General features: G+C 42.6%; 2 protein-coding genes across 2 annotated transcripts; one reads left to right on the forward strand and one right to left on the reverse strand.

Annotated features, from left to right (window-relative positions):
- The first annotated feature begins 347 nt into the window (after positions 1-347).
- atrx (ATRX chromatin remodeler) lies at positions 348-32,439 on the forward strand. Its single transcript, XM_083891826.1, has 34 exons — positions 348-473; positions 1,917-1,978; positions 2,096-2,145; positions 2,229-2,341; positions 2,442-2,522; positions 2,660-2,769; positions 2,888-2,955; positions 3,286-5,495; positions 6,388-6,457; positions 6,997-7,169; positions 7,263-7,427; positions 7,539-7,653; positions 7,754-7,850; positions 8,135-8,308; positions 9,337-9,478; positions 9,776-9,885; positions 10,427-10,573; positions 10,700-10,877; positions 11,789-11,926; positions 12,038-12,213; positions 12,313-12,430; positions 13,613-13,743; positions 13,988-14,082; positions 14,211-14,350; positions 14,843-14,996; positions 15,127-15,227; positions 16,295-16,403; positions 16,502-16,679; positions 18,352-18,543; positions 25,285-25,434; positions 27,467-27,580; positions 28,513-28,608; positions 29,016-29,144; positions 30,866-32,439. Exons 2-34 carry the CDS (start codon positions 1,922-1,924, stop codon positions 31,088-31,090), a joined length of 6,306 nt encoding a protein of 2,101 aa, XP_083747952.1. The 5' UTR covers positions 348-473; positions 1,917-1,921; the 3' UTR covers positions 31,091-32,439.
- Positions 32,440-36,002: 3,563 nt separating this feature from the next.
- fgf16 (fibroblast growth factor 16) lies at positions 36,003-41,422 on the reverse strand. The gene is made up of 3 exons (XM_083890701.1): positions 41,008-41,422; positions 38,735-38,838; positions 36,003-36,486 (listed from the first exon to the last, which is right to left on the reverse strand). The coding sequence occupies exons 1-3, from the start codon at positions 41,309-41,311 to the stop codon at positions 36,241-36,243; spliced, it is 654 nt and encodes a 217-aa protein (XP_083746827.1). The 5' UTR covers positions 41,312-41,422; the 3' UTR covers positions 36,003-36,240.
- Positions 41,423-72,089: the final 30,667 nt, after the last annotated feature.

Consider the following 72,089-nt stretch of genomic DNA (forward strand, 5'->3'; position numbering starts at 1 on the left):
CATGGCAAATTCCTTATATTTGACACACACATATATATATATATATATATACATACACACCCAACAAGTATGTATGAATGTATGTACGTATATATATATATATTTTATATATATATATATATATGTATGTATATATATATATATGAACTGATATATAAAAAAATGATATAAAACTGACGTAAAGAGACGTCGGCGGTCTCCGGTGAACCCGAACCACTCCGATTATGAGACCGTCTGCAGCGCTCAGCCAATAGGAAATCACACAGGATTTAGGATAGATGCGCCATTTTACTGCGTCCACAGCCATCCGGCAAGATGGTCACCTGGCTTTGTCTGCCCTGACCGGAGTTGTTTCGGTATTCACGGGCTTTTCTCGCCATCGTATCGCAAATTCGACCGAACTATTTCCTTTACAAAACAACAAAGATCAAACGCGCTTCGGGCCCTCGAGAAATGACGGCGGCGATCGGCAGGTAGGAGCGCAGTTTCATGTGTTTGTTTGCACAAGTCATTTCACGTTGATTACTGTGCCGCTTCCACTGTAGGCGAACCGGGCCAATTTAGCAACCTATGCTAGCCGAGTTGTAGCTAGCGACTAGCTGCGCAACCGGCAACATACAAGTTCGTACACACACAAATGTAGCGGCACATATGCGCATTCGAGGGTGTTGTCAGTGCGGTTGTGTTTATAAAAAATGTGATTTTTGTGCCTATATAATGCGTTGTTTTTTTGCTGTATGCAAATGTTGGATTGCTACTTCGGATGCAGCTAGGAAGTGACAGGCTGCGATAACTGCGCTGTTAGGTTCGCGCCATGGTATCGTCGCAGGCACGGAAGGCCTGTGGATGCATTTTTCGGTGCATCTCATGTACTAAATCATGCATACATTAGTCATGTTGCAGGAATGTCTGAGTAGTGAGAACGACTACTCTGGGTAAGCGACAACGGCTAAACCCGCTAATGTTAGCAGCGTCAACTTGTGTTTAGCATCCCCGAGTTCCTGTGTTGTCTAAACAGTGGAAGACGAACGTCCGAGCCGCAAATGCACGAGTGGGAGTTGTTAGTTGGTGCTCTGTTTTTAAGGAATGACACTAGGTTTTGGACACATTTTAGGCCTGGCTACTGCGAGAAGGACTGAATGAAAGCGGAACACATCTTTCGGCGATCTAATCATCACATTACGATGACGCTGAACGGCCGTTAAACTGGGTTACCTCTGTCAGTGTAATGTGCTGCAAATAAATGCACGTGTTTTACGCAGGTAGCGCACCGCTAGGCTCCATTACGGTATTACAATATTTTATCAGCGTATTTTTTCCATTGTTGTTTTCTCTCTGAATCGGGTTATGCTCGTGTCTTTCTCGGAGACCATAAACTCGGCCGCTGTCAACCGCCTCCACCCCGTTTTTTTAATAGACATAATAAATAATGAGCAGTTTGAGTAACTGATGAAAACAATATCGTAGAGCGTTACTTTAGAATATCTTGGATATGTATTACAGATTTAGCGGCAACTAACGGTTATTTTCATAATCAATTAATCTGTCGGTTCAGTTTTTGTGATTTATTTATTATATGGAGCAATGAAACTGGACAAGAAGCTGATTTAAAAACACTGGAAATTAAACACAGACTGACAAAGACAACAACTTTTGTAGTTTAACATTCTTTCATGTTAAAGGAAAACAAACGAGCTTTAGCACTTATCACTATTTAAATAAAGAAATGCTCAACATGTAGTGTGAAGTGCTGATCAGCACCTGGACAGTAAACAAAACATATTGGTAGTATTGTTGTTTTGCATGTTAACAGTAAATGCACAATATTGTTTTATATATTTAATCTAATCTCTAATTGTGGTACAATGAGTATTGATATGTCATTAACGGAAACAAACCTTGAAATGTCTCTCCAGGTAATATGAGTCTGGCATCTTCTGATTCAAACCTTAATCAAATGGCAGAAAAAGCAGAGGAGGTGAGTATGCAGCTACTTCGCTGTCAAATAATGCACTTACAGCTGTGTGTTGACAATATATATTGTTTATAATTGCCATTGTAGTAGTAGTAACATTATTTTTTAAATCCCTGTCAGCCTGGTAGCTCAACAGAAAACATGAAGCCCTCCTCTTCTCGCAGCAGGAGGTGAGTGCCAGCCTTCTTAAATGTTTTTTTTTTTAGTTTGTTCCAAAGTATATCTCACAGACATTGTTTAAAATTTGTTTTAGGAAGCCAACTACTGTAGCTAAGCACACTGGACCTAATGACTCCGACACCTCAGCTGGAAGTGAAAATGAAGGTGCAAGCTCTGACAATCCTTCAGACAATAACACATCTAAAGGTATGACCCATTGAGTCACTGAATTTACCATAGAAATCCATTCTGGCTGTGGCTGCATTGTTCATGCTTAATCGGACGCTGATACGCTTTCTTTCTTTAGGCACTTTAGTGATGAGGCCAGCTGGCAATGACAATAAAGGTGCCATGAAACTCAGAGTGGATTTTAAACCTAAAAATACTGGTAGGTTTATTACATTATTTAGAAAACATTGTGCTTTTGTTGCATGGATCTTCATGAATGAGTAATAAATGATGTAGGTAGTGAGGAAAAAGTGGAAGAGAAGATCAGCTGATTTTATATTTTTGTTCTTATAACAGATGATGCCCTGCAGAAGAAGGTTAACTGTACTGCGTGTGGAAAACAAGTAAACCAGTTCCAGCGGAACTCTGTGTATGAACATCCTGCACTCAAAGTCCTTATTTGCAAGGTAGGGACACCCCCAAACGCATATATGTAATTATTTTACATTAATGACATTTCTTTGAACCTTCCTCCTGACCTTTCTGACAATTTATCAGTGATCATATCCATTGCTTTTCCTATAGTCATGCTACAAGTATTACACAAGTGATGACATCAGCAGAGACTCTGATGGGATGGATGAACAGTGCAGGTATACAACAAACACCCCAACAAAAAAAGTACAATGATGTATTTGCCAAATATACAATAAATATGTTGCATACATGTCACAAAACAGAACAGATGACACGTACTGTATATAAAAAACACAACTTGCATACATAATATATATTGATGTGTGAATGACCCTTTTAAAAGTGTCATTCAATGAAATGTTTACATGTTTTCATTACGGTTTGTATTTTGACATCTGCTTGTTTCAGTCATACATTTTTCCTTGGTCTTTGCTGATAATTTTGGAAAAGTTAATGTTCAAATTCTTTATTTGCTTTATGGACTAAAATACATTTCTCCCTTGCAGGTGGTGTGCTGAAGGAGGAAAACTCATCTGCTGTGATTACTGCAACAATGCTTTTTGCAAGAAGTGCATTTTGCGCAACCTGGGCAGGAAGGAGCTGTCAGTCATTACTGATGAGAACTCAAAATGGCACTGCTATGTCTGTAGGTCTGAGCCCCTTCAGGATCTGGCCTCTAAATGCCATCTTATTATGGAAGAACAGAAAGTTGTGCAAAATAAGCAACGGAAATCAGATAAAACAGAGGAACGTGAACCCAAGAGACACAAGAATAAATCAGGTAATGAGCACAAAGTGGTTGTCAATGGAAAAGAACACATAGAACCCACAGGGACTATGTCGTTTACCTACAAAAAACTGCAGGTACCCAAAGAACTCATAAAGAAAACAAAAAAACTTGTTGAAACTACAACTGGTCTCAACAATACATTCATCCAGTTCATTCAGCAGTCAGCTGAGGATCAGGGAGATAAATCTATCAGGTTTCGGCATTTGAGAGCATTCCAGGCCGTACTTACTGATTTGAAGAAGGCCCACAGTGCTTTGGAGGAGGCTTTGGAGCCCGAGTTTAGAAGCATGGAGTTGCAGAATGGGAATGAAGGGCAACGCATTGTGAAAAAGACTACTAGTCCCATGGCTGTTGTAAAAAATGCTGCTGTTGATGCTGACGCACCTGAGGAACTAGACCAGAACATGGATGAGGATCCAGACCAAAATGTGGCTGAAGATCAAGATCAGGAGATGGCTGAGGATCTGGATCAGGAAGTGGCTGAGGATCTGGATCAGGAGGTGGCTGATGATTTGGATCAGGAGGTGGCTGAGGATTTGGATCAGGAGGTGGCTGAGGATTTGGATCAGGAATTGGCTGAGGATCCGGATCAGGAGGTGGCTGAGGATCCGGATGAGGAGGTGGATGAGGATTCGGACCAGAAGCTGGATCAAGGGCCAGAACGGGTTCTGGACCAGGAGCCAGACGAGGAGGAGCATGATGAGAGTGTGGTGGACAAGGATCAAGTTTCAAGTCCGTCTGAAATGAAAGACAGCCAAACAGAAATTGATGAAACCAAAAAGACGATAAAAACTGAGGCCTGCGACGATGGACTCGTGTCAGGTGGGGAAATTTCCTTGGATCACGACATCATGTCTGTGCCCCCCTCTGTTCCTGAAGAACTTTTTCAGATGGTGGAGAGTCTTGCAGATTCCACCATGCTCTCACAGAGTGACACAGATCCAAACACAGACACTGATGCAAGATCAAATAGAAACTCAGACTCTAAAAACCCGCAGCCTAAGGTAAAGAACCTTATAGTCAAACTGACTCCCGTACCAGTCGTGACAACCCGAAGTCCAAGGTCCTCCAGGTCCTTAAGCAGAGAAAAGGGTGAAGTGCAGAAAAAGTGTAAAGAAGAAAGAGAGAAGAAGGAGAAGTCTGCTGATACAGTAGACAGGGCTGAAAGCCCACCTGCTAGCCGTCGCGCTAGCAGAGTAAAGACCACCCCCTTGAGGAAGCAGGCTGAGAACAATTGCAAGGAAGAGTCCTCTGATTCAGAATCTGAGGAAGATGGTAAAGAAAAGGCCAAACCATCCACAAAATCCAGTAACTCAAAAAAAGAGGATAAAAAGCAGACCAAGGCTTCAGTAGAAACGACTGTGGACTCTGACTCGGATGAAGTTCCTCACATATTGCTAGAAAAAGCTGCAGAAGGCCACAGTTCAGAGGAGGAACAGGGAGGCACGAGTGCTAAAAAGCGTTTATTTAAGCAAAACAACACGGTCTCAGAGAGTGCAGACAAAGCATCCAAACGAAAAAGGAAGTCTGATAGCTCAGATTCGGGTGAGGAGAAGAAGAGTAAGAAGACTTCCAAGAAGAAGAAACAAAACTCCAACTCCTCCAACTCTGACTCAGAGACGAAAGGTAAAGTAAGCACAGCAAAGAGAAGATCAAGCCGTGTTAAGAAACAAGATGAAGCAAAGGAGGAAGATAAAAACTCACCTGAGGGGAAGGCAGCGGACCGGAAAAGGTCTTATGAGAAAAAGTGTAAGAGAAGGAGCTCCAGATCATCAACCCTCAAGCTGAAGTCATCATCCAGTGATGATGATGATGAGGAACAGCAGGATGAAGGTGGCTCTGGAGAGGACAGCGACGAGCAAAAGATCAAGCCAATCGTGGAGGAAAATGTGCTGGGAGGCAACGGACCCTTCCATCAGTCCTCAGGTGAGTTAATGTGACAGGGCCAAGTGTAATGTGGCATCTGGATAATTAACACACTTTGGTCAACTTGAAAGAAAATAAAGTTCGTAGAGCAAAAGGTTAATTTGTGATTAGACTTGCATGCTAAGATAAGAAGATTGATCTACCTGTCATTTCTGTGCTGAAAGTAAAATCTCTAAAATCTTAAAATCTAATAAATGTAAAATGTTGCTGGTTTTTTTTAGGAACACGAGACGGCAAATGTTAAAAAATGTTGATCACTGTTTCCCAGACCTCAAAATGATTTCAAATGTCATCTCCGCAAACCAAAATTATTAAACTTTAATGATTTGTTGAAGAAAAAAAACCCAGAAAATATATAAAAAAAATCAGAGTGCTTATAATATTACAAAAACGCCACTCATTTTGAGTGTCAAAATTGGTAGTTGAAATATGATTGCAGCCGTATAGGCAAGCATGGAAAGGTTCATTATCTGTACACGGGTGCACAGCTTTAAATCACACCTGACATACACCTGTGTCACCAGTGACCATTTGTAGTCAATTCTCCAGATGCAAATGTCATTTCTGTTTGTAAAGAAGTTTTTACCTTGTCTGACTATACAGAGTGGCCTGATTTTTGTTGGTCGGTGTGTATTGGCATGCAAGTGAAAGAGAATCAATGCAATCGAAGAAAAAAAGAACAGAATAAGATACTGTTAATGTTAATGCTGTGGCAGTGGCCACAAATCATTCAGTGTATTGAAAGGCTATGTCAAGTGTAAAAAATACAGTTGTTTTTTATGAAATTCCAGTGCATTGATGTGGCCATGATGATTAACACCTTGTCTGAACAGAATCAAACTGTTATTGTTAAGTTCTTATAGTAATGTATGCATATATTTCTGATGTGTAGGCGACGAAGTCGAAGGTAAAGAAGACTCTCAGGTTGGTGAAGAGGATTACGATGACGATCCTGAAAACAGGTACATGCTTAAAACTGTTGTGCGTAACTTTTAAATATATGGAAATTTCACATGTTGCATTTAAACCATTGCCACATGAGTTGACACAATGCTGTTTAAGCGTACCAGCTCCATGTGACTCTCACTATGCTTCTGCACAGTTTCACAGTGTTTAGATGTTGTCGTCCAGTGATTGCACTGCACAAAGGGAACAATTCTTTTTATGTCATGACAGTTGCAGTCAGCACCAACGTTGTTCTAGATAAATGAGATGGCAGCAAACCGGAGCATGACTGAAGACAAAGAAGAGCACACAACAATTTGCAGTAGTTGAAGAATATTATTTAAAAAAACACTGTCGCTGGTGTATATACACACATGCTCCCTCACTCAGGCCTGATATTATTGGTATAGGTATTATTACATAATTAAATATTGCATTTTAAGCCTTGGTTATGTAAAACAAACCACACGGTTTTTATGTTGTTCTTTTTGAGGCTGCAGTGGTTTGTTTTATTTCCATTGTTAATCTTGTGATTTTCTTTATTTTCTCTTTAAAGGATTGCAAAGAAAATGCTTCTAGCCCAAATAAAATCCAACTATTCTTCGGGAGCAGAGAGTTCTTCTGATAATGAAGGAGCAGATAAGGATGAAAAGTCCTCCAAAAAAGCAAAACAAGAGGCTGATGATGATGACGATGATGAAGATGACGACCAAGAAGAAGAGCAGCAAGGTACCGTGCATTTGCTGATACTGGCTTTTTTCCCCCCCAAATAAGCCTTTTCTTGTGTTTTTGTAATTTATTGGTTTTTCCTCCTCTTTTTAGATGATGACAATTCAGGTGATTCAAGTTCAGACATCGAAGTGAAGAAACAAGGCCGCCGCCATAAACTGCTTCGTCATAAACTCTCACTGAGTGAAGGTGAATCAGGAGAGGATAAAGCTTCTAAAAAAGAGAAGGGCAAAGGTGGCAAGAAGTCGAAGCAAAAAGGTTCATATTCAACTTTATTTCATGTGCTCTGTATGTTATATTAAAAATGTACACGCTTATGTGAAATTTGAACCTGGCAAACAACCTGTTATTTGGTCTTTTGACTCTCAGCGGACAGCGACGACTCTGCGGACTCGGACTTTGAGAATTCAGAGTCCAGTGAAGAGTCGGCAGTAAGCGAGGAGGTCAGTGAATCGGAGAATGACGGGAAGCGTCGAAAGACGAGGTAAGAAAACGGAGCGTCCAACCAAATGTGGCAAATTATTTCCCTGCCACTCAATCTAGAGTAATCTCATGTTCTTATTCGTGTTCTGCTTTATTTGTAGAGCCGCGAAGAAGAAGGACGACGAGAAGCGGAGTTACAAGCAGAAGAAGAAGCGGCGTAGAATCAAAGTTCAGGATTCCTCCTCCAGCAATGAGAAGGTGTTTAAAATGTCATGATTGATAAAGATATACCTGAACTGTTTGAACTTGTTTTTCCCTACATGCCAGGTGCAGGAGAAGGACCAAAATAACATTTACTAGTCAAGTCAAACATGACACACAAAATGTTATTTGAACTCACCCCTGAGGCTGTTTTGTGGGGATTATAATGATACCATGAAGGAATCATGGGGTTGCTTGGCTGTTGAGCATAGGACGTGTTGTGTTTTTTTTTTCATGTGGGCTGAAGATCTAAAGGCTGAACTTCATGTTCATTTTCACAGAGTGGGGAAGAAGGTGATGACGACGATAAAGACGGACACAAAGGACGCAAAAAGCTTCGCAAAATCTTGAAGGATGACAAGCTGCGGACAGAGACGAGAGATGCTTTGAAAGAGGAGGAGGATAGACGGAAACGCATATCCGAGAGGGAGGCACTCAGGGATAAACTTCGAGAGGTAAAGTACCAATGTTAACGCGAAACACAGGTTGTATCTTACTGATACGTCGTATATATAAAAAAAAACATTTTAAACTTAACTTTTTGAACTTAAGTTAATCTTCTCTAAACCTTTGAATGCATATGTCCAGATTTTCAATGTTTCAGTACTTATTGAATAACATGATGTTCTCTAACAAGGTGATTAACCGCAAAAATCACAACAACTGACTGGAGTAGTGGTTAAATTCTCATTGAAGATTTGAAAGTTCTGGATCAATGACCATTTTTATTCAAACAGTCCTCTTCACCATGTTGTTCAAATGTTGACATCATGAGACCAAGACAACACTTTAAAATTTATCAAGTTATTGAGACATTGACATTTTTTGTTGGTATTGCCACCACTGTTGTTAGCTCTTGTTTGAGATAAAGAAATTACCATTTCATCCTTCTACAATGCCTTGCTTTCATATGTACAGTATATTACAGTATTGTGTTTCGAGTGAGAACAGTACATTTACTTGGTGGTTCGGCCGTGCGCTGTGCTCCGTGGCCCCGTCAGCGAGATACGTAGTGTGACGTACCAGTGTGCGAACAACCACATCGTGCAGCTGTTTTTTTTTCTTTGGCTCAGTTTGTGGCCGTTTGCCTCAACAGTACATCAAGCTTTGTATGAGAATAGAGTGCGGTGTTGAAGAAACACCGGTCATGCTTTTCTGTTGCCCAATTGGCAGATTATTGCGGGTCTAGCTTCATCTGTACCATACTCTGGTAAAACGAAACGCGCCAAAATGTGTGCGTCTTACTCTGTAATCTCACATATTGGCATTATGCTCTGGCATGTGTGGTCCTTAATTTAAATTTAGTCAACCTTGAAACCATTGTTCATAAGAAGTTAGTGAATCATATAATCGAATGGTACACTCGTGTACCATTTGTCTGTGTGTGTATATAGAGGTAGTAAACTTGAAAAAGCTCGACTTTGAGTATTAGGATACAAGAAAAGTTGTCAAATCAAAATCCTTGACTCTGATCTTTCTTCAGGTGATTGTGGTGAAGGAGACTTCCGAGATGACATGTCCCATCACCACCAAACTGGTTCTGGATGAGGATGAAGAAACCAAGGAGCCCATGGTGCAGGTGCACAGGAACCTTGTCACGAAGCTGAAACCTCACCAGGTTGATGGTAAGTACAGGACTGGAAACACTATGCATTTCATGTGTTCAGATGCATGTCTATGCATGACCAAATGTGCATACAGTGTATGGCCATGGTTCTATTCATACTAAATTAAGGGTCTGTGTTAGAGAAGCATTCTGGGCTTGCATACTCAAACTTACATTCCATTTTAGAAGGGGTGGACTCTTGCCAGGACTTTGTTCCTGTTTATTGTCCTTTGTACGTTTGAGGGAAAGGGTTGTACCTATGTGGGTAATGCAAAATGCAATTTCACTAATCCGGCTTCTTTGTGTTTTGTTCCAGGGGTGCAGTTCATGTGGGACTGCTGCTGTGAATCTATGAAGAAGATTGAAAAGTCTGCTGGCTCTGGCTGTATTCTTGCTCACTGTATGGGCCTGGGAAAAACTCTGCAGGTAAAGAGGAGAGAGAGCAAGCAGATTTTAAACTAAAACTGCACAAATTTAAATGACAAAGAAAGGTAGAGAAAAAAAACTATCACTGTAATGCTCACCTCTATGTACAGGGCTTGAGAAATTTATTGGACCACCACCCAAAGCCATAGCTGCCCTAAATTAACAGCATTGGTAGTATTTAGAAGCCATTTAGCCCAAATGATATTTTTAATGCTAAATTATAAATATTTGAATGTTCAAATGTACTGTTTTACAAAAAAACACAAGAAAATAGTTATTTCACGATCAAGATGTCAAAAATTGTTATGCTTAATTTATGACTTCTCCGAGAAGCCCAGTGAGCTGACTCAAATGTGGGTATAAAATGGTGAATTAAGTTCATTTGGATCTTTAGTTTTTTTAAAGATGTCTAAAATTGTTATTTTCTAATTTTTGTATGGTTTCTATTTTGTCTGTAAGGACTGGTACAGTTCGAAAAAAAGAGTGGAGCCTGACTTGGTTGTCATTCTGGTTAACTGTAAGCTTCTTTTTTGCCCTGTAGGTGGTGACATTCCTTCACACTTTGCTCCTTTGTGAGAAGCTTGAGTTCACCACAGCTCTGGTGGTTTGTCCCCTGAACACTGTCCTGAATTGGCTCAATGAGTTTGAGAAGTGGCAAGAAGGAATGAAAGACGAGGAGAGTTTAGAGGTGATGTATTATTTTATCTGTGACTTGAGTACAGTATATGTTTTTTTGTGTGTTTATTTGAACATTTGTTCTTCCATTACATCTTAAATCCATGCACACCTTAATGATCCTTTCTGTGTTTAACAGGTGACTGAGTTGGCCACAGTAAAGAGGCCACAGGAGCGTTCTTATGCTCTCCAGCAATGGCAAGAATCTGGTGGCATTATGATCATGGGCTACGAGATGTACCGAAACCTGACACAGGGCAGGAACATCAAGAGCAAAAAGCTCAAAGAGATCTTTCAGAAGACACTGGTAGATCCAGGTATTGTGCTGTGTTTGAACTGCTTGATAAAAGAGATTTAAAATTTTTCTCCTGCATTTCAGTTATGTATAGAGTTAAAAATATGATTTGGTATTTTACAACCTTGTATAAAAATCAGAAACACTAGGTGGTTTCTACTTATTTGTGTGGCACTTAATTCTTGTCACTCACCTTTTTCCTATGTCATGCAAACGGTCATACCTTATCACACTATGTGTTTAGTAGTCACCAATTCCATGTCGATGTTTCATCTTCAACACATTCTATCTTTGCACTCTTAGTTGTTTCAAATGATGCACTGACCACTTAATTACTTGCACTCCTGTTGTCTTATCAGTAGAAGTCAATTCTAAATCTTTCTCCTCAATTCTGTCAACTTCGTCAAATCCATTCTTATGCAAAACAAAGGAAAAATTGCGCAGATATAGATAATAATAATAATAAACATATTGGCAGTATATGTTGCATGCTGGAGGGTAGTTTCTGGTTGCCACAAAATTGAAAAAACTTCAGCTGGGACATAAATTAAAAATGTTGTGCAACTCTTGGTATAGTTTTACCAGGCTTTAGCTTGCTTTCTAGTAAACTTTATTTTCTTCACATTTCTATAATTCCATAATGTACATCACAATATAAATCACATACATTTTTATATTAAGCTTCAAGTTATTGAAATGTAAAGATGGGAAAGGGTCATTTTGGTTTAAATATAGTTTCTTTTTGTAAGTTGAACATGACAACTGAAGTATTATTCTGTAATGGTGTGAAAAAAACCCCTCAAAAAAACAACTACTGTTGTGACTATATTAACTAGCCTAATCACTGTCTCATAACCAATCTCTTTTCACACATATTTTCACCCATTGCTTCTCAAAAAAAAAGTTAATTATATTTTTTCTCACCTTCACTAGGTCCAGACTTGGTCATTTGTGATGAAGGTCATATCCTGAAGAACGAGGCGTCTGCAGTGTCCAAAGCAATGAACTCTATCAGGACGAGGAGGAGGGTTATTCTGACCGGAACCCCTCTGCAAAACAACCTTATTGAATGTGAGAATCCCTGCCTGTAAAAACATAGTTGTTGTCAGTCAAACAGTGAGATTCTATGTAGAAAATCCTTGTGGGGATGTATCTAAACACTCGTCTTTGTCTCCTTACCAGACCATTGCATGGTCAACTTCATCAAGGAAAACTTGCTGGGGTCAGTTAAAGAGTTCAGGAATCGCTTCATTAATCCCATCCAGAATGGTCAGTGCGCCGACTCCACATTCCAAGATGTTCGGATCATGAAGAAGAGGGCTCACATCCTCTATGAGATGCTGGCTGGCTGTGTCCAGGTAAAAAAAACAACCACAAAACCACCTGCTACAGTTGACACAGATTCTCTTTGACCACATCTGTCATCTTAAGTGTTAATTTAATGTTGCCCCCCACAGAGGAAGGACTACACTGCACTCACCAAGTTCCTGCCTCCAAAACATGAATATGTGCTGTCGATAAGAATGACACCAATCCAGTGTAAACTCTACAGGTACTACGTGGAGCACTTCACAGGTGAGGACAATGCTCTCATTGTGGTTTCACATGCAGTTTGTTTGTTTTGCTTATAAGCAAGTGATATTTAGAATGGCAGTCCCGCTTGGTCCCAACTATCCAGATTTTTTGGTGTTATGAGCAGCAAAGCCACTAGGGGCTGCTAGTGGGGCTTTAAAAGAATCAAGTCTGATTGCTTAGACACAGACTTAGCTTAGTCTTGGACTAAAACTAAATTCCATTGAAATTCCACTGGAAAACATGCATGGTCTAGGATGAGGCTAAATCTTACTGCAGGAGTGGCGTTTTGGCTGGGTGTAATTTGTCCAGACAAGGTTTTTGGATAAATGGAAGGCCTCTGGTCTCACGTATTCATGCCGTATTGTTAAGTCGTTTGGTAGACTTTGCTCTCTGAATGTGGCCCACAGTGTGTGTGTGTGTGTCTAAGAGTGGCAGCTGGCAGAGTGCCGCAGGCAGGGTTTAAGCCTAGTTTCCCACGTCTCCCTAATGAAGAGCTCTGGGAGAGAGGGAACAGAGGGTGGAGGGTGGGTGTGGGGGCATAAAGGAAGGGGAAAGACATTGCGAAGCAGAAGGGGCCAGAGGTTTTACACCAAAAGCGAAAACAAAGAACAGGAAAGCCGGTATGTAAGAAGAGGAGGAGTGATGGGGGTTGGTGGTATGTGCTGTGGCTCATTAGGCTGGGTTGTCCACGGGGCACAGTGCTGATGTTGTGTCTGAGGCTCTGGACCTCCACCACTATGTCTTTGGACCCAAGACAACCAGTCACTCTGCAGGGTGGGAATCCCCACACAAGCTCCCCACCCCTCTCCTCTGCTTCTGTTAAACCCACCATAACTATTGGCCTCCATTGAGTGCAGCACAGGTAAAATATCAGCATTTCAGCAGCCGTCACTGTAAGCCATGATCTGATTGACCTCATCACAGGACATACATTCTTAGCTTGGTGTTTCTGTCGATCAAAAGGATGACACTTGTTGCTTGGTTTGATTTGGCTTGTCTTTAGAACAACTTTACTGCAATTTGTCTATATTTAGGCAGATCGAGGTAGCGATCAAGGTTTGATTCGTGTACTGCGATTTCCACACTCGTCAGCATGCATAACGAGATTTTAGGGCATACTTTCAAGTACATAAATCAAACACGCATCCATCTTCCTCCTCAAACTCTTTCCCTTGTGTGCAGGTGTGGGGAATGCTGTGGAGGGAGGCCGGGGCCGTGCAGGGACCAAGCTCTTCCAGGATTTCCAGATGCTCAGCAGAATCTGGACCCATCCCTGGTGCCTTCAGCTGGACTACATCAGTAAAGAAAACAGGGTAAGGCCACGTAAGACGAGACTAAACCACACTAAACACTAACTCGAATACAGGGAATACAAACAAATAACACACACTGTGGGGAAGCAATAGAAAGGTAGTGCTGACAGGCCATGCACCAGGGGAGAGCAACACACATTGTTTCTGCTGCAGAGCTTTGTTTTTTCTTGTTGTGCACAATTTCTGCAGTTTGCTTGACCTGTATCGCTGCACATTTGAGCTTCACACACATGCTCTCTCGCAGGGATTCTTTGACGAGGACAGCATGGATGAGTTCATCGCCTCAGAAACGGAAGAGTCCTCTATGAGCATGACCTCTGAGGACGAGAAGTCTAAAAGGTAAAAGCAGACTCACCTCCTTCTTTTTGTGCTTTATAAGTAGAGATGACCTCATTTAGTTGCCCTTCTCTATTGCATCTGTTACTCTTGATGACCCTGGCTCTTCCACTGTTCCTCCACCCTATTAGGAAAAAGAAGGGAAAGAAGGGAAAAAAGAAGGGATCTGATGACTCTGACAGCGATGAGGTGGAGGTCATCAAGGAGTGGAACACCAGCTCTCGGGGCAAAAACGGAGAGAGCAGGTCCAGACCAGAGCCGGTCGAAGAACGTAAGTCTCGTCTAATGACCACATTGAACCGGGGTTTTATGTCTGGGACATTCCCTTAAAAATAAGTGATGCCACTCACCATTTATTTCCACACATTCAGTAAAGTAGCTTTGCAGAAGCCAGAACCTCAACTTTTGTCTGTGGATTTCCTGAAAATTTCCACTTAGAAGATTTAGAACATGAAAGCCTCTATCTTGGCACTCATGGGACTTGTATGTCAATAATGACAATAAACATAGCAAAATTTAAATCTTTTTTATATCAAAGTATTGTACTGTGGTTTTCTCTGACCCCAGTAGTCATACATGCTGATGTGTCCCTGGGCAAGAGATCTGACCCCAAGTTACTCTGACATCTCTATGTCTCTGTGGATAGAGATGTGTTTGCAGGGTAGTACTGAAATGTGCTCTTTGTTAGATTTTGTTGTTGATTTGTTGAGATTTCACTCTCATGCCATGAAGATAAATCTGTAACCTTGCACATCACAAACAGCTCGGACCACTAGCTCGACACCAGGGAGCCCCTGTGCTGCCGACTGGCACAGAGATTTTGTCACAGACGCCGACGCTGAGATTCTGGCGCACTCTGGAAAGATATCACTCCTCTTTGAGATCATGCGGATGGCAGAGGAGGTGGAGGAGAAAGTGTAAGTGTCTATATTTTCGAATGTTGTGCATTTGATCCTCAGTGTGACTAGAAGGTGCTGGGGTAGATCAAACACACATGTAGCTGTAGTGAAGGGACACTGGTCTTAACATCTGTCCTTGTCTTCTCAGGTTGGTGTTCAGTCAATCTCTAATCTCTCTGGACCTAATCGAGGATTTCCTTGAATTGGCATGCAGAGCGAAAGATGAGGAAAAAATATCACCATACAAAGGTATGTTTACGCCACTCTCATGGTGAAGGAACTGGAATTATGCTCATTCACTTTGGATGGGAGGGAGGAGGGCATTGCGTGTTGCTGAACAGCTTTATGGATTCATTGCTTTGCTTTTCTTGCATCGAATGTGACAGAAGATTAGAAATGTTGAACTTTCCAATCCGAGCATGAGTGTCGGCCGATCAGATCATGTTATCCAAATATTTTAGCAGAAGTGGTATCCAGTGAAACGCAAACGCAGCTCCTCCTTGCTGGTGTTTTTGTCAGAGTTCATCCAGCAAAGGTGGACATGGTGGACTTCATGTCATCATCACTTTAGCAACAATAGCAGCTTACGATTTCAGTTAGTGCAGCTGATGTCTTCCACTGAATCGTCTTATATTTGCCTACGCATATTTGTATTTGTAAGCTGCTCTTGATTTCATGATGTGCAGCTTTCACACACCAGTGTTTGCATAACCTGGGTTCTTATAGACTACTATGAACCCAGTGTTAATTTTTCTGGTTTAACTTTATTCAGAAACATTAACATTGCTTTGGAAAAGGTTGAAGTGTTCTCGCATGGAAATGCATGTTTTTACGCCCATAAGACTGCCCACATACAACATGCATCCTTGTAATCGTTGCTTTGCTTATTACCACTGAACACACATAGACGCACGCATACACACTGCCGCTGGTGTCAGGTCATGTTCCTAGTTAAACTTCAGCAGCTGTTTTTACTTTCATTTTGAAAATGATTAGACCTTGACTTTTTATTCTACAAAAAAATGTTTGCTCAAGGGTTTGTAATTTGTAATGAAAAGATCACAGTGCCGTAATTGGAAACATACCGAAATGTTTGTTATGAAGGCTGGTGGGGGGGCAGCCATTTTGAAGGCTAAACACGGCTGGCCTCTAACCAACACAGTCATCTATCTGATGTCTGTTAAAACCCAAACTAAGTCTTTTTGACAAGGGAAAGGCCTTGTTGATGGTGACATGTGTTGTTTTGAAGGTTTGTGGTGCAGAAATGGAGGTGGATAAGTCGTCAACACTTGTGTAACTGTAGCATATCTCTTAAGGTGAAGGCAAGTGGTACAGGAACATCGACTACTATCGTCTGGATGGATCCACTAACGCCCTTACCAGAAAAAAGTGGGCTGAAGAGTTTAATGACACCAGTAACGTAAGGTAAAAATGCCCTATTATAGTTAACAGCACAACAAAAATCATCGACTGATGGAAACAATGCAGTCCTTAATAACTTTCCCACTTGTCTTCTTCGTCAGAGGTCGTTTGTTCCTCATCTCAACACGAGCTGGCTCACTTGGCATCAACCTTGTGGCAGCCAACAGGGTCATCATCTTTGATGCGTCCTGGAACCCTTCTTACGACATCCAGAGCATCTTCAGAGTCTACCGCTTTGGCCAGATTAGGCCAGTGTTTGTCTATAGGTTCCTTGCCCAGGTGAGTTTCACAAGTTGTTTTATTCATGGATATGTTTATTGATAGGCCACTTATTGCTTGCAGAAACACGTTTAAAAAAAAAAATAAAATATTTGTTAAAATCATCTCCATGGCCCTCATTTATCAAACTTGCTTAGAAACTAATGCAGATTCAGGTACAAAAATCACTATACGTCAAGTCTAAGGTGTAATTTGTATCAATAAATGTGGTGGGTGAAAACGATTGTAGTTTTCAATGCCACTCCCGATATATTCATTGTTTCAAGACCTCGCCTCTTTGAATTAACGACACTGAGAAACTGAATCAAGTCTTACAGATAGCTATGACCTGGGTGACTGAGAAGACAGACATTACGTGAAAATAAGCATTATAACATCAGAATGTCAAAATAACAAGGTTATTATTGCACAAGTCATTATATATTATATATGTCAAGCTTATCACTCATTATATATCAAGTTATCTCTTGATCTGACCTCAGAATCACCAGTGCTTCAGCCAGACCCCTGTCTGCCACTGATCCACAATAAGGTGGTGCTGAGTAGAGTCTCCTTCAGTGTCACACGGCAGACTGTCTGAGCCAGATATTAGTGAATATTTAAACATGCCGCATTCAAAACAAATGCACATTTGCACAGTTAATATTTTGAATTATTAAATATTAACGCAGGTCCTTAAAGTGTACATATTGCATCAGATACATTTCTTCCTTTTTAATTAAATCAGATGTTGTCACTCAGAAACCAGCCTAGAGCTGCACAGTCAGACAAGCGTCAGAAAGTTTTTTGGTTTCTTTTTTTTTACCTCCACATCCAATACCCTGGATTCTCACTGCAGAAGTCCTGGAAAAACAGATCTAATGCGAGCTAGCGTGAGATTAAATCGCATGTCTTTCCAAGAAAATGAGCGTGCATCCACATTTTTGTGTATGCACGTTTGCTAAATGAGGGCCCATGTCTACATAGTTGTCAAAAAATAATAAATGTCAGGGAAAACAAAAAATAATCTGGTGTAATAGGAAAGGGTTATTATAGCAGGCTCCACTGCAAATGGTTGGGGTGGTGTCATGATTTTTAAAATCCTTGACTTGACTAGATTTTGTTTTCTAGACTTGTTTCATTTTCTTTTTTTTAAGCACATAAATCTACAGAGACTAGTCTTGGATTTAGTATCTGCCATGAAGACTCATTTAATTTTCTTGTTTCTGAAAATGAGCTACATGGTGTCATTAGTGACATAATCTCAGTTTATCAGTTTTTACACACTAGGGTGCCTTATATATGCATTATATTCACTAGTCATTTGAGGACAAACTGTAAACATTGAGGGATCACAATATTTGATGGAAAACTCTCAATCCAAACAATAACCAACCAAGTCTCGTTATCTCCTTCATTTCCTCTGTGCGTTCGTGTTCTGTGGGGAGAGTTTTGTCATCAGAACACACAGCAGTGAGTAGTTGCGATCGATTAGTTAAAAAAATACTTAATACTTAAACCTCTGGCTAACAGATGACCAAATAATTCCTTCTTCAATTCCGTAGGGGATTTGCTCTGGAAGCTACAACAGATCATTCACAGGAATGATATGTCGATGACATACTGACTGTTTCTTGTGCTTTTTGGGGAGATATTGTTTGACATTCATGCCCATTGCCTTCTCTTCTTTCAGGGTACAATGGAGGAGAAGATTTATGAGCGACAGGTTACCAAGCAGTCTCTATCATTCCGCGTGGTGGACCAGCAGCAGATCGAGAGGCACTTTACCATGAACGAGCTGACCGAGCTCTACAACTTTGAACCAGACATGCTCGATGATCCCTCAGACAAGAAGAGCAAAAAAGCCACGCCCGTGCTCCCTAAGGTAAACATGCGCAGGTTTATTCATTTTTTTTGTTTTTATTCACACTGAAAAAAAAAAATGTGTTTTCATGCTTGACAATATGTTTAGCACAAATCAGATGTGTAATTGGTCTTTGACCAACAACTACCTCAGATTTCATAGTTTTTATTTTTTTTTAGACTGATCCCCAAAGGAAATGCAGAAAAGCAAGCTGTAACCTATTAACAGTAGTAAAATACTCTTTTAGCCTTCAACAAAAACGGCACAGAATGTCTTTTTAAATGCCAAGCTTGTTTTTCCAAGCTTGCACCAAGTAGTATGTTCTTTCTTTTGAAGTTTAGCACTTGAGTGATAAACTGTTATTTAGACACGGTGCCAGCTTGTGTCCTGCTTGGCCTTTTTGGGATCTTTCTGTTTTTTTCCATAGTCCTTTGCTTGCCTCGTCTCTCCAGTGTGCAGGTGCAGTGTCACTATTTTGGCCCCCTGGGGTTTAATAAGAACACACATCCCTTACATGGCCCATCCAACCCCGCACAGCTGCACTGATGAATCTGTTTACTGCTATTTACTAAATAGTCTTCTTATTGCAACATTGCTGCACTCTCTTTTGGGGTTTTATTAATTCCTTGCTATCTTCTACTTTTTTGCTGATCTTTGAATAACTTCCATCCTTTCCTCCTCCTTCACTTTTTGCAGCTTTGAGGTTTATACAGATCAGCTTAAGTGGTTTTACCTCGTTGTTTTGGTCTGACCTGGGTTACTCTGCAGAAATCTGTAAACAGAATGGATAAATGAAACACTGTATATCCAACACGGTTGCTCTTCCACTGGACATTCAAAAGGTTGTTGAGTGCACGTTAATGGAGAAATCTGTTATTCATTAACGATGTCATAAGATCTTTATTGTTATTCCCTTTATGAGCGTTAACAGGTAGGAGCACTTTGCGAAACCACTCAGCGATCAGCTGATATCATTGCTCTCACCTTCCATATTCCTCTAAAGCAGGAGTCGCCCTCTTAGAGTGTACCAGAGCACTGTTGGAGATTTGGAGAGGAAAGATGTGTTCATTAAGCCATGGCCTGTTAGATGTGTATGATCTTTAATGAGCCCAGTGACATTTATGTGACACGGTATTAAAGATGGAGAGACTGACAAGCTCTTTAACAAGCCAACCTGTTTTGGCCGGGGGGTTTACTATGATGTGGCAGCAGGGCTGCAGTGTTACGGAAGGAATTTGCTGTCTGGAATGATGTGAAGATGAGTCAGACACCCTCCATCACTTGGAGCCAACAGTGCTCTGCTGCACAGAAGGAGAGACTGATCTGGGTTTTGCACTGGGAAGTGTTTTTTTTCTCAGCAGGCGAGGGTACATTGCTGTGAAATTGTCACAAGGGACACGGAGGCAGTGGTTGAAGTTAGGAAGCACAATCCTTCTGGTCATGTAGATTAGAGTGAAACGCTGTTTTCTTGCCACCTCCCTCCTCCCGTGTTAAGCCTCTCTTGATGTCCTGTACCTGCTTATATCCTACCACAGTCATGACTGCACCTTACTCACCTTGTAGCTCACCTTTGTGTCTACTCCCCGTCCAACTTGTCCCTCTGATGTCCCCCACTCACTTCCTCTTTTCCCCCAGCTTTTCTCAGCCATCTTCACAACCATCTGTTGCCTGGACTCGACACACTGACTCTTAATGTTCAAAGCGAGCTCAGTAAAGATGTTTTTCTTTTTCTCCCTCTGGCCTCCCAGTGCGTGATGAAGGGTCATTATTTAAACCCCCCTATTTTTAAAGATGTCTCCGTGCTTTTCAGAGAAACTAATTGGAGACAAAAGAAGCGGGCGTACTTCCCCCTAATGACAAAGAACGTCCACGTCCCAGACATGAGATTTCGTCTTCTCACCCACTTTTAAATATATTCTGTTCATCACATGCATATCTTCCAGTTCCAGTTTTTGTCTGTGGCCATTTGCACGAAAGAAAAAAAAAATGCTTCGTTTGTGACAATTTTTATACAACTCTGCAGGATACACTGTCAGTCATACTGGTGGACTATGGGCGTACCTCACTGTATGTGCTCTCAGCAGGTGACAGCTTCAGTGTTCATTAGGCTCCGTCAGGTAAACTGAAAGGTAGTGCACTCAAACCTCTGTATAGACACGAGCAGACCAGACGCCATCTTTGCCTCATTAGGGTTAGGAAGTGTCTTTGACCTTAAAGGAAAATGCCCTCTTGAACAGTGTATACCAGTTAGTAGAGTACACAAGTCAGGGATGATCAGCGGATTCCATGACTTATTTTGTGACACATGTTATTGTGGTGTACCCACTCTCTGCCTACCCCAGATAGTAAGTAAGTGGTTTCTTACACTTCCCAGAATGCCTTTTTGCCAGCTTTCAGAAACCTGCCTGAGCTTGTTAAGTTACAGGTGGAGAGAGGAGCGTTAATGACTGAACAGCAAGACTTTGTGAGCCCTGGGCCTCATTTGCAGTTTTCAGTCTGTTGGGATTACTGACTCTGTCTCTGAATACGACTCATCTCTGTATAATGAAGTTGCTTAATATCAACATGGAATAAGATAATCATTTATTTGTTTATTTATTCATTAATTATATTTTGTCGCTGTACAGATGAGCGTTGAAATATATCACCAGATAATGGAATGGGCTTCGGGTGTTGCATTATTATACAAATCCAGTGAAAAGCCTCAGACTTTGTCAGAAAATATTAAGGCAGTACACTATGTATAGGACATATTCCACACCTTTTTTTGGAAGATCGAGTTGGCAAACAAAAGAAAAAAAAAAGTGGTCTCGTAATAAATTGTATTTCCTCTGATGCTGTTTGCTCGCCTAATGCTAAATCTGCTACCTCTGAGTCTACACTAAGATTTATTACCTGTGATAATTATTGTAGCCTACTCATCATTGTGAATTATAAGGCAATTGATGGCCCACTTTTATTGTGAAGTATCATAAACACCTTATTTATAAGGTCATTCATGGTTTTCTATCCCTTATTACCCAGATTTTACCCACTTTAAATATGGCACTTGCCAAACATGATAAAATGTATATTTTGTTGGAAGTACTGTCTGTTTTCACTGAACGTCAGTGCAATCCATTTTTTTTTGCATTGCATACTTGCAATAAGATACAAAAACAACTTAAAGCCTGCTTCTTTTCTCCCAGCATATTCTTAATTGCTTATTTAATTATTTATTGATGAATTGTCTTTTCACATTTCTTAGAATATTGTCTTTATCTTTTGACATGTGCAAATTAAGTCTCCTTGCTATAAATTAAGTCTCCTTACTATACCCCATACTACCTCAGTGATGGCAGGGTCACTGCCCCTTGGAGAATGTCTGATTTTCTTCTTTAAATTAATTCAGAAATCAGTCCCATTTTTGACTTTTTACCTCCCAGTGGTGTTACACCATCATACTCCATTGACTGCTTCTGAATTCTTCCTGACCTGTCTGTCCACTTCCAAACAAAGTCTCAGTTAAGCCATTTGTGATATGTTCAATTGTGTCTGTAACTGGCTGGCATCTGGATAAAACCTCTGACTTGTGCAAAGGTCCTGAAGTGTATAAAAACAGTGTAGTCCTGAGGGCAAGAGAAGCTTACTGATGTCCAGCTACTAAACCCATATTTCCTGCAGGGAACTGTTTAGAGTGGGCCAGTAGGGTTTTGTGTATCACTTGTCTGCAGCTGGGGGAGAGGGAGTTTTGTCATGCTATGTTTAGATATTACAAATATGTCAACCACTCTCATTTCTCCTGTTTTGGCCCCTCTGTTACTGTGGTTAATGTACCTGTGTATTAAAGCAGTTTCAAAAAGGCACGGCAACCTTTTAATACTGTGAGAATTTCTGGACAGCTTGTTTTCTACCCATGTCCCTCTGTACCACAGACACAATCGAGGGTCTATTTTCCCACAGTATTTTTCCGAACCTTGCAGCCTCTCATCTCCTCTCTTGCACGTTTTATGCCTCCTGTGTGGTTTATACTTTTGAGGGTTTATTGTTGTGGCAATGGCAGAAATAATATTAAACAGTCACTGTAGAGGCTCGGTTAAAGCATTCTTAACACAGTAAGTGGCCAGTTAGGTGCAGGAAATTGAGTTAACGTGGTTGCATGGTGTGCTCGAGAAAGTATACGAGAAGTAGGCCAAAAATCTTGCCTTCATGTAACGTGCAGCTATTAATGCAGGTGGGCGTTTAATTGCATCAGACCCTTTACAGTTCAGCGTCACTTAAACTCTACTGGTAAAGTACATGTGGGTGCCTTTGCCAAGTTGTAAAGTCTATATGAGGTCTGCTTATGTAGGCTCCCAAGTTTTCATCTCTGTGATGTAAGATGCCTAGTTTTAAAAGTGCTTTACATCTTTTATGGACTTGTGGCGGTTTAGCCATTTTCATAATTCATGCATTATATGTACAGGAATTGAGCCTCAGAAGAGCCTAAGAAAAAAAGATGAAAAAAAAGGAAAGGACTTAATAGTCATACAAGTCATTCATGTTTAATGCCTTGTTTGCTTATATTATATAATAAAATATTTTTATGTTCTCCTTACCCCTTTTCTTGTCTTGTTCTGCAGTACATACTGTGTAGCAAAATGCAAGAATCATTTTCTAAATTTCACACTTTCATGAATACACACCCTTGTTTACATACTCCTTCTCAGGGGGATACAAATTGAGTTGAGTGGGATAATTTACCTCTATCTAGGCACATATGCCCACCCAGCATTACTTGCTTCCCTTTCCCCCCCCCTGCACTTAAGTGATGGGGTTTACCATGCAACTCCATAACAATGACAATAGGCCAGGTCAAGTTACCTTCCATCATTAGTGCTGGCTCGACACACACATACACACTGAGCGCAGCAGGATTGGAGATGGACCGGACCACCCCTGCACCATTGCTGTGGGAACATATTTAAACGTCATTCACTCTTGGGTCAAATGACTGTAATGCACACAGGTTTTTATCGGGTCTAATCTGATCAGCATTCGTGAGAATGAAAGACCTCGCTGAATACCTTGCCTGCTTTATGTTTGGCAGCAATGCACGTCCATCTTCTGCCTGTTAGCGTAGCTGACTTAGGTAGCAGCCCTGATCCACACTGTAGAGAGAATAAAGGGAGCAAACTTGCTGTCCCCTTTTCAAACAGCAGAAATTCCTGTTTCCACAATGCAAAAAAAAACAAAACACTATTTGTTTTTGCACCATAGTTAGAAGTAGCTGCCATAATTCTCCTTTGTCAGACAAGATGCCAGAGCGGTCACTTAGTAGAGTGATGGAAATTTGTAGGTTGTCATGAAAGATCAACTTGCCCAGATGAATGTAATTGGCCACTGGATAATCCTTACTGTCACCACGGAGTCTGATTCGAGCTTTGTCATCCCGTGCTTGTTGTGTCTATACCAGTTGCCTGAATAACATAACTGCCTGTGCTGGCATCTACCGTGGACTTTCTTTGACCTTGGGCTCACCTACTTTGGCAGAACAAACCATGATGGATGCCTTTTATCCGAGTAAGGCCAACAGGCTCTCTCATGCTTTTATGTCCTAATTAGAGAGCAAAGGAGCAGCTGAATCGCTGGCTGTGCCTCTGCTCTGAAATGTCTGGTGGTAAGGGGTGGCCTGGTTTTGTCCTGATTGAGTGTGATGGCTGAGAAACATAAACATGTGTCAATGAGGAGCAAATCAGATCCAGGTCCCAAGTTTGTGAAGTTTGATGAGTATGTGTGCGAGAGGCTCTTGGGCACGTACCTGTCTCGGCTACCTTTAGTTGTCACTCTACGGAGTGCGGAGAGCCTAAAAATAGGTACTTGTGTAGTTTTGTTGCTGCTCACTTCTCCCCCCCCCCCCCCCCCCCCAAGGATCTAGTTTCACTCCGTCTGGCCTGGTGTTTATTTTCAGTTTATTCAATGCAGGTTTGCAATCACTGCCTAATTTCATTGTGTGTTGTTTCTGTTTTGTGTTTTTTCCTCTCTAATACCAATGACATCTATGATAAATTTTGTTTACAACTTAACACTCATTGTCGCCATTTAGAACGACGAAGCCCGCCCTCTTTGAAGAGGTCCGTGTGCATGTTGGTGATGCAACTTCTGTATGACGTTTCTTTTCCAGAATGCGAAGTTCCAATTTAATGTAAAGCTAAGTTTAAGACAAAGAAAAGCAAACATGCCGCACAGAGTAATTCAAACCATGTTTGTGTGAGTGGAGCCTGGCCCAGCAATCTTAATTTTACTCAGGTATTGTTTTCAATAACATTGTAGTCATGGAAACCAGACCCCCCAAAATCCTTTATTTATTTCTTTGCGTTACATTTCCTTTTAATCCTTGTACAGTCCAATCCAAGTTAGGTACACAACTAGAATTTTTTAAAATTTAAGCTGAATACAAAGAAATGGTTTCTAAAATATTTTTGTGAATGTTTGAAAGATCTAGGGGAATAGGAAAAAGACACAAAAGGGACACAATGTTTTAATTCAAAGTAGATCTACCTCTGTGTGTGAGTGTGTTTAGTTTTTTCTTAATTAATGGCAGTTGATAAAAGCAATCTGATTCCTATCTTTATATGCCAGAATCAGGACTTGTGCTAAAAGTCTGAAACCTTTTCTTTTTTAAACTCAGGAGGCCGTGTGGCCTTCATCAGCTCTCCCAGATCCAACTCTCCCTCCCCTTCAGTGATGAATTTAAACCCACCATGACCCTTTTCATCTTTTTTGACATCTTCCTTGATGTAGGATCTCTTCCTGGCTGAAATGCTGAAGAACAATAAGGACCAGATTGTGTGTTACCATGAACACGACTCCCTGCTGGACCACAAAGAGGAGGAAGCCCTGAGCGAGGAGGACCGTAAGGCTGCCTGGGCCGAGTATGAAGCCGAGAAAAAGGTAAGAAGGGATACAAGTGCACAGGCGACGATGTGCTTGTTGCACGCTGACATATCCACCACTTCAAAAAACTCAAAGGCCACATATAGCATTTATCCCCTCCGTCCATCATTCTCCTGCTCATTCACATCAAAGGTGTGCTTAGCAAGGCCCCACATTTGTTTGTCAGGATGTGTGAGTTAGTGTTAGTGTATCTGGATAATCCTTTCATCACTCGGAGTAAGCAGATGACAGATCTCCCTCTACTCTGGTGATTGCCATTTTGGCCCACCATCAGGTTGGCGATCTGCTGTACAAATACATGAGGTTGTCCAAACTAACTGTAAGCACATAGACAGGAGTTTCTAAATCTTCACTGACCTGTTGGTGTAAAACTTGTGCATCCCTCACCCTCCCTTCCCTTTCTTGTGGAACAAAGCAATGGACAATAAGTGGAGTTTATTTGGAGAAGTGTGCAGGGGTGCTTGAGGTTGTAAAGTAGCAGGAGCAGGTCTCCATGCACCCCCTTGTGTAATCCTAGATTCTAATTCACTCTAATGATTATTTTTCCAACACACACTCTCTTCTCTGCCCTTTGTGTGCCTTAAGCGGCTTTTCCCTCCAAGCTCCTCTGCATCTAAAGAGAACAGTGGGTTCCCGTGGAAGATGGGGTTGAATGTGAGAATTTCAGTTTCGTTCACATTGCTGCTGTCTGTCATATACCAAAGTAGTCAATTTTATCCATGAGGCGGTGGTGGTAGGTTTAGGCACTTATTTTTTACGGTTAATCAATTAGTGCCACATTTGAGTTCCCAAAGGTGCGTCGAAGAGAAGAGAGTATGTGAACTCCCCCCACAGAGAGTCATGAACTGCTCCACCTCTAAACTCAACTGTGAGCTACAGCCCAGCTTGATCTGAGATGGAACAACCAAGCCCTTGGCAGGGTGTCTATTTCTGGATTTGACCCGAACATGAGGCCGATGCAGTTTTAATATACACTGCAGTGAGTTTCTGTGATGGTCGCTGCTGGGTTTTCCCGATCGTAGGCATGTGTGGTGTGACTTACTGTTAATACACACATACATATATATATATAAAAAAAAGCCAGTCAACATGACAGAACACAACTCAAAACTGTTTTTAATTCGATTGTGAGCAGTACCCAGCCATTGCTGTTCGACACCATGCATCACGCTTCTCTGAGCTGTGTTTGAAAAAAAAAAAAAACTGGAACAAAATCTGGTCTCTGCTAATGTCTTCACAACCCATAAACCCTCGTAAATGTTGCACTGTACCTTAAAGAGTCGGCTAATGGTAGCCAGGAAAAGCTGTGTGTTAAAATGTCATGTTTGTAACTCAGAATAAAAAGAAGAATAACAAAGAGCCCTCTACTCTTAACAAGGCTTATTTCCAACAAAAAAAGGAAGAAAAAAGTAAAATCATGTCATATCTGATCGTCTGTCTGCAGATTATCTGAAGATGCAGCTGAAGTTTAAGAGTTGTTGCTCACCCAAAAGTGAAATGTGTGTTTTGGCGGTGGATTTATGTGTGCTGTGGTGTTGTGCTTGTTTTGAGGTTTTGGCCTGTTTAGGCCTGAACACCTGCCTCTGACCAGGTCCAAAGGCCTAAAGTGGCCCACAACACACACAAACATGCGCACCTCTACATACCGGATGGCAAGATTACAAGGCACGGGGAAACCATCTGCAGCAGAGGCTCAATTACACACAAACACTGGCATCCTGCTGTCCTTTACTGAGACAGGACTATTTACATCACGTCACTCTGCATCTCTCACTCACTCTCTTACTTAAACACACATACACACTTTACTACAAGAGAAGCTGGCTGTTATCAAACGACGTGCTGCTCTTCAGTGGAACAAGTTGAGAGCTTTTTTATTCGACTGAACATGAAGTGAGGAGCAGGATTAGTCACTGTGTGGATGAGTTTGTCTTTATTTCACACTGATACAGTCTCTCCCATGATCACATCATGCCATGAGTAGCTTTAAATACCTGCTTTAAATACCTTTCTCTCTCTTATCTGTCAGGGTCTTTCCATGAGGACCAACTACCAGACATACGGCAACATGGACATGGGCACCTCCGGCTACTTCAACTACAACGTGGCGGCTTTGGCCTCGCTGACCAACCAGCAGCTGGAGGTATGTAATGAGCTCCACATGCCCCTCTCCTGCCTCACACTCCTCCCTCTCCTTCCCTCACGGCATGGCGCCCCACATTCCTCAGACCCCACTGCTAATTGTGACAACGGTCTACTAGCCAACAAGTCCAGTCTGCCACACTCCTCTACCCAACAGTTTGTTATCCTGCATGTCTGGTGCGGCGGCTATTTATACGTTGCGGCACATCTGACTGTGAGAGACACAAAGTCCAAGAGGAGATTTGTGTTTTGTTTTGTTTTGTTTTATCACAACATAGTGAGCATAACACTACTGTGTGTTGGCGTCTGTTCTTGTAATTGTGGCATATACAAACAACAGTTTTTGAAGCTTGTAGTCAAACATAATGATAGAGTTTAAGTGGACACGATATTGAATGATAGAGCAATAGAAAGTGGTTTTTTTGAGTGCTTTCACACTGGCATTGTTCCTGTGTAGGCTTCAGAGCCTTGGTGTTCCAGCACACTTTCACGCCAGTAAAGAGAACTGAAGTTCCTCTGGCCTATATCGTCAACAGCAGCTGTAACTCAATACACAACATGAGCAGAAGTAAACATGACAGTGGTGACACCGTCTGTGAGCTTTCCTTCTCTTTATTCAAAATGTATCCAGAGATCACTGAATATGCACTTTTGTCTTCCTTTGGTCTACATTGACCACTGATGACATAAAGGTTGGCAACTTTTTAGGTTCAGAAGCAATTTTAATTTCGGTTTGCGAAACAAGAGCTGTGCCTGCGTGAAAGTGAAAGTTATTTGGTGTAGAGTGAGTTAGTCAGTAAAAACAAACTAATTGAAAGTCTTGTGTACTGACTAGCTACAACATTAAAACTGTTTTTTTATGGTACAAAAACACTCATCTGCTCCTTTTTTAAAAAAAAATGTTTTCCATCCCTTTAATTACTTTGTCTTCAGGAGCTCATAAACCAGGGACGACAGAAAGTAATTGAAGCAACAAACGCATTAAAGATGTTACCACGGGAGTCGGTGGAGGACACCATCGCTAGACTGGTGAGTATAAATACAAGTGCAACATCGCTCACCAATCGTCAGTTAATGGAGGCTTGATGATCATTCTTATGTTGCATTCACGATGAATGCGAGGCAAGTTTTTCTTGTGATGAGAAGTGACCAAGGAAGGTGGATCTCCTGGTAACTAACTGTAAATATGTGTCGCTTGATTCAAACATTAGTTGCACTTAACAGTGAACGTAGTTAGCTTAGCAATTGCCCCAAAAGAAAAGTCTCCAGTTATGTTTATGCTACAACTGCAAGTGATCCAGCTGTTGGTAACAGCTAAAAAAAAAACAAAAAAAAAAACAATTGAGTAATCTCTGTCACTCATGTACTGTATGATTTTAACTGTGTGTGTTGGCAATTGATGTTAACCAGTGTGACCTGTTGTCTGTCCCCCACAGTGGAAGGAGAACCCGTCACTCACTGAGAGTCAGGTCAAATCAATGGCTCTGGCACGACAGGCCACCGTGGAGCTGGAGATCAAGCGCAGGGAAGCGGTCTACAGAGAAGTTCTCTCCAGTCAGCAGACGGTAGGACCTTTTTCTGAGCCACAGTGGTTGATAACTAGAAGACAACTTTAGACTGTCACCATTTTACTACCAAACTCGTAGTGGTGCCTGAAGCCTTGTTTCCACCAAGCGGTACAAGTGTAGTTTGTAACGATACACCTTGTTCTGGCTTGCATTTCCTATGTGGGGTGTGTGGGCTGGATGGTGATGGCTGCTTCAGCTACATAAATAGCGTGATGTCTCACTGACACGACACAATGTAGCCCACCAATAGATTCCATGAAGAAATAGAAAGCAACGCAGTAAACAAAGTGTAATAATGGTGGCTGTTTACTGCAGGAATAAGACCAGGTTAGAGAGAAATGTGTAGCTTTTATTATTTATTGTGTGGGTGTGTTTTTATCATTTGTTCCCCAATATAAGGGTGCCAAAAGCTGGAATGACTCTGATCTTATATGATCCACCCATAAGTCTATTCTTTAAGAAAAAACTATCATGGTTAAAACAGTGTTCTATACAATTTTAAGTTTTCTTTGTCAAATTGCTGAAAACCTGCTGCAGTTGGACACTTGAACACAGCATTGGCATATTGTCCGTATTGCCATAATATACAATTGTCAATGATTCAGTATAGTGACTTGCCATGAAATAACACAATATTTTAGCCCATCACTATCAATATTTTGTCTTTATAGCTGTATATTGTTCATATACTAATTTCTAATAATTAATTGTACTTTGACAATCCATATATGTATATATTTAACCCTCTTATGACCATCATGATGATCAGACCACCTGGATTTATTTTAATTTTATGGCTGTAGAAATGTTCAGTGAGTGATACAGATTTTCAATATCTGGCAGCTATTTAACTGTTTAGGAATTACGGTATCTTTGTCTGTGATTGAACGGTTGTTTCGTGGAAGTATATGGGCGCAAAGCTCTATTTCTCCTCTTTCACGTATCCATCCATCTGTCTTCTACCACTTTATCCTGTGCCAATATGACATAGGGTGAAAGGCGGGCTTTACCCTGGACTAGGGTTGGGTACCTTTCATAATTGAACCGATTCGGTATCTGAATTTCGGTACCGGTACCTTTCAGTATTTTTTGTCTACTTTTCTCAGTTTCAGTTTTTTATTAAGAGGATTTAAGAACAAAAATTAATGTACATAAATGTTAGTTAGATATAAATATAGAACATTTGGGGCCATGTCATCAACAACAACAACAACATTTCTCTCTTCCACAACCTATGCATCTTCTTTTTTTGTCTGCCCCTTTGTCTCTTGTCACAAGCAAGTAACACAATCAGCTGTGGACTGTGAGCTAACTGGCCGAGTGGCTAACGTTAGCCACAGGCGGCAGGCTAACGACAAGCAAACACTTTTTGAGGAGTAGCAAGTCAGAGGCTGACCCTGTTCGACTAGAACGTGAACAGGGTCATCATGTCACAGCTCTCTCCGTGTCTTTGCGGAGCAACAAAAAAAGGACACACATGTTGGTAGCTAATGCCACGCAAATCGGTACCAAGTACGAAAAGTACCTGCTACCGGTACCCAACCGTACCCTAGGTCATCAGTCCATAGTTTTTTAATTTTCTAGATATCCCAAACAGTCTAGGAGTTACGGTAATGAGAAGTATGCAAAACACTATGGTCACAGAAGGGTTAATCATGTCAAATCTGTCGCTGCCGTTTGCAGTTACTTACATTGTGTGCATGTTTGTTGCCGCCCAGCTGATGATGTTCGTGCAGAAGCTGATCACCAACAGGAAGGTGCAGGAGCAGCAGCTGGCCATGGCCAACCAGGCAAGCTACCTGAACCAGCTGGCCCTGCAGAACGGCATGATGGGAGGCAGCGGGCTCAGCCAGGTGGACCTACTTGGACTGTACCAGCAGTACCACGGCCTGGGTTCCCGCCAAAACATGGGCAAAAATCCTGGGCCCTCCAAGGGCCTGTAGGTCAGAGAGACTTTTCCTCAGCACCCCCTTCACCTGTTTCCTCCTTATCTAGCCAGCTCCCAGCGGCCCATTCTCAGCGTGGCCCAGTAACAAACACATTGTAAGACGGCTGTGAGCTCAAAGCAAACTGCTGCACCAAGAGTAGTTTGGAGACGAGGCTGCTGTCCACTGGGGCCTCGAGTGGGAGAGACTCTCGGTCTTTAATTCTGTAGTTCGCTGAGAGAGGGTGGAATATAATGTAAATGACCGTGTGAAAGATCAGTTAGGACGTTCAACAGTAAAAACAAATGTATATACCGCCTTAATGTTATTCAAGTTCTATATCTTAGTTTTTTTTGTCCTGTATTTAAAGACAAACACGTTTTACCCCCCAATGCTTTAAAGCATTGCATTGTTTTCCCTTTTAGAGGGTTTCCTTATAATTTAAACTCAGTTTTTTATACTGTTTTAAATGCTTAACTAAACCTGAGTGGGACCAGTGTCGTCGGTGACAGGACTCCATATTGCATCTACGTGATTATTAGCAGCAGTAGATTCCTCCACCAGTATGATCAAAACCTGTTGGTGCTGCAAAGTCCTGCTCTTCTTGGGAGACTGAATAAACACATTAGTCAAGAAAAACATTAAAAAAAAAAATAGAATATTGGCCTTATATTTGTTTCCTAAAAAAAAAAAAAGCTCTGTAAAGTTCTGAGATTTGTTGAGAGCCTTTTTCTATTATGCTTTTAAGTGTTTACATTAGCTGTCACTGAACATGGTAATGGAATGCTTGTGTTGTTCAAAAACTGCCTGTCGGTTTCTATGACCCTTTTTTCGTAAACCTCACTCCCATCGTTACGTGTTGTCTAGCATAGCACTGCGTCCTTTTCACTGTTTTACGTTCCTCTTGTGTTGATCCCAAGCTTCGGTGACTGACTGGTTCTCACAAAGCATAACCACTGCAGCCATTTATTACAGGGCCCAAAACGTTTCCCTTTACTCACCTGTCTCTGTTAGAAATGTGTTTTTCAGGTAGGATTTGACAGGAGGAAGTAAAGATGGGAAATCTTCTTATATTTGGCTGACTCGTGTCCCCCTGCTTTGTGAGAGAAACTGGACGCTGTCGTCTCCCCAGACAGACACCAAGACTACCTGTACTTTGGCACATTCTCGCTTCTAAACGCTTAAACTGGTGTAACTGTTATAACATGAGGAGTTTGTTCATTTCTCACGAAGAGACGCATGTTGTCTCTCGTCGGCTCCCGTGTTTGCACAAGGTGTATTTCATGAGTGTAAAGAAAACTTTTTTGCCCTCCTCTAAGAATGTTCTTACTTTAGCAAACCCACCAACTTGATTTGCCATGAATCTGATCTGCTATTATCTTGATAAGTATTTAATATTACATTTAATAAAGTGACCAAAAGGATGAGCACCTCCTGTGTTTGAGTTATTTGTTTTTAAATGCTCTGCATTCTTCTGCGCTGACCGAGGTTATGGTGGGGAATGTTGGTATTTGGTCATTTCTTTTTAATATTCGAGGGCAAACATTTTATTACACACCTGTATCGTTACGTGTGTGTGTGTGTGTGAAGCTTGGCCGATGGTGGATTGTAGAGGGTAGGTATTGAGGGATTAAGGAGTTTAAAATATCTTATGATAAAAATACTGGTCAGTGTTTGGGCCTTTTTGGGATTTATTACCCGACAGAGGGAAATGATAGAGGGTGAGACGGTCCCTCTGTCAGGTTTCAACCTTACTGTTATGTCGTTTGATAAAGAGAATGTGTGGAGTTTTAAAATGTATGCAATCAAACGGGAAAATGTGCTTTAATGGTAAGTTTGAGAAACCGTTTCTTGTCAAGGGTTTGACAACTTGAGTCACTCAAAAGCTACAGGTACAAGAGAAGGACCAGGGAAATTGATAAACCTTAAAATATAATTGGTCAAGAACATGAACTGTAATAATACATTGATTTAGTCTCCCAGCTGCAAAATTATGAGGCCTTTTTTTCCCCAATTTCACTAGAACAAACACCATTTTTGCAACTTGTGACATCAACTGCAATCCAGCACCTATCAGATGATACTAGCTGTCATCACGCTGGTGTCCATCGTGTGCAATGCTTCACTTTGGACAACTGGAGGATCAAGATCTGTGTATCTCCGTGTACAGATCTCGTCATTGCTTGTTCAAGGAGGGGATTTTGTAAAATATTACATTATGCTATTGCTAAGGTTGCAATATTACGTTAACAATTTGAAAACGGATACAAGTTCAATCAGTTCCTCCCACCTGAGAAGTATTAAGCCTTTACCACCGAGTGTTACAGTGCACTTCACTGTGTGGTCTGGAACCGTAAACCCTGATCTGGCTTGCGTTGTTCTAAACACGAGGTGTGTGGGCTTGTCAGGTACGCGAACAGCACGACATCGTACGGGGGCAACACGGTGTAGATCACCAGCAAATTCCACAGAGAAACAAAACAGTGTCTAAACGACACCATGGAGGACATCCAACGTTTCTTATTCTTTCTTGGCATTTCGTGGCTGTTTATCACAAGATGAGGACTAACTTTGAGAGGAGGCTGCAGGAAAAAAAAAATGCTGTCATTTTCCCCCACTGTCACATATAAGTGACGATTCAATGGACTTTCGAGCTCCGTTGTGTAGAAGCCACATCACTGGGCTTGGAACCCCGAGGGAAGGGTGCCAAAAACCGGGATGGCACGGATCAGTTAGTTTGGCACCCTTCTCAACGCGTGATAATGGAAATGCATGTAATTGCATCACGTAGCCCAACCATACTGCTTGGAGGAAACGGGTGGTGGGATCTAATCAAATTCAGTTTAGGGCCACAGAAAATCTCGAGGACACATTACCGTTTAACCGTGTTTATGCTAAATTAATGTCTCCTCGCTCCTGCCTCCTGTTTACCGTGCAGATATAAGAAGAACAGAATGTATCTTCTCGGCTTCTGGCAAGAAATCAAATAAATTCCTAAATTTAGATTTACTCCCTCTACAGTTGGTGAGCGGCCAACTGATTTGCCCTGATGCACTGTCCCTGTATTTCACACCCGCTGCACTAAGTGCCTTTTGTCCCGCTCTCTTCACCCTTCAATCTTTCATCTATTTTTCCCTCTCCCGGTATTGTTTTCATTTCTCAGTCTGCCAGGGTTTTCCCCTGCATGTCTTTGACTTTTCCATTCCCTCCCCCCCGGGGGAGCTTGCTCTCACAGCTTACAGATATCTGCCAGTGGAGAAACATTACAACTATTGCAGATGTTGAAATGTTGATCCCATCCCCTCTTAGCCCCAGATTACCACCACTCCACGTTTGCAGCACATCCCTGCTGGTTGTCTGTGCAGCAGGCAGCTGTTTCTGTCCGTTCAAAAGGCCCCAGTGCGAGTCTCGACGGTGGAGCCTGCGAGGGCCCCTGCCGTGAACAACCAATCACTGCCCCAAATCCACGCTGATGTGTAAAGCCAATTAGGTGTCAGGATCCAGTTGCATAAAGAATCTGATTTTGCATGGTTAGACGAAGGCTGAATAAGAGGCCTGTGCACATGACTTGATAAAAGGTTACTGAGGGCACAGTGTTCTCTCAAGACCCAGGAAACATTTAATGACATCACATTTTATATGATTTTCTTTAACAATCATGAGTAAGCTCTTAAAGCAGCTCTTTTTTTTTATACAAAGATTTGTTCATTATCAGGTGAAGAATCCATCCTCTGGGGATCTTTTTTCCAACAGTTGTTGAGATATTTCAGTGTGGGCTGACGTGGAGGGTCAGCCACCACGTTGCTAACAACATAGCTGGAAGCGAAATGAAAGAAATCACATACGTAGATAGCTATATCTGGTTTTTAATTGGTACATCAGATTTTAATCCAAGCAAAAATAGTCTGTCACAATGAGTTCTCGATAGCAGGACAATTTTATTGTCATGTTCATCGCGATTCTTCTTTCTTTCTTTTATTTCTTTTTTATTTGTGTGTAATTTCAGTAGAATCTACAGTCCAGATAACTTCAAGTTCATTACAAAATAAAGCCTTTGCAATAAATAAATATATAGATTTATATTTATACTTTATAAGTAGAAAATAAATATATTGTACATCTCATAAATAGCATCACCCATATGTACACCTCAGCTGCTTGCATTTTTAATAATGTTCCTGACACGCTGAACATTACAAGTCACCATCCTCATAATAAAAAAAGCATCTCTTATTCTTCTTTATAACCACAGTCAGAGAAGTGCGTTTGTCCCCGAGCTTTAATCGCTTGTTTTGCACACAGCTCCAACAAGACGCTGCTCGATATTTTCATTTTAATGTGGTGAATGTGATCATCAGACTGATGAGTAAGTAGATGGGGGAGAGCAGGCGTGGCCTGCAGCTGGGACTGGGGATGTGCAGTAAGTGCTCTTTCATCTATGACACAGTCATCAAGAGATTTCATCAAACTCCATCACGTCATTTGTTCTCTGCCTCGCAAACATTCTCCTCACAGACTCTTTAGTACCTGATTATCCAAACCTGCCCGTTTAACCTGCGTATTCCGCTCCATCTACTCTACTCTATCTCTGTATATGAAGGATGTGCCGTCACTGTGGCGGGAGTATAGTGCATGACAAACGCGCCACGTGACATCTGCGGTGCTTTCTGTTTCCTTTATCGCAGCTTCTCAAAGTCTCTTCCATCTTTTGATTTCTCTCCCCATCAGCTTAGTGCTACTCAAAACTGCCCGAGAGCGACGTCTCCATTTGTCGTTGCGTGTCACTTCAGTATCTATGCAATTACCTCTAAAACAAAACAAAAAGTGGTTATTGAGAAAAAACGTGGCACACGACGACCCACAGCTGGGGGGAGGGGGGGAGTCACGTGGGCCTCCTTATGTCCATGTCCATAGTGGTTTTACAAGGCAACTTTCCCTCTTCTGCTACAGAAGCAAGGAAACAACATCCAGGAACAGGCACAATGTTTAGATCAGTGCAGTACGGGCTTGGTAGTGGGCTGAGGCATAAACTCAGTGACCTCAGTGGGAGTTGAGGGTAAACAGTTCTGATCCGGAAAAATATCCAAAATATCCGGGACACCCCCTCTCTCCTCTTGTGTAGTTTCTGTTCCTCCCAGTGTAACCGGCGCTCCAGACGTAAGCGCTGGTCACCTGTACTGGAATAAGTCTCTGTACGCTTGAGGGATCTTTTCGATCTCCACAGGCCGCGGTAAGAAGTGAGTGAGTTTCTGGTGCCTTTTAGTCCTGTTGCCCTCCCTGGGCGAGCCGTCCTTGTTTAAGGCCACGTAGTAGAAGCGTCCCGTGTCTGTGTGCTTGTACAGAGTTGAAGCGTAGGTGTTGTACCAGTTCTCCTCAAACTGCTCCCTGAACACACATTCTGCTGTCAGCTTCTTCTGCGAGAGAGAAAACAACACATTAATCATACGCCGGAGTTCTGCTCTGCTCTGCTCGTGCGACTCTGAGTGAGAGAAAAAAAAAACTGCAGCAACAGGAGGACAGTGGAAATTGAGATGAATGATGCGGCTGTTGATGCAGATTTTATTGTTACGGATGTTAGTAGTTTATGTTTGTGGAGAAATTCCTCTGGACTGCGCTAGAAAGCTGAAATGAAGCAGCAGAAGTCCATTTGGACAGGTGCTCATTATGACAAATGAGGGGAAGTCATTACAGGCGGCTTTTCACTTTACGCCCCACACTCACTCCTCTGACCTGCTGACCTTTTCGTTGCACATGGAGAATTATTTCCCTCCCTGTGATACAACAGTGAACAAGAGTACACACACTCTCACACACACAGACGGCCTTCTCTGGCACAGCATGAACGATGGCTGTGGGTTCAGCAGGTGAAGGGTGTGTTGGCTGAGTTGAGAGTGTGAGAACAATGAGAGCTGCTTTTCCTGCCAAGACCAGTCGGTCTCTGCCACTTTACAAAAGAGATCGAAACCCAGAAGAGTCCAGGAGTCGCTCACTGAGGACCAGGAACTGCTCTAACAGTGTCCCAAACTGTTGCTATGTCCCTGCTGACCCCGGTGCACACATGGATTTGTACAATTTGGGCTAAGGAGGAGATAAATGCAGTTGATCTCGTCTTTTTTTAAAAATTATTATTGGGGTAGAGTTTGTGCAAGAGTTCTTGTTTGTTTAATACAGCAGCAGCAATTTTGTTGATTGGCTGTCAGGCTGTGCTCGGCTGTGGCTGTGTGGTGAAGCTATTGTCTGTAAACACAGCCTCGAGGGCACATGACTAGGCCAGTTTAATCATAATCGACACACACACACACAAACCTCATCAGATCAAAAGCCTGTCGAGGTCTGGTGGTTGCAGGGCGGAAGCACGATTCTCCTCCTGTCTCACCTCCTGGCCTCTCACATTCAGACAGACATGTCTACATCGCTCCCACTGTCAGTCAGGTGACTCAGTCAGGTGTGCAATTACCCCCCCCCCCCCCAAATCATTGCCTCCCACTATCACCTCCCCCCAAGGTCAAAGCTCCAGGATGCCAGACTCTGATAGCACCCAGTAACCATATCTGCACTTTTCAACATAATGGCCATGCTTAAAAGTAGCCTCTGTTCTGTAGCCAGGGGGAGTCTGAGCTCTGAGAGGCCCTGAGGTAAAGCCCTGGGACACCTGATACAGGTACATACTTCCCCTTCATTGTTTTTCATCTCGTCCATTTCCACCCCCCCCCCCCCCCCCTCTCTCTCTCTTTCTCTCTGTCCCCAGATACCGACCACATATGAGAGAAAGTCGGCCAAAAAAAAGAAGAAGAAAAAAAAAAAGGAAGAAAATTCCAAAAAACAAATGTTCTGTACAGAAACACCAAGTAATTCTTCTATATTTAACGCTGCAGTCCAAACTGGAGTCCAGCTGTGCACGGAGAGACGTAATCTCCATCAAACTCAGTGACTCCAAAATGATTCAGTTCCCCCTCTTTTGGGGGGAAACGTGTAAACATTTCTGCATAACACTAAATGGAGAGTTTTAGTTTGAGCTGCTTTTCCCAGATTAGTATGAGGACAATTATTATGTGTGTGTGTGAGAGGAGGAGGGGGGTGGTACACTTGTTTTGTCTGAGTGTGGGTTTCCCATCTGCCACGAGTATGGGAACCTTGATAAGACGCTCGCCCTCAGATTGATAGTCATGTGACAGGACTTGTTGTGAATGAGGCCCTGGGATGTGTTGGTTGTAAATAAAAGGGTCACTTATGTGTCATAAATGTTGACCTCGTCAGGACCAGCAGTCCTCATGGAGACCAGAACCTTGTCCCAATGAGGCTTACATTTAGACTTGAACTTAAGGTTAGGGATTATCTGGTTATGGTTAAATTTGGGGGGGGGAGTGATGCTTTGTTTAATCTGTTCAAATTAAGCGACAGTAACTGCAGTGTCCTCAGAAGAATACCTATGTCGTTGTGTGTTGTGTTCTTGTATGGATGTCTTTGTGAGGACAAAACAAACGTATATATGTGGAAGTGAGGACTTTTTGGGAAAGTGAGGACATTTTGACTGGTCCTGACATTCTGAGACCCAGGGTTAAGACATGGTTTTAGGGTTAGGGTTATGGGCTAGAGAATGTATTATGTCTATGAATGCAATGCAAACGTGTGTGTGTGTGTGAGTTGGGGAGGTTGACTCACCGACCCAAAGAGCTCTCCTTTTTCATTCATGCCGAGGTAGAGTCCAGCATCCACTCCTCTGATGCTGACCAGACCCACTGCCAGGCTGATGAACTCCAGGATACCTGAGGTCAAACACACACACACACACACACACACACACACACACACACACACACACACAGTCAGTCCACGTGTCCTCTTAAGCTACAGCAGTCTGTGTTTTATTTGAATGACATTAGAATAAAGATGTCAAATGTCCCAAGAAAGTTGTTGACACGCCTTACATGCAACAATGTTAACCCTAGGTCAAACACTAACATTAAAACTCAATTTTATTATTTATTCCCTTTGTTTTATTAGTAATAATGTATGAGCAGTGAAAACTCCAGGTATTTTCTTTTTTACTACTGCTTCTGATAGTCGACCCACTGTCATCATGTGTCCCCACTGTGCTTTTTAATCTCTGTCATTTGTAATAAGCTCAAAGAAACCCAACATCCTGCTGCCACTGCACAGCTCAGCTGAAAAAAGAAGCAGATTTAAGACCCAAAGACAAACGTACAAGACTGGAATAGAACGGCACAGGGAGATTTCTTTGATTTCTTCCTTACATTCATGTCACCACTCTATCATAATGGCTTGTGGTGTCTATAAATGTGTCATTGGCGATCGCATCTGGCTACTAATACAGACTGAGGAGTGACTTTTATGACGCTGGGATGTGGGCACAGTTGTTTTGTGAACTGCTGACTCACAGGAAGTCGCTCTTGCAAAGTGAAACGTCGACTTCAAAGTCGAGGAAACGACCGGTGAAATTAAAAGCCGTCGGCTGTTGTGATGCAGCGGAGAGGTTAGTCAGAGAGGATCCAGCTGCCTGCAGGCGCTGACGGGCAGAGGCCGCGGCTTCACAGACACCTGGTCCCCATCTCCTCGACCTCATCCGATGCCAGAGGATGACAGAGAAGATCCCTCTAATTTTTTGCGGGGTGAAGAGTGTGTTTCTTATCCCTCTAATCAAAGCCACGTCCTCCTCGTAGCTCTGACAAAGACCTAAAGCGAAGCCAGAGACAAACACGCGGACCACCCATCCCTGTAAACCCCGAGCAGACCTTCCCCTTAGTTATTCCGCAGTGGTCACGCTCTAATCTGGAGTTATTCCTGCACCTGCGCGCGGACATGAGGCGCGAGGCGGCGTGTGCGCATCTGCCCTCTGACCTCATCTGTTTATCTCTTCTGCTCGCGAGCCCTCAATCAGAGGCGCGCGCGCGCTCTTTGTTGCTGCGACCGACCTCGAGACGCGCACGCGCCACCTGTTGACGTACACCTGCGCCCCCATTGTCAGGGGATGTGTGTGTGCGTGCGTGCGTGTGTGTTAGAGAGAGATAATGTGTGTGAGAGGGAGTGTATGTGTGTGAGAGAAATATATATGTGTGTGTGTGTGTGATAGAGAGAGATAGTGTGTGTGAGAGAGATAGATGGATAGTGTGTGTGTGCGTGTGTTTGAGAGAGAGACACACAGAGAGAGAGAGAGAGAGATAGAAAGTGTGTGTGAGAGAGAAGTATAGTGTGTGTGTGTGTGTGTGTGTGTGTGTGTGAGAAAGACATTTTGGTTAATAAAAACTGACCTTCTCAGAGTCAGTATAGTCCCCATGGAGTCTTGGTCCTAATCCTTAACCTTTACGTTTTTTTTTTGTTTTTTTTTAATTAAATATTATTATCAATTTTATTTACTTATTTATGTGACTTTAATCTGTGAAAGGTGCTTCATTACATTAGTTACCAACTCACAAATGAAGCCTCATTTTCTGGTCAAGTTTACGCACAGGATTTAATAAGAGTTGTTGGGTGATGGTTAAGGTTAGGGATGAGGCAGAGTCATAACAAGTGTAGATTGCGCATACCTGTGTGTGTGTGAGTGTGAGTGTGTGTGCGCGTGTGCTGCGCTCCAGGTGACAGTGACGCACGAGTGTGTATTCTCCAGGGAAGTATCTTAATTAAAGTCACTTCCCCGTTTTAGATTGACAGCAGTGGAAATTATCCAGACTGATGGAGCAGGATGAATCACATGGAAACAGCTTCGTAAATCACAAACAAAAACTGCAAAAAAAAAGAAAGTATAATTGTTTCCCTCAAAAATCACCAAAGGCCAAACTCAATCTTTTCATTCAGAACTCATTAAACCTCTCATCATAAACACAGACTAACAGACTGCAGCTCACGCCTGTTGCTGTTAACTGAGACGAATGAGAAAATTATAATAAAAAAAGAATATTTTGTTGAACTTTTCTCACCAAATCTGCTGTGGTCCTGTCTTGTCCCGTGCACTGTCCCATTGGGGAATATCTCCAGCTGGAAGCCGGTCCTGCAGTAGAGCTGCCGCCGCCTCAGGATTCCTTTCAGGTGCCCGAAATCCGTCGGCGACCCCCGCTGTAGCCTCCCCTCAATCTGCCCCAGCCGCTCATTCAGCCCCACCGGAGACTCCACTACGGGCATATTCCCCAGCGCAGGAAAGCTTTGTAAATCCAAGTCCACTGTCCCCAGAAAACTCCCGACCTCTGCCATTGTGTGCACAGCTGTCAAATTAAGCGTCGGCATTTCAAATGTTTCGCTGAATCAAAGAGGGAAAAGAAAAGTTTTGACTCAAGTCCGGTCCATGCACACACTCAGCGCGCCGTGCTGCTCCAAACCAGCGCGAGTCCTCTCACTTTATTGATCGGCCTGTGCTGTAATCATCAGTTTGATATCTCTGCTCATCAGACGGAAAGTCTCTTTTATATACATACTCCCCACGCATTCTCACATTGGATGTTCAAACACAAGCCACGCCTGGCTGGCATCCCTTCTTTTACGCGCATCAATTTCCTTTACTGAACGTGTCAGAACCACTTCCAGTCCAACTTTGAGCGTCGATGATGCCGCTGTCCACGCGTTTGTGTCGCCGCGCTCTCACAAAGCTGCGTCTGTCTTCAGATCCAACTAATCCAAGGTCCAGAAGTGTGTTCTGCTGCTGCTGCTGCTGCTGCTGCTGCTGCTGCGGCGCTCCGAGCCTCTCCGGTGAAACCACATCGCCTCTCCAGGCGCAGGAAAGTCTGGCAACAGCTTGTGGTGCATTAAAAATGCGAGACAGATGCACGAGCAAAGACCATCATTGTTAAAACACAAAAAGCAGCTGACACCAAGCCGCAAAACGACATTCATCATCAACTGTAACAACCACTTCACCACAAGAGCAATCCATAATTTACACTGACTGGTTTATGGTCGCACCGTGGCCTCTCCTGGAGGAGAAGAGGGGGGAAAAAAGAGGAAGAAGGAAAACCGCAAAGCAGGTGCTCAGGTGAGCGTTTCCTCCCGCAAGATTATCAACAACAACAAAAAACAACAACCAAGGCATTTAATCTCAGAGCAAACCAGTGTCACGCACCAGTGTCAGTGCCAACCAGTGCAGCTGAGCATTCTCTCCACCTCCTTGTTGGAAGCAGGTGCTTCCTCAGCCCAGCTCTGCACAACGTTTGCAATGTGCTTGAGCAAAGCAGCAGCTTCACCACATGCACCAGTGGCAACAAGGAAAGAGAGAGGGGGGAGAAAAAAAAAAGAAAAGGAAAATCCAAATGTTGATGACGTGGAGAATCATAATCTGAGTGTTGCTTCACTTCTGAGATTAAGAGGAGCTTTCAAACAAGTCTTTAAATCCAAAACTCACCAACTCGCACTTAATATCACTCCAAAGTTTCAACATTAAGAGTTTGAGTAATAAAGAAAAGATTAGAAGCTTTTTATTTTTATTCTAATTCAAACTCTTAAGTAAAATCCAACATTTGAAATAGAAAAATGTACACTTAAAAATGGAGCATATATGTATATATATATATATAGTTGTTTAAGCACATCATGTTTTATTGCTAATTATATTCAAGGAATTTGCATTTGTGCAATAACAAGAAAATAAGAATAAAGAACACACAGCACCAGTCATGAAAAGGAAGAAAAGCATTTACTGAGCAAAAAGAAATGTAAAATCAAAGCTTAAGTATCTACATTTATTGCAAATACAGAAGGTTTACTCATCACCTTCCACATTTAAGCTGTCAAATGAGTTTTAAACATTTTCTTCTCTCTCAGTAGCATAACAACGTTCTCTTAAAAACAGCGTGTTTGAATTAATGTCCTGTTTCCACTGATTAACATTTCCACTCGTCCGCCTGTCTCTGCGCTGACGTCCAACAGTTTGTGATATTTCAGGTGTGCAGCGAGCTGAGGTGAAGAAGAGAGCACAGAGAAAGCCGCAGAAATAATAATGAATAATATCAATGATTTATGACCCAATGGGGATTTTGCATCTCTCTCCTGAGCACAATGAGCGGCAACAGGTCCCAACCTGTGGCTTTGTAGGGTAAAAAAAAAATTAAAGAGAGAAAAACGGAGCTGTTTAGTGAAGACTTTATTTCTGAAATGAAAACAAACTCCAGGAGTGTTTTAATTAGTTCACTGTTCTTGAGATATCACTGACAGCAGGATGAGGAGGGGGCGGGTGTGATTACATCAATAACACACTTTAACTATTAGGCATGTTATTTTTAACCTCCTTCAAGCTGTTTGTGGAAACCCCCGTCCTGAGGGGGCACTAAGAGCTGCTCATCACCAGCAGCAGCAGCAGCAGCGTCGCGGTGCAAAGATGGGATTTATGATGGTGTCTCACTTCCAATGAATGGTGACGACGAACAGTGTGTTTAAATTACACAAAGTGTGTACGACTGTGTCCGCTGTGTTGCTGTCGGGGCCTGTGATGAATTTCTCGGCTCCTTGGTTTTTTTTGGCCAATTTATCAACTTTTGTGATGGCGGCCGCAATCTATTCTGAAGCAGATGTGAGTGTCTTTCAGGGCTCCTCTGACTGGGATACAGTATGATTGACCCTCCAAAGCATGCAGGCCTTTTTTCACTGCTACTAATTATGCCACTATAAATCTTGCGGGTGTGTCACGGCGGGCATTGAAGTCAGAGGAGGGACAGTGGCTTTCAGCTGGTGCGGGATATGAAAGGTGGTGGGGGTGATGAATGCCCATGGGCCTCCGCTTGATGAATTGGGCAAGGGGTTGACGAGGAGTCAGGGATGGTCAGGCTTTGTGCGAACAGACACCAGGGCCTCGCTGCAGCCAGGGATGAAAGGAGGATTCGTCTCAGCTAAAGGGTGGAAAGAGAGGGATTAAAGAAATGAGAGAAGAGGAGAAAGAAAGACAGTGAGCGAGCAGGCCAAACAGAGTAATAGAAAATTAAAAGGAAACACCCCAGCCCCCTTTTTTCTTCCCTCCTCGTGAGCGTGTTCTGACTTTTTCACTCGCTGTCCATCTCCTGCGCTCACAAATCAATCTAAACGGCCTCGAAGTGTGAGAATAAAAATCTAGGGCTGCTACATTTTTTTTATTTATTTATTTATTGGTTGATATTACAGCTACATCTGTTGCTGGTCAGCCATATTTTATAGTTGACATGGCAGATTTATGGCCGCACACACACACACACACACACACACACACACACACACACACACACACACACACACACACACACACACACACACACACACACACACACACACACACACACACGCACACACATACATCCACAAAACTCCACAGTTAAAATGTTCCCATATGCTCAGAACCTGCAGAGGATTTAGAAATGAAGATAATGACCTCAAGTGCATGGCTGAGGCTTTGAAGTCGCTCTCCCATGAGTCACAGCGAGAGGGTTCGAAAAAATTGAAAATGAAGTTACACTTGCAGCGGGAATTTGGGGCTAATATGTGCATCACCTGTTTGTTTGGATTAGACGGACTTCGCATGTGTCCTCTTCGCAGGGTTGACCAAAGGTCCGCTTGGACAAATTAAACTGCTAGACTGAGATGTGCTCAGATTTGATTACGGAGCACGCCGGCGGTGCGTGTCTGTGCGCAGTCTGCAGAGTCACAGTTAGCGTCAGAGATACAGTCCAACAGCTTGTGAGAGATTAATTCGTTCTTGGTGAGAGACAGATGTACGGTGAGTATGAAGCAATGGCCTGCAGCTGGTCATATCAGCTTAGGAGGACAGGGAGTGTGCAAAGGAAGGAGAAGGAGAAGAAGCTCAGCTAGGCATTCAGTTCACAATCACACTTTGGTTTTTTATACCTTCAGTGTGACACAGTCATGACATTGGTCCTTTGACTCTTGGAAAGAAAACCCCCAAAAACAAATGGGTACACGGAACACTTTTTCTGCTGCTGTCGTCCATCTGCTTCAAGGTTTGTCGTGTTGTGCCTATTGTGTGTGATTATTTGAGTTACCACTGCCCTTTGGTCATCTCAGACCTGTCTTCATTCTCCTCTAATCTCTGGCATCAAGGCTTTTCACCCAGAGAATTGACGCTCACTCAATGTTTTCTCTTTTTCTGCTTATGCAGATAAGTTTGTCCATCTTCTACCCCTTTATCCTCCACATGGATCCTCCAGGTGTGCCCTAGACAGATCACCAGTCCATCACAGGGACACATACATAGAAAAACAACCCACAATCATACCTAAAGTCATTTAAGAGTGTCCAATTGACCTAAACTTTTTCAGAGCGCTTGCAGAGACCGAGAATACAATAAAACCCAGCGTTCTCAGCAGTGGCTGAAGTGTTTGTTTTGAAACTTTAGGGCTTCATAAACGAGGTAATGGTACAGATACACACCACAAAAACGGGGTTAATTGGAACTTCCGGTCTATGGGAGCTTTAAATCAAGTCAGGTACATTTTATTTGTATCGCCCAACATCACAAACACATTTGCATCAAGGACTCTACAATCCGTAGAGCAAGGGACTCCCTCTGTGCTTAGACCACTGAGTTGCCACCACGTGATTGGCTGATTGGGTATTCAACAATCAGTTGAGCAGGTGTGTGTGTGAGTGTATATCTGTCCTGTGATGACGTCAGAAGCATTATCTTCTGCCGGTGACCGTCCTCTTCTTCATGTCCACTTTAGAAGACGGGCCTCCTCCTGCTGCTCACACACACACTTAATCGTCAGATCAGGTTCAGGTTCAGGTTCCTCACACTCGTCTGAACCTCAGGCCAAGGGAGGAGGAGTCAATATCAGCGGCTATTAGCGATGTGGTCTTGTAGCTTATACAGCGAGGTTAACAAGGCCACTGAAGGGGTCAAACCCCCTGCGTGCGCCTGCACGCAAAGCCAAACACAAAGTGGACTGGACTGTTGAGCCGAGCCACAGACTCCTGGTGAGGCAGAAGAGAGGGGATATTATCATCTGTTCTTATTTTACCTTTTGTCAAGCAGCATGTGGAAAATGATCTTCACTGTGAGTTATTTGCAGAGCTGGATTCCATGTTATTTCATTCCCGAGCAGAGACATAACAGAGAGGGTCTCCTCTTTCACGCAGGTGGTCCTTCGGTCTTGTTCAAGGGCGCCGTGTGCGCGCTGGGGAGGGGTGGGAGGGTCCACAGAGGGAGGTGGGGGGTGTATGTGGAGGAGGAGGAGGAGGAGCGGGGGACACAGACAGATGCATGCGAATTTAGGTAATGGTGTAACATTTCAGCGCCTGCTTTCCTTGGCCACCCCATGTAAAGATAGTGTTAATTAATTTGTTTGCTTTGCTTTCAAGCACTAACGAATGGAGCCCTCCAGGTTCTTGAGAAGCCACTAGTGTGCAAGGAACACGGTCTAAAACCAACATTTGTTGTACAAATTGCTCGCATATGTTCTTGGGAGAGGAAAAAAGATCCTTGTCATGACACACCAGCAGAGATGTCCCACAATTTTTTTTTTCTCTCTACTCGATGGGGAAAACCTCGGGTAGGAATATTTCAACTTCATCTCCAACATTCTGGTTTAGCAGTTAATTATCCGTACACCAAACTTGTGGTTTTGCTGTTTTCACCAGACGGCTGACTTAAGTATGAACTGGAACGCTAAACTGCTGTGTGTCTTGGGGTAAACTCCCCACTTATCCGTGATATTATTACAACTTTTAAATGTTTTTTTCCTCTCCCTGTTTCCTCTGGTATTTGACACAGTCTCTGACTCTTGGATGGATGTTTTTTAGCAGCGATGCTGACGAGAAGAACCACTTGAATTAAAACGCCGGCCCATGTGTGAGCTCTCGCTATCTGAGCAATGTTCCACCTGTCTCTGTTCGCGCCGATGACTGAGGTGCAGTGTAATAACGGCAATAACAGGCCGGGCTTTGCAGTGCAGTACTGCGGTCTGTCGTTAGAGAGTGTGTATGCGTGATCATGATCCTGTCTGATGAGGGAACAGGCCCTCAGAGCGAGACTATTATTCTTACTACAACGCAGAGCAGGAATCTACCCTCAAACAGATGTTCGCAGTCCTTTGTAGAGCCTTTGGCTCTGAGCCCAACCCTACCTATCTGCACAGCTATTTACATGGCAATCCAGCTGCTCAGTCTCTCTCTTTTTTCCTTTTCTCTCTCTCTCTGCCTCTCTCCATACATTCACATGCCCTCTCTTTCCCAACCCCCCTCACTGTTTGAAATCAAATACCCGCTCTCATATAAACTTTGATCAATCAAACGCACTAATTTGTTTAGCTGAGCAGACAGTGACATACTGATGCAGGTCCAGTTACACTGAGATGAAAAAGGCCAGGCCAGCCCCGTATCTGAGAAATATCTCAGTGCTGACGCAAATCTGTGCCCCAGCACTTTATATTTAGTCGTTTTCTTTTTCACCCCAAAGCCAAATATATCCCAGGAACCTCTCTCTACCTGCTCCGCTGACGGATTGTCCCCCTCTGGTCCAGACAGATGTGGGAGAGAAGGAGTTATAGCGAGAACTATTCTTGGAATCAGCCGTTTATATTTGCTTTCTCACTAATCTTGCGAGGGCGATATAAAATGCTTTACACGTCTATTTTAGCTGTGTGGCCTTTCATATGCGCATAGCTGGAGGAGAGCCATTTGTAAAGTGAGTTATTTAGATTTATGTAACTCATCTGTCAGGTTCAGAGAGTACTCACAGGGCTGTGCACAAATTAGAGCTGGGTGTTGTGGACAGGCCCTCCCCTGTGTTAATGCATTTTTCCTTTGTCTTTGAGAAAGTTGGAGCAAACTTCACAGAAAATAGTATTTTCTCTGCGCTGTCACCAGGCCAAACATGTATATTATGTTTGCAAGAGGGGGGGAACAAAATGTCATTTTAACATGACTTTTTTGTGTGTTTTTTGTGTGTGTAAATCTCACTGGGGGAGAATAAAATAAAAATATAAATCTCAGATAAGAGAAAGTGAGTAATTATTGTATTTTTTTGTACAGTCCCCGAGAACCGAGCCAATATGTGGCTGCTAGAAATAGTGAGCTACTCCTTTCAGAGCAACTCCTGAGTGTGAGTCTGACACTAATTATTGTCATCAGACAAACAACCGTCATGTAAATGATAGAAAGTCAAAGTCCACCGGGGCCTTGAAGGCGTCCTGCTCGTCAGTAGAGGGTGCTGATGTTTTCTTCTTCCTCTAGAGTCCAGCCAACATCACAGATTGCCTCAGAATCATGACATGTCACGCTATGACAAATGGAGATACATTAGTTAATTTAAGCGGGGAGTTCAGAGCTCGGTGACGCATGTTGTCATTTTCTCGACATTTTTGCTTTCATTCTTGAACATTCCTCCGTGTCACGGTTGCAAAGGCAGAGCCCAAATCCGGCTTCGCTGACTCTCCTGGCGTGATTGGATGAGTTGTTTCTCAGTTTTCTGCAATCAAGGCTGCTTTAGCGTCTGACGTCGTTGCTCTGTTATTCTCTCCTCCGTTGTTGACTTAAGTGAACACCCAGATCTGGTGTATTAGTGGAGGTAATTTACTGTCCAGAGTGATTTACAGTTTGGGCTGCGTCTGTGTGGGCCCTTGCATGAGAATGCTTAAAAGTTTGTTTACCAATTAGGATTAACAGAAGTCATGTCTTTTGCGTGCTCGTCGACATTAAAGTGTTCCCCCGACCAGAAATGTTTCAAATAAATCCAAGTGATTTTTGGCAAATGATAAAAAAAAGACTAAACGACCTAACGGGGGCCGAGGGTGCATTGTTGTTGATGATTTGTGTTGGGGAGGTTGAAATGAAAAAGAAAGCACAGAAAACCCACTGTTTTCATCTGAAGTCTTCAACTTCTCCGTCTTTGATGTTACGGTTGTTAGGCTGAGATAGTGACTCTTGGTGCCAGAAACAAGGCTGGAGGCTGAGACAGGTGCAGCGCGTTCATCACATCCTCATGGAGGAGACCCAGTGCCAAGATGTTGTTCTCAACATATTGGAAGTGTTTGTTAACAGATGGAGACATGTGCTGGCAAACGATACCTCACTTTGTACAGAACGAGAGATGGGGTGGAAAAGAAGATGCAATTTCCAACAACACAACAGACACGAGAGGGGAAAGAGAGGAAGGGAAGATAACAGACGACAGGAGTTGCTGTCAATTTCAGAGTTGTATGTCCAAGTATTACAGTTAAAAACAAGCAGAATCTCCATTGTGTGTCAATCTAATGGAGATATTGTTCAATCGCATGTTTTTGACCACAATTTTCAGCTGCAAATTGTGCCAAACCACAAGCAAGTGAGGGATTTTTTTCCTCAGAAACCCTTTTTTCACTTTTCACGGCGATGTCTGTCATACTTTTCATGTATAACTCAGTCACTTCCCTCCCTGTCTGTTCCTCTATCTGTGTTTGTATCGCAGCTTTATTTCTCTTGTAAGGTCATGCAGCTACAGCTGGCATCAATATGGCAGGGCTTTCTTCTGTCTAGTCCAGTGCTGGAAAGTTATATTCATAGGGCTAATCAGTTTAAAAGATAATGAAAACAGAGATTGTTTACAGAGATTAGGTCCTTGGAAATAGAGTAATCAGTGCTTTCGAAAGGGCACTGACAGCGGTGGGCTGGATTACTGTCTGTAGAGAACCCAGCAAACGCTGCTCTGACTCTCCATCTCTAACAAGCTCTCAGAGCCCTGATGTCATCACAGATAGAAGATAGAGTACCTTACCCTCCTCTTCTCTCCATTTGCTCCTCTTTGCTGGAATGAAATTACTCAATGTTTAACAGACGGGGCACCTGTCAGCCAGATGTGTTTGAGTAATGAACAAAGTATAGGATGAAGTAAGCGTTTTGACAAAAATGTCCAGAGAAAAATTAATCATGGGCTTAATTCCTCCTCAACCCCATTGTTTAATATGCTGTATGATTTATGTGGCAGCACTTTGATTTATTTCATGGCAGCGATGCTGGATTACTTTACTGAAGTCACCAAATCAAAGCTGAACACATGCTCTGAAATAATAGAAACATTTCACACTTACATAAGCGTATGGATTGTGGACTTATTTTTGACGCGAACAAGAGACCAACTTTTGTTTTTCTTTCCATCTCGAGGTGGGCTTTTTTTTTTTAAAGTGTTGTTTGTTGGCTGAGCTATTCGATACTGTTCCCATTTTATTGATTGGAGAGACACACGGGGCCCCATTTTAATTGGGGAGGGGTTCCCCCATAAGAGCTTGCCCCAGTAAAGCCATGAAAGTAATTATCAATATCTCAGATCTCATCCAGCAAAGGCAGGGGGGGGGGAACATATGTTTAGGATTTGGACTTGTGCAGGCTTTGCCCTCTTCACCAGCCAAACACAACTTGCATCCTTTAGCTCACTGGGCACACAGTGTGAGTACATGTGTAGCAACATGTCTTCTGACGGGGGAAAAAAAAGAAGATCTGGGAGGAAGATAGACGGAGGGGCCGCAGTCCAACAGTGAGAAAGATACCGAGTCTGTGATGTGCCAAGACACGAGGTAGAGCAGCTCGTTTTGGCTCCAGATCTGATGCAACATTTTGTTGTTCTTTTCCTCAAGAACAGCCAAATGTTAGTCAACTCCTACCTCCACGACTATAATATTTCTTGCTCTCCCAACGTATGCGATTGCTTTGTATAAATATACAAATTTGAAGAACAAATATATATAACGGCCTGTGTTTTTTGGTGGCTTTTCGTTCGCCCTGTGACTAATCATGTAGGGAAGGGATCCTTCTGGAGAGAAGAGGATGGGTGTGAATCTTTTGTCTCAGTCTGAGTCCACTCTTGGCCAACATCACGCTGTCAGCTGAGCAGCCCACTGAGGCTGACCCCCGGCCCCTCCGCCTCTGACCAATGACTCTGGCATCCTCGGCTCTGGCACGGTGAGCTCCTCGGGGGGAATCTTTACTCTGATCAGAAATCAGGACAGAAACCTCCCATAAAGTTCCACAATAACGTGAAGCGGAAATGCTGTGAGCTGTGAGGCGGAGGGGGACAGACCACCATCAAAATGTCATTTATCAATAGGGATTCTACACCACAGATTTCTTTTCTCCGACAAATAGCAAAACAAATCGACTTTTTTTTCTTCTTTTTGTTCTGTCAGAGCTGCTTCTGTCGCATTTTCAACCATTGATGTCGGGGTTTGTAAAGCCCTGCATGTACTTCAGTGGTATTCATTAGTGTAATGCTGGCTGTTTGATTGTGGAGGAGACCCTGACAGTGTACTTGACAAACAGTCGGCTGATCCATTTCCTTCCCAAAGGAGAATGACAGGGGGCTGCCTTTGCAGCGAGTGGCCCCACTGTGCGCCTATAAGAGCTGAGAGATGGGTGGTCTGTCCGTCAACGGCAGATTTGGGTTTAGGCCTGAGAAAAGCAGCTCACCCATATCAGTTTCAAAGGGTGAAACCTTAAGCGCCGGGCCACTCTGCCCGCTGCAGTCTCACATGCACAAAGACACCTGTTGTTCGACTCTCATGCAAAGGCTTAATCAATCTAGGTGTTTGCAGCCAAACAAACACAAATGCCATCTTGTATTCAGTTTTGCTAGAGTTTCATGTGATTAAAAAAAAAAAAAAAAACTGAAAAAAAAACTGCATGTTTGTTTTGCACTTGGCCAGACGAAGCGGTCTGATGCCAAAACACTGATTAAACACATTTTTTTAAACATCAGGCCTGAGGCCTCGCAGTGTTGTGAAGCTATTTAAACCAGATATGATTTTCCAGTTTAGTCTGCAGAGTGAACGAGACGGCGATGCAGCGTGAAGCTACTGCTCCTTTCTAGTCAGGCAGTGCGTTTCTCAGGACGTTGTTTCCAAAAGTATAGGAATTTGTGCGCTAAGACAGAAAACAACCCTCAGACTGATTCATCCCCGTAGGCCACGGTGAACAAGCCGAGGACGTGCCAAAATTAAAAAATGACAACAGCTTCGAAAAATGCACCCTCTGTTTCCATTTTCCATATTCATCTGAAATGATTTTGTCATAACCAAGGTTATTGTTCTTTTTAACGAAATGAGAAGTGCACTGAGAAGCCAAGACGAGATGAAGTTTGCTCGCTGCTATTGCACAGACTCGGCGACGCTCGGTTCATGGCTACTTGTCCGTTTACTTGTTAGGAAAAACGACACGCACGGCAACTTCGTGGATTATTCTTGGACAAGGCCGCTTGATTGGGTTTCTTCTCCGGGGAGCAGCAAAGAGCAGAAATGAAATTTTTATTTGACAGTGTGGGAACAAATTGAGCCTAAATTTGATCGTGTTTGCTTTTAAAATGTAATGGTATAACATCAAAGGCAAACTGCAAATGCCACCGTCGAGTTTTCGACAGTGTGAAAACTGGTTCTGCAGATCAGTAATTGGTCAAACTGTTATTGTTTGTGTTGAAAGGTCGTTGCTTATGCCTTCATTAGAAAATGCTGTCTCAATGAGCAGGCGATGTTGGTCCACAATTTAATTGTGCACTCCAGATCCAATGAAACAACATAAATATGAGATATTTTTGCATTTTAATGTTGCTTTAATGTGGCAGTTTACATTAAGAAAGCCTAATTTCACTCCTGTTGGCTGGATGTCAGACGCTATTTAATCCAGTAGTTAAACAGTGAACAATTATGAGAGGCTGCAGACTGCTGAGGAAAGATGGGATTGGTTTCTACTTAAATCTTTCCAGTGGAGGGGAGGCAGATATGAAAAGCTGTGGTAATTTGATGAGGCGCTGCTTCTCTTTGGGATAACACACTGAGAGGAGGCTTTGTTTATGTGCCAAAAGGATTTATGGAATCAAACTGAAGTTTTCATTTCCTTGTTTGAGTCGACGTGCAAAGGGATTAGACGAGGGAAAAATGTGGGCAAAGATAAAAGTAGTTATCAGACACACCGTGGTGAAACAAAGACTCTTTGGTTACCTGGTGGTTGTGTTCCGATTTTTCCATTTCCTTTTGAACTGTGTCTTTATGTCGCACAATACAAGAGGGTGAGTCTGGAATTTAAGCATCAAACCATGGCAACTTAGAAAGTTTGGCAAAAAAATTCCAGCTAAACGTTTAGTTAATTTGTTTGCAAAAAAAAATAGAGCGAAATAAACATTAGAAAAAAACTTAAAGTGGCACTTGTGCATTATGTAATAAATCTAAAGCAACTGGCCATAAAATCCTCCTAATATGTCACAGAGACTCAGGAATAATGTTCATATAACAAACTGAACTCACCAACAACAACAGTACAGCCAAAATATTTGCATTAAAAAAAATATTTTGCAGACTGCAAATCATGTTTATGTTTTGAAATCATGTTTTGGCATGTGGCGCCACCTACCGCCATCTACCAATCATTGCAGTCAGTAGAGTCTCAGCTGCCGTGCAACCACGGGTTGCCAGTTATGTCAAAAAAACGTAAACCTAAAAGACCTCGGTATTTTGAATTTGAATGTAGTAACCGTTTTTGGGCACATTCTTAAATATGGCACCTTTAAAGTGATATAGTGACCAGTATTAAAGATGTAATATGTAACATTTCTGCACTAAGGACAACAAGACTGACGCACTTAAATTAGCCAAAATGTTCCCAACACTATTTAAATCCATAGAAATCCATATTTTAGTGCACTGTCAACGTTATCGCATGACGCGTTTCCATGACGACTGACCGAAAAAAGACGCCTGTAACGTCATGATTTCATGACTCTCGAATGTTAAAATGAGTCTCTAAAGTAATGCTAAACTTTAAAAACAGAGGCACACACCTCTATGCACGCAGTACACAGGTACGCTGGTTATTTGTAGCACTGCTATTTTCCTTTAATAACCAGACCACTCCAGTTCGACTGTAGGCAAGCTAACGGCGCTAAAGGAGCTAATGCAGCTAGCGGCGCTAACTGGTAAACGGTGCCTGGACTCCGGTGCCGTGGCACTAAAAACTGCGATACTTTAGGGACTCATTTTAACAACTAGTCGTCATGGAAACACGTCATGCGTTAACGGCGCTACCATATTTATATTCAAGGTAGCAGATTTTTATGGCAAACCCCCAATAAAATTGAGTGAGCAAAATCCATTCAGCCTATGTGCTGTCTTAGTTTTATGTTTAGTTGTTTTTATATTTTTTATTTTATTGTGTCTTTTTCTCACTAAGGGCTCATTCTGCTGCAGAATCTTTCCCCGCGAAGCACAAACACACCGGTGTACGCGCAGGTGAAGGAGACAACAATTCCCATGATCCCATGCTGCTTCCTGACATCATCAAACTAGGTCCTTTTTTTGTATTATTGTTTTGATTCAGAGATCCCTAGAGGCGAAAATTACATACTGTGTCTTTAAGTTATATTGTTTGAATGGAATAAATCATTCGCCATGCCAGGTTTTTTACAAAGCAAGAGCGAAACACAAAAGACGCTGCTCCAAGTCTGCAGGATGTAACTGACTACATACAGCATATTCACACTGCAGCAGTAAATTATACATTTCTTGTCTGCTTCACTATATATTCTGCTGGGGATACGACTTTGTACAGAAAAACTCTACATTTCTTGCTGAGAGACGGATGAGAAGATCAGTTCCATTTGTGGTTTTAGTGTCCAGCACATGTTTCTGGACATTAGGTTAAATAACTGAGATATGCACGTGTTAATATCTGCTGTTGGTGTAGCAGGTTTCATGGTCTTCTTTCCACATTATCATTATATAACTACCAAAGTGTGTCCTGACAGATGTGTGATTCTACTCGGCAAATATCTAGGACTATTAAATCCTGGCTGGCAGCTTCAAACGGCTCTGCCCTCTTGTCCCCCCCTCTGTGGTTTGAGGACTCTTGTTCACATCCTCAGTCTATTTTACAATCCCGAGCTGGAATCGAACCGTCGCTGTGACTGCGCTGTGCGGTTTTCTGGCGGCACAGGTTCAAATTTGTCAGTGGGAAAGGGCAGCAGCCAGTTTCTTTGAACAACCAGTCGCACTCTAATTTAAGGCGCAGAGACGAGGTTCATGGGTGTGTTTTCTGTTTTTGTGTGTCTGTGTGAACGTGTGGATATGTTTTTTCTTCTAAATCTCAAAAGGACACTCAAGTCCACAGGTGGTTTGCACTGTCTTAGCACTTCTCCCACCAGATACAGGCCTAATATGGAACTATTTGTCATGTTTTTTGACTTTAAACATGCTCTTATTGGCTTTTGCATGTGAGGCACAAGTGAGGTTATTAATTATCACAGACTCCGGGCTCCACTAAAGGCAACAGCTGCATTTCATCGAGGATTTACAGGCAGCTTTGTATGTAAAGAGAGGGATAGAAATAGACCTTTGCACTTCAGAACGATGTGTTACTCACAAACTGGCATTTCATCAGAGTTGAAGTGACTGAAGGGTAAAATGAGAAGTGATGTACCTATTTCATTAACATTCGCTTGAAAAGACTCACTGTGTACAACATCGTTCTGAGCCAGAACTCGGTGTGCTGGCATGCAGGGTATAGTAATAATGGTAGATTTTTATTTATAGTGACTGTCATTGTTGGCAGCTGCAGTGACTAATTTCACTGGCTCATCAGTTGTAGCCAGCTAATAAAGCTAAGTTTAGCTTCATATATATTTTTTTAATTGCTGTTGCAAGTTGAAATTTTAGTATTTCAAGCTGAATTTTGTACAATAATTGTATTAGGGCTACATACATACTATCATGTTTAAGGAGTAAAGGTGCATATGCGAACACAGCAGTGTTATGTGTCCTTGTACTGCAAGTCTGAAAGTGAGGGAAATTAAAGGTAATTATGGAACAATCTGATTATTTTACGACAAGTGTATATTGTTAAGCTGCATAGCAAATGCAAGACTACAACAGTGAACGTTTTCTGAAGTATGCACCATGGCCTTAGCACTCTGACAGCGTTGAGGGCCATGTTCAACACAGTGGGGATATACAGTAATACTGACTGGACTTTTAACTCGTTCCATTTTAACAAGGGTCTTTCTGCATGGAGTTTGCATGTTCTCCCTGTGTGTGCATGGGTTTTCTCTGGGTTCTCCAGTTTCCTCCCACAGTCCAAAAACATGCAGATTTGGGGATCAGATAAATTGGACACTCTAAATTGGCACATGAGTGTGAGATTGGATGGTTGTTTGTCTCTATGTGGCCCTGTGATGGACTGGCGATCTGTCCAGGGTGAATACCGCCTTGCAATGTTAAGAAACTCCAGAAATGTCCTCCTCCTCATCATCCTCTTCCTCAGAAACACCACTCTCAGCGTCCTGGTCTCTGATTGGCTACAAAAGGCTATAGTGAGCTGTTTAGTAGGTTGAAGATCATAGTGGAAAGTACACTTTAGGAACCACCTTAAGACGTGCTAGTGATTGCAGCTTAGATTTTTGCACATTTCTTTTTTAATTGCAATTAAAAAACACTCTTTAGATGTTGAGACAAAAGCATCGTCATCATCATCAGTGAAGGAATCAGAACCTTGACACTGACAGCCATGCTGTGTCCAGTTACACTTGTTGTTGTTTGTGTGTTTCAGTTGTGGGAGAAATAGGCCCGGTGGCCTCTGTGTCTTGGTAATAGGTACATTTCCTTCTGCTGAATTCAGTATCAGCACGATGGAGACAGAACACACACACGGAGGCGGCAGCTTCTTCGGAATATACGAGCGTAACCTTTGAAGTGACTTGTGACGGTAGTTCATAAATCTGGCGGTGGTTTTGTCAGGTGGACAGCTGTCCATGAACACATTCCACAGGTCCAGACATGAGCCGTTTTTCCAGAGAAGGTGGGAGCATATTCGGTGTTAGAATCACAAGCTTGTTTAGGTTTTTGTCGAGCGATCGTTGCATTATGAAACTTAACATCTCTGACCCCGAGGTCTGGAAATGCCCACATGGACACATGGATTTTTCATTGTCCTCGCAAAGTCTGCGTATTGTCCTCCTCCTCTCTATGTCTCAATCAGAGACTGGGCTCTGCGGATGCACCTGGACCATAAGGTTTCACTCACATGTCTTCGGCCTTGGAATATTAAAATGCTGACAAAAAGTCAAACCGAGAAGGTGCTGTCGTTTTTTTTGGTTTTTTTTTAAGTCGACCGCTCTGTGGTGCAATATTAGGTGATAATCTCCGTAAATTATATTTAAAAAGAGCACAGTCTTTATTGGGGATATTGGATATCCTTGTTTTGGGGATGATTGCAGGGTTATTTGAAGTGGATGAGCTGAGAGGAGGGCGTGAGGTGTGTTGGCCTAAAGGCAGGTCTGACTTTCACTTAATGTCTCTCGCTTTTGTTTAGGGGCACACATTGAGTGTGCGTTGGCCCGGGTTATGAGCCTAACAGATGTGGCGTCTCTCTGTTCCTCTTCCAGGCTGCGATGGCAGTCATTCAGTTCTTCTCTGTCAGAGGTTCAGCACAGGGAGTACAGGCTTTGGCTTTGTGTTGCCCTTCCCCATCTCTACCCTTCATTCTGTCTGCACACGGCTGGATACAGGATAAAAACAGCCAGCAGATATCCCACACTGATAAAAGGTATCTGCTTTCATTAAGGACGACTCTATTAGCCGATAGTGTGAATTTAACATTTCATTGTCCGAGGCCAAGCCTCAAATAAATGAAGAGTTATCTATAGCTCCTTAATTGGAACCACCTTGACTCCCTCGCTCTCTCCCTCCATCCCTCCCCGCTCCTCTCCAGTGAGTGATTTCATGACTTTTGTCCATTGGCGTCACGAGAAACAGATGTGAATGAGATTCCTGCTGGTTTCTGTTTTTGATCGAGAACCTGGTAGATGGTCGGATTGATGACATTTTGTTTGCCTGTGAACATGTTCTTCATTGGATTTATAGAGTGTCTCTCTGTTTTCAAAACACCTGCTGCGCCGGGGCAGATGTCAAATCAAAGTTGATACTTTCATGTCTTCGACATCACGGAGCAAAGAGCGAGCGAGTCCGTGGAAAAGTAAATACAGCGGAGGCATGCAAACCTGAAACAAAATATACACTTGGTTGACATGCAATTCATGACTATTTTGTGTCTCGTAAAAACAGAAAAAGATGTGGCCTTAGAAGGAAGACAAACAATCAGCGTTATTTATGTCCAGGAATTAGTATTGTTTCAACTTATACTATATATCTACTCCAGATCTTTAACTTTAAGCAAATACTGCTGATACGTTTTGTTGCTTTATTAAATATAAAGTTAAATCAGCTAAATCTGTATAATGTGATAAACACCAGACTTAGTCATGTGGCAGAATCCAAAGTGACTCACATCTGAGGACAACAACAGAACTTCAGTGTAGTAGTGGGATCATTTAAAGGTGCCATATGTAAGAATGTGGCCACAAAAGGTTACTACATTCAAATTCAAAATACAGAGGTCTTTTAGGTTTTGTTTTCTGACGTAACTGGCAACCCGTGGTTGCTCGGCACCTGAGACTCTACTGACTGCAATGATTGGTAGACGGCGGTAGGTGGCGCCACATGCCAAAACATGATTTCAAAACATAAACATGATTTGCAGTCTGCAAAATATTTTTTTTTAATGCAAATATTTTGTCTGTACTGTTGTTGTTGGTGAGTTCAGTTTGTTATATGAACATTATTCCTGAGTCTCTGTGACATATTAGGAGGATTTTATGGCCAGTTGCTTTAGATTTATTACATAATGCACCTTTAAATACTAAAATTGTAATTGTAAAATAATACAAATAGGAGATCAGGTGAAAAGTGTACATTACATATGTATGGATGTTAGGTGTGTTAGGAAAAGATGAGGTTAAGTGGTGCTACTTTATTTATTATTTGTTTTTCCATGCTCTGCTTTAAAGAAAATGTTGGAAGTTAGTTAACTGAGATAAGTAAACATCTGTGTCACCGTAGAAGGATGGTGTAACATGCAGATGAATCATGACCAGATCACCAATCACAACCTTGATGGGGTGTGATATGAAGAGACTATTTTTTTTTGATGTTGGTGTTAGAGTTGCTGTTTGACCTGGGCTACTTCGAGCTCAGTCTTAGCTCAACTGAGATTAGCTGAGGGATGCTCGTCTTGTCTGACAGACATGCAGTGATTCAAACTAAACATGGTTTAGTGATCTGGTGAGAAGGACACAGTACAGTCTGGGTGTCTTCTGATATGAGATGAGAAATCCTGTAAGCACCATACTCGCCTCAGAGGAAGTGGTTTAGACTGCGAAGGGTTGAGGATACACATTAAAGACAAAAGTGCTTGCTTTGATATTAGTGAAACTACCATTCAAAAGTTTGGGGTCACTGAGAAATGTCCTTATTTTTAAAGGAAAATCACTTCTTTTTTTTCAATGAATATAACATGAATATAACATGAATGAATCAGAAATACACTCTATACATTGTTAATGTGGTAAAGGACTATTCTAGCTGCAAACGTCTGGTTTTTAATGGAATATGTACATAGGTGTATAGAGGCACATTTCCAGTGTTCTAATGGTACATTGTGTTTGCTAATGGCGTTAGAAGGCTATTGGATGATTAGAAAACCCATGAAAACCCTTGTGCAATGATGTTAGCACAGCTGAGAACAGTTTTGCTGGTTCTTTGACAAAAAAAATCAATATCTAATCTTGTCAATGTCCTGACTATATTTTCCTATTCATTTTGCAACTCTTTTGATGAATAAAAGTGTGACTTTTAATGGAAAGCGCAAAAAAAATTGTATAGGTGACCCCAAACCTTTGAACGGTATTTCTTTATGTAAATAAAAATGAAACTACCACTGTCATTTAATCAACTGCAGTTAAACCTCTCAAGCAGAAAAGCAGTTAATATTGGATCTAAGCATAATTTTTTTCTCTCCTGATTTTGTTTAACCTGTAGTTAACCTGATAGGTCTCGGAGCAGCTCTGGAAAGTAGAATGAGCTCGATGCTTTCCCTCAGCATCACAGGCCTTGTCACTTCACATTAGTGCTAACAGTCAGCTGCACCCCGCTCTGCTCTCTCTGGCAATCAGCTTGAGAGTGAGACACCTGCTCATGTTAAACAGTTTCCATGGAATAATGCAGTAATTCCATCAGGAATTGATTGGGATTGGGAAAAAAAAAAGGGGCGGGAGGAAAGGGGGGGAAAACAAATATGCACGTACAAGAGACTCGAGACTGTTTGTTTTCTCAAGCTAAGGAAAAACCACTCCTCCTTTACCACAGGACATCAAAGAGGTTTTGAGATACGAGATGGTCTGCACACACCGTTTCAAAATGAATTGCACCCTCTATTCCCTCGGTGTAGTCTGCAGCTTTCTTGGATAATTGAGGGGGAGAAAAGTGAGCTGTTATGTCTGCATTGTCTTGGATAGCTGTCTTTATGTCTGAGGAAAAAGATCAAAGTTCAGGTGAAAGCCTGAGCTCTGGATTCAGGAAAAAGCCTCGTTGCAACCAGTGTTCAAGCAGTTTGGAGCATGGACAGGCAACGAAAATTATACAAGAAGCCTCTCAGCTCCTCACACAACTTTATGTCTTTGCAGTATTTCCTGGATCATAGCTTTTTTTTCTGGAGGTCATGATTCCCCTCTTTTAATTTCTCCCAAAGCCCAAAGAACTCCCTCCTTCAACAGACACTTTTACGATCCATCAGGACTTGTTCTTTTTTTCTGAGACACTAACTGTTTTTCATCTGCAGTATCTTCATTGACACACAAATATACACATGTCCATGCGATTCATTCCTACCCTCTGGTTCTTACTGCTGCTGGAGTGTCTCGTCAAGGTTGCGCCTGCAGATCCGTGACAGTAATTCTTGCGCTGACGTCCGTGTTTCCACCATTTTGACAAATACAAATATTCCCACTCCGTCCAGAGGGGAGGATGAGTGTTGGTATTCTTGCCAGGGTTGAAACATGCTGCAAAGCAGACTTGATATCAAAGGGCTGGGGAGGATTTGGAGAGGGAGGAAGCACACCTCCTGGGCTCTGGAGAAACACAACTCTTCACACATCCATCATCCCACAAGAGCGCCGTTAACATCGTCCTTACTGCAGAGCACAGAGCGTTTTGCTCAAGCTGGATTCCTCTCTCGGATTTGAATTCCTTGTCACCTTTTAGATCATCTCTCTTATAAACTTTGGTGTAGAGAATTCATTTTTTCGATTAAAGCTCCCATAGAGTGGTGCTATCGCACATAAATATGAGTTATGGAGGTCTTCTTACATACATTAACTTGTTTTTATGGTCAAAAACCTCCTAGTTGCTGCAAACGAGCCAATAAAAATCTCTCCTTACTGAAGCTCTCGTCAGACGAGCTGTTTCAGACCGAACTGTGTTGTGATTGGCCAGCCAGCGAGAGTTTTCTCAACTGTCTTGTGATTGGCCAATATCTGGAAGTGACGTAACTAGCACACCAGCTCTCAGAAGCGCAGCTCCCCCCTTTGGAACGGTGGATGCACTGCTACTCTTTATCAAAACATTGTTTTAACAATGTTTAAAAATGGTCAGAAGACGCTGTTGCAAGTGAAACACCTCCACAACAGACGTTCTTCTTCTTCTTCTGCACTTCAATGTACGCAACCAGATGTGCCCGGAATAAAGCCCGCAGCAGGAGGATCGATTCTTACGTAACGATTCCAGGCTTTTTCAGAGCGCTTGCAGAGCCCGAGAATACAATAAAACCCAACGTTCTCAGCAGTGGCTGAAGTGTTTGTTTCGAAACCTTAGGGCTTCATAAACGGGGTAATGGCGCAGATACACACCAAAAAGCGTTTATTGGAACGTCCGGTCTATGGGAGCTTTAACTGTCCCACAGAAAATAAAACTACGACCTCCAGTGGTTGCCAGAAAACACATTTTGGTTTGTGACTGAAAGATGACGATGAAACTGTGATCCAGTTTGCTGCCGTTTTGTCGTGTATCAGGAGGCTCCTCCTGATACACGACAAAACGGCAGCAAACTGTACTGACTGACAATTTGATTCTTTGTGATTTAAAAAAAAAATTTAGATTCATTGATGGAAAACAATGTGTGTGTGTGGTGGAACGTTCTGTCTGATTGAGGAACAGGTTGTCTTGCTCCTCCTGAGCTTAGTCGAAAGTTTACTTTGTCTCCACGACCTGCTTAGACATGAGATATTGTTTTCCAGCTCACAGGGATTCTCGAGCTGTCTTTCCTGAGCCTGCACACGCACACACGCACACACACACACGCACACACACACACACACACACACACACACACACACACACACACACACACACACACACACACACACACACACACACACACACACACACACACACACAAACATTCCATAGTCGGGAGATGGAGAGGTGCCCTGAAGGTCTCTGTGTGTGTGTGTGTGTGTGTGTGTGTGTGTGTGTGTGTGTGTGTGTGTGTGTGTGTGTGTGTGTGTGTGTGTGTGTGTGTGTGTGTGTGTGTGTGTGTGTGTGTGTGTGTGAGACAGAGGGGAAAATCAAAGTCATTTCACATCAGTCTTCCCCCTGACAAGACAGTGGAGACAATCAGATCTAGTCTCTCCTTTTGCAGTGGAGGAAAGACACAATCACTCACTGGCACACGAAATATCACTCACACGTACAGAATACCTGTCACACACACACACACACACACACACACACACACACACACACGGCAGAGACATGCTGGTACTGCAGAGTGAGAGCAAGGCCAGGTGAGTTACATCAGGAGCTGAGTGTTACTTTAGGTGATGTCTTGTCATGGTGTTGTGGAGTTATGCAGCAAAATCAAGGGAGAGGCTTTTTTTTTCAAGGCAATATAGAAATATAGAAATAAGTGTGTTGGCAGGGAAAATATCAAGCAGCTTCCTTCTCGCCTGTGAATGTCAGCGCGACTACTTCTGAAAAAAAAACCTCGCCGCTGTTTCTGTACTTAAACACCTGTGACAGATGATACAGGCGCAGCCTGGGAAAAACGTGGTTGTGGCTCCCTTGGGGAGGCCGGGGGGAGGAACGAGGGTGAGGATGTGTGAGGCCTGAAGAAGTGTGTGTTCCTGGGGTGTTTGTCATGAAGCCCAGCGCTGGTGGTGGGGACTCCGCTGTATGTTCAGCTGGACCTGCAGGATGTTTTTATGAGGGAGGCCATTGCACACACACACGCACACACTTTAGGTATGATGGCGCAGGGTTATGCAGTCAGTGCACCACGCATCACTGTGCAATATGTTTGGTATGTGGTACTTAGGTTGGCCTCATTGCAGCAGCGGGGCCCTTCCTGTAGCCTCTGTCTGATGTCTGCTTCATGGCAAAGCGGCTCGTACGCCTCCTCCACTGCGCTGTCAGTCTGTCAGAGGGCTCGCTCCAAAATCTGGAGCGTTGATCTGCCCCTGCCAGGCCTCAGAGGGACCTCCACTCATACATTTCCCACAGGAAACAGCAGCAGCAGCAGCAGCAGCAGTAGTAGGAGGAGGAGGCCTGGCGCTCGCAGTCAATTATGTGTAGTTACAGTAACTGTCTGGCTATTCCCTGCCTGGAGGAATAAATAAATAAATAAAGGGAACGCCACTTCATAACATTTTAATTGGCTTTGGAGGCTTAGCTGTGGCTTGCCTGTGGTTACCGCGGTCAGGCGAGTATGGAGTACAACAGCGACTCGATGTTTTAGACCCTCAAACACACACACACACACACACTCACACACTCACTCTACTCTCGCTCTAAAGGCCATGCAGGAGCGCTCTACCACAGAGGTTGGCCTTTTCCTCCGACAAAACCACTTGTCAAAATCCAAACGATTCATTACACCCGCGTTAGAATTGCGGCGCGTAGCGGGCAAACATCCCCCGAACCCACCGATATGGCCCAAACTTATCTTCCAAACAAGTCACATCAAAGTGTAAACACACTGAGCCTGTTTTTGTCCAACCTCCTGTGCTGCTGCCTGTGTGTATGCCAACGGTTTTGATGTGTTTTGACTTGAGGCTTTTGCGGCATGTGTGTGTGTGTGTGTGTGTGTGTGTGGTTCCCTCGCTATTTGGAGCCGCAGTAGTGGATGAGGCGCTGTCAGCGTGGAGTCTGCCTGTGATGAAGCCTGCAAGTGGCATCTGATGGTTTCAGAACCTGCAGGAGCTTAAGACCTGTGTCAAAACTTCTACATGTGCCCGTGTGCAAGTGCATGTGCTGTGTGTATTGCTTATGTTTGGTTATAACGGGGATTAAGTGGCCCCTCAGATGAGATGATATGAAGGTATGTAGAGGATGTCTGTGTTTCTCCTACATGAATGTTCACTGTACCTCTGAGTGATAGGAAAGTCTCCAATTAGAGCCTGAGCACATGTCACACATCTGCTGATCCCATTCACCCAGCTCCAGGAGTTTCCTACCTATTTATGAGAAAGCCATCCATCCGCCTTCACGCCTTCTAATCCCCCAGCCTCCATTTTATTCCTGGGAAATACACTGTCGCCATAGAAATCATGAGTAAGAAACAGAAAAACAAAACAACAGACAGGGAGGAGAGAATAAATGTAGAGGAAAACAGGGAGTGAGACAGGAAACAATTGTGAAAATTCTCCAAAGGTCAAAGCACTGGTAAAAAATGTATATAAAAAGGAGAGAAAAATGAAAAAGAAAGAAAAAGGAATCGGCCATGAAAGTGTCAATGTGGAGTTTGTGACGCATTGTCGGTGCGGGGTTTGCCTGCTCGAGCGAATGGGTCTCGGGGGCTCTTTATTTTTGAAGCTTGACTGCAATTTGGACAAGAAAGCTATAAGTCCCAGGGAAGGAGCCGCCAACCTTGACAAGCTGCTGGAGAAGCCTTGCACAGGGTCAGTGAGCGAACTATATCTCGGCGACACTTAGAAGACAACACGCACATGCACCTTGTACATGTGCCCACGCTCGTGAGCGCAGATTTTGAGACGCACACGTGCACTGGTGAACACGTTGCCTCGTTTTGTGCAGAGGTTCAGAACGGTCAGTTTTGAGTGCCTGTCTCTTCAAATGCAAATGAGACACAGGAAACTACGTCAGCGTCACTGAGGCTCCGGCAGCTAACAGCGGTTTGGAAAAGCGATGATTTGCAGACTCTAGCCGGCACATTGGCGTCATATATATATAAAATATATCCACTGGACATGTAAAACCTCTGAGGCTGGAACTTTGTGTAGAACTCTGTGCTGCACTCTGCAGCCAAGAACAGAACACTTTGCGGACTTCCGCTCTTCCGGATACGATTGCTTTATTGTTTTTTAGGGACAAATCGTAGCTCCGCGAGACAACAATTCCAGACTTCAGATACCCTACATTGCATGTTTTATGTACTGAGGCGGACCACAATCATGACTGAGTGATCTTTTTTCACACGTTGCTCATAGGGCCTTTAGAGTCCCAAATCCAAGTATTAAAATGATTAAAAAGTTGATTTTGCATAATATGTCTCCTTTAACGTTCCATAATCAAAATCTAACATTCCATTCCAGTAGCGATTATTTCACCCCAGAAAATGGAGAGTCCTTGTATGTCCCAGTATTTGTTTGAGGGCTGACCTCCTCGCATAACCAAGCAAACATGGTTATACTATCTTCTTCTTGACCAAAACAAGAACACACAACCAATGGGACTGGAAAGTGTTTTGCTACACCGAGCATGTGCGGTCGGCCCATTCGGTCCACGCAGACTCATAATGTAGGTGTGCTCATGTTTGTCCGCACAGGGTTGAACCCCTGTTGAAATGGGAGGATGACAAAATTCACATCACGTGGATCCCTAACAGACCTGTGCGCATACACGGATGTGGAAACTATGACCCGGGTCCTTACTGTCTTGTTTTCACCAATGCTGCCAGCCTCTTCTCTTTTTTTTCCATCTAATTCACTCCTCCTCTGCCTTAACACGAAGTCAGACGCTCACTGATAGCCCTATTACTCTGACAAGTAATGTCTCAAATAATCTGTAGCCATAGAAACAAATAATAATAATCAAAGCAAAAGCCTAGGAAGAGACAATAATGGGCTTTTTTCCAGTTATTATCTTGTTCAAGTACATTCATATAAGACGCATGATTTACTGGTCCATGCATGTACGAGTGCTGTTTGATGTAATATAATATATAAGACAGAGAGCAGTAGAGAGTGGAACCTGACATGTTCCTGTTTTGATCGGGAGATTCCATTAGAACGGCAAAGGTTAAGCCTCCAGAAGGCTGGCTGCTGACTGGTTGATGGGATTTGAGAAGATCTAATTGTTTGCCAGTCACATGTGTCATAAAAAAACACACGCCAAGCTCTTTGTAATGAGGATTATGCGTCTTTTCCATGGATTCATTCCTCCGCTCTGTCACATTGTTGCCTGTATCTCTCCCATCCTGACTGTCTTTGTCTGATCGCACACACGGGCCAAATAACACTGAGCACTCACAGACTTTTACTGGTCAGTGTGGATATACAGAACGCCATTGGCCAAAACCCATAAAACTAGCAGAGGCATGTTTCACTGCACTACAAGGTGTGAACTAATAGAGACTTGGTGTCTGGCAGCAGAGAGGAGTGGAAGTGAATCCTTGGACCTCGACTAACCTGAACAGATATTTGTCTGTTTTTTTTTTGGTTTTTTTCACTTGAGAGAAGTCATAGTGGTTTATGAAAGTGAATGTTTTGGTGTTTTATGTGCTGGATGGATGAAGGTCATTGGCGTCGTCTTCTTTAAAATGTCTGTGTAAGGCTGTTTATTGTTCAGTATATTAATTGACTTTGAGTGCTCCCAGCGGCACCATGAAGTCAAACGAAATAACCGCGCTTGTAAAAAACCTCCATCATAAGGTGAACACAAAGGGACAAAAGCACTGTGAGAAACTGCAGATTCATGCTGTTTTCTTTTTTAGGTCTGTGATTGTGTTTGTGTGTGTGTGTTTCAGGCATGACTGGTGTTGTGGGGACCTTTACACGGTCACATTATAATATAAATGATCACATTTTAAGGAGAAGACATGTTGTGGTTAGAATGAGGTTAGGGTTAGGTCAGTAATAGTTATGGTTAATGTTAGAGGAAGTCTATAAGTCAATGTAATGTCCTCTGAAGTCATGGAAACCAGACTGTGTGTGTGTGTGTGCATTATATCTCCATGAAAACATTGTATGGACAGTCAGATTTCCAAATTTTTGACTTACTAAATTAATTTTGTGGCCTCCTTCCTCAACATTCAGCTACTTAATACGCTTAAAAAAACTTAAACTTAATACTTATTTTATTTTTTTTATCAAATGAACAAACTAGCAAGTAACCAAATATAAATTAAATAAATTTATGTGTAATTTTATCTTCAACATGTTCTCCCAGTGTGCTTGTGGGTTTTCTCCGGTCCAGTCCAAAAACATGCAATATAGGGATTAGGTAAATTGGAGACTCTAAATGTACCTTAGGTGTGAGAGTGGATGGTTGTTTGTCTCTATATGTGTCCCTGTGATGGACTTTTGAGCTGTCCAGGCTGTACCCCAATGTTAGCATGGGATTGGCACAGCACTCCCCGCAACCCTCATGTGGAGGATAGAGTGGTATCCATGACCCTTCTCTGTGGTCTTCATCTTTTCCTCCTGTGCAGCAGCTCCATCTTCAACATCCTTTGTCCAATATAATCACTGTGCCTCCTCTGCACGTGACCAAACCAGCTCAGCCCTTCGACCTGAGCTGTCACTAAAATATGCACATTTCTAATCTTGTCCATCTCCGTCATTCCCAATGAAAATCTCAGCATCTTCAGCTCTGCTCAGTCTCTGCCTGTTGATGGCACACAGGAATTCACTAGAATAATGTGTGCATTGACATCAGGTAGAGGCACAGCTCCTTTCTTCAATATGGAGTTTAGTACATGTTTTGAACATTGAAGGAGACGTATTATGCAAAATCAACTTTTTAATCATTTTAACACTTATATTTGGGACTCTGGAGGCCCTATGAGTAGACAAAGTGTGAAAAAAGATGACTCAGTCATGTTTTTGTGGTCTGCCTCAGTGTAAGTACAGGAGATAAAACACGCAATGTTGACTTCTGCACGTCACAATGAGACATTATTGGAATTAAAGCTCCACTTTGTCCTTAAAAAACGTGAGAGTGCAGGTGAAGGCAATAGTATCTGGAAGAGTGGAATCCGCAAAGTGTTCTATTCAAGTTCTACACAAAGTTCCAGCCTCAGAGGATTCACGTATCCAGTGGATATATTTTATATATGACGAGAATGTGCCTGCTGGAATCTGTAAATTATGGCTTATGCTAACTGCTGTTAGCTGCCAGAGCCTCAGTGACGCTGACGTAGTTTCCTGTGTCCCGTTTGCATTTAAAGAGACAGGCACTCAAAACTGACCGTTCTGAACAGGGCTGTTTTGGCAGAGTAATTGAACTGCTGTGGTGCTTCATCCTTATGGTATTTTGACCAAAGCATGTCACAGACACGTTCATTAGGACACCAGGGAACTAGTTTAACCTGTAGAAATAGTGTATGATATGTCTCCTTTAATGGCAGCAGCTTCAATTATTTTACATATAGACCCTTTAAAGAAGCTGAGAAGACAAAGAAAGAGTCAGATGAAGACTCCAACTGGTAAAAAAGAAACTCTGTAAATTATCTACCAACCAGATTTGTTGGTTTATTTATAAAATAAATCCAACAACTCTGCCACTGCTTTGAACGGCTGATAAATCTTCACATTTACATGCGTGCATCTCCATCTGCACACGTAATCACTCAGGACACAGATAATTCTGGATATGTGTCTGCTTTTGGAACACAGTTGAACCAAGTGCTGAGCGTAAATGCAAAGTGATCAGTGGAGCATGCACTGAAATAAGGCTTGGCTGCAGGGAAAGGAAACATTAAGTCTTGCACTCGAACACCAGAAACTGCATCAAACATCCCAGTAATGTTATAATTTTACAGCCTGTTTTAGTAATGCTCATGACTCTAATGTATGAGTGAGTCAATCAGTGCGCGTGAAGCTCGGGATTTCAAATGAACTTTGAAGTGCAGCTTTGCGTAATGAGTTTTCTTGCACGCCAGGCCATTAAATTGTGGGAACTGGTGGACAGAGCGCGTCCACATGGCATATCAAGCTGTCTGAGGTGTTTTCAGACCTGCCTGCTGCTGTACGGACCGGAGCTACAGCAGTAATGGAAAATAAAAAATGTGTCACTGATCTCTGAACAATGCTGACAGCCACAACAGTTGGTTCCTTGAACACGGCTGTTCCCCCGTGGTCGACTGGAAATTGATAAAATGTGTGTGATGCTTTTTCTGTAATGCCATTTTAGACTCATCTGCCAGACTTGTACATTTAAAAAGGCTGGACTTAAAGCGGTTGTGATCAACAACGGATCACATAACTGTGTGTGTAATGTAAAAGAAACTGCTTGCAGGGATGACGCCCATAAGAATTATCCCCTGACTCCACCGTTCCCCTCAGCTCTACTGCAGTGGCCCGTACAGATAAACAAGCAGAGCCAAACGCTCAAGTCCAAATGTGCGATTCAGCTGTTTACTACACCAATGAGTAAACTGTGGAGCAGACTACAAAATTACACTCGTAGTAAATCTCGTACGATCCAGGGCCTGTCTCGTCTCATGAGTGTGTGCTGCCTGTCTTTCCTGTGCTGATGTTACTGCCTGGTGATCTCCATCACTCTGCTCCGTTTCCTGGTTGGTGAAACATTAGGATTAGCAGTGATATGTAGAAGTTCTGTGGTTATCTTTAAAATAATTACACACAAGTTATCCTTCTACTTCTGAAAGAGGTCAGCGTTAGGCTTAGTGGATAGTCAGTGTTGGCTCACACTCACACAGACCTTTATTTTATTAATATCATCTGCTTTTTCGTGGCCAATAATAAATCATAAATAACGATAAATAATAGTAGAGTAAATGCTCAGATTGACGCTAAACGAAGGATGCTCAGAGAAGTGCAGCCCGGTTTGTGACAGGATGGACAACATCACACACTTGAGTGACAATGCAGAATTGTGTTGTGTTGTGATTATCTTTCCCTGAGTTATTGTTCCCTTTATAGTCGGGGAGCACAGGGGAGCGGTTGAGTTTTGCTCTGCGACTGAGAACAATTGGCTCGGGTCTCTGTGAGTTATAGCATGTATTTACTGACACGTGACATAAACCGCAGTTACAAGTCTCTGATGCCTTTACGGTCACACTGCTAACTTCCTTGCTTTGGTCGCCCGTATCACCGTCTCATACCCACTCCATTCTGTGAGGTCTGGGTGTCACGTGCCCCGTTTGTTTACACTGCCATGTTGGCAGGAAAGGTTCTGCAAAACAGTGGCCTGTTCCAGTTTTAAGCCGTCAGGGTTCATTGAGCATTTAAAATCCAGGGAGACTGAGCAATATATCACACAAATTGACAGACTAAATATAACTGAACATTGTAGTGACCACAGGGTGCTTTCTGCCATTATTCCAGAACTTACTCCAGAGACCATCGCTCAATGGATGGGCAGCACAATGTAGCATTATGTTAGCAAACGCAGTGGGCAGTGTATTGTAAGTAATTGCTTTGCCAACTTATATGGTCTGTGTGAAATTGCAATTAAGCATGTAAAAAAACACACAATATAAGTAATGTATAATAAGATTGGATTGGACTGGATTATGTACCTGCTATGAAGTGATTACAAGCCAAATGTCTGGGATCACTCCTTCTTCTTGCTCTGGGTCTATTTTATGGCAATGATCCACCTCTTCCATATCTCGAGGTCTTTGGTGATCCATTCAAATGCTCACTCTGTGCTTGTCCCTGACTGTTGTAGTGTCCAGGGGCACAACAGCTATCCTTCATTTTCACTTTTTATGAATACAGGCTTGAAAAGGTGGCACATGCAATTGACTGGCACGATGGGATTGCATGACGTCAGCTACCGCAGCTCCGTAAGCCTTTGCACACAACCCTTTGCGATGATGAACCTTTCTTTTAACGATAATACGAACAATATGCAGTCTGAAACTTGTCAAACCTACTGCAGATCATAAACAGTGATCAATCATGGTGTAATTTGCTCATTTAACTTGCTGCTACTGTTACCACTTAACGCTTAGGCAGAAAAAAATATAATTGAAGTCATTTACTAATGAATCGGTGTAGTTTCCACACGCAACAGTGCGTGCGTGCAATATCAGTGGAAGCTGAGTCAAAGGCAGCACGCTTGTCTATATGCTAGCTATACTTAGTCATCCATCAAAGATTGAATGCTTTAATCCCCTATGTGCAAATGCCAAAAATACACACTGCTCCCCCTTTATCCTGAGTCTATGAGTATGTGCTTCCAGAGACAAGACCACAAAAGGATGACAGAAAAAGAAGACGTTATAAAAAGTATCTATGAACGGGCAACATCATACACTTCGTGGGATAGAAATTCTTCATAAAACTCCAGTGGGTGTGAATTAGTGACATCTAGTGTGGAGACTGCAGACTGCAACAAGCTAAGACTCTTCATCAGGGAATTACGGTGCCTCGCAATAGGTGCGTCTGGTTGGCCAGCAGCTCATGAGGTTCCCATGGATGCAGATGTTTTGTGAGTTGAGTGATTTGTTAAATGTGTAAACCTTTAGGTCAAATGAATGTGCAATAACAAGGCTTTATTTCTTCCTTTGAGTAATAAGCTTCTGCTTTAAAACCAAGATGGCAGACTTTGTCAAAGAACTCAAAAAACAAAACCAAAAAAAGACAAAAAACGTGAAAAAGTGATTATACACTCATTAAAATGGATATAAAGCCTCACTATGTTGCACTCTGGTTCTTTACCCTTTTAAACAGAACATCACTGTTCAAGTGTTCAAGTATTGTTCACCTTGGCGAACAAAATAAATCAACACATGGCCAGCACCAAATGATTAAGCTACGCAGTGAATCGACATAGTTTGGTAATAGTATTATTATTATAGCTGTAGGAGAGAACAAGGGGGATGAGAGAAGAGTGAATTTTGGACATAAACATAAGCACAGGTGCATACCAACTGTGAGATGTAATAAGCGGCTTGATGCCAGTTCAGATTAAAAGGTGACCACTGTTGTGTTAACAGCTGATTTCCAGTGTCCCGAGGTGGACGTAAAAATCCGAAGAGTGGAGGT

Source organism: Microchirus variegatus (genome assembly GCF_963457635.1).
Source record: "Microchirus variegatus genome assembly, chromosome: 6".
Taxonomy (NCBI): domain Eukaryota; kingdom Metazoa; phylum Chordata; class Actinopteri; order Pleuronectiformes; family Soleidae; genus Microchirus; species Microchirus variegatus.

Bases quoted from the DNA above. Each gene is read 5' to 3' on its own strand.
- atrx (XM_083891826.1), top strand. From the start codon at position 1,922: ATGAGTCTGGCATCTTCTGATTCAAACCTTAATCAAATGGCAGAAAAA. The intron at 7,851-8,134 runs GTGTTTAAAATG...TCATTTTCACAG, and splicing joins CCTCCTCCAGCAATGAGAAG to AGTGGGGAAGAAGGTGATGA. The intron at 16,404-16,501 runs GTAAAAATGCCC...CTTCTTCGTCAG, and splicing joins AATGACACCAGTAACGTAAG to AGGTCGTTTGTTCCTCATCT.
- fgf16 (XM_083890701.1), bottom strand. From the start codon at position 41,311: ATGCCGACGCTTAATTTGACAGCTGTGCACACAATGGCAGAGGTCGGG. The intron at 38,839-41,007 runs GTGAGAAAAGTT...GTTTGACCTCAG, and splicing joins ACAGGACCACAGCAGATTTG to GTATCCTGGAGTTCATCAGC. The intron at 36,487-38,734 runs GTGAGTCAACCT...TCTCTCTCGCAG, and splicing joins AAGGAGAGCTCTTTGGGTCG to AAGAAGCTGACAGCAGAATG.